This window comes from Aegilops tauschii, chromosome 7 (assembly GCF_002575655.3).
Source record: "Aegilops tauschii subsp. strangulata cultivar AL8/78 chromosome 7, Aet v6.0, whole genome shotgun sequence".
Lineage (NCBI taxonomy): Eukaryota > Viridiplantae > Streptophyta > Magnoliopsida > Poales > Poaceae > Aegilops > Aegilops tauschii.
Genome location: NC_053041.3, coordinates 621,693,057 through 621,764,357, shown reverse-complemented (window position 1 = coordinate 621,764,357; position 71,301 = coordinate 621,693,057). Strand labels below are relative to the sequence as shown.

General features: G+C 45.6%; 4 protein-coding genes and 1 long non-coding RNA gene across 7 annotated transcripts; 2 read left to right on the top strand and 3 right to left on the bottom strand.

Annotated features, from left to right (window-relative positions):
• The first annotated feature begins 32,514 nt into the window (after window positions 1-32,514).
• On the top strand, window positions 32,515-36,533 carry LOC109757219 (protein FAR1-RELATED SEQUENCE 6). 2 transcript variants are annotated; one of them, XM_020316048.4, is made up of 5 exons: window positions 32,515-32,828; window positions 32,928-33,048; window positions 33,365-35,655; window positions 35,749-35,820; window positions 35,926-36,533. In XM_020316048.4, exons 3-5 carry the CDS (start codon window positions 33,388-33,390, stop codon window positions 36,013-36,015), a joined length of 2,430 nt encoding a protein of 809 aa, XP_020171637.1. In that variant the 5' UTR covers window positions 32,515-32,828; window positions 32,928-33,048; window positions 33,365-33,387; the 3' UTR covers window positions 36,016-36,533. The 2 variants fall into 2 exon arrangements, with proteins under 2 accessions (XP_020171637.1, XP_073361545.1); XM_073505444.1 differs by having other exon boundaries at window positions 32,555-32,800.
• A 2,487-nt stretch (window positions 36,534-39,020) lies between these two features.
• Window positions 39,021-40,957, bottom strand: LOC109787084 (cytochrome P450 93G2). The gene is made up of 2 exons (XM_020345643.3): window positions 39,970-40,957; window positions 39,021-39,874 (listed from the first exon to the last, which is right to left on the bottom strand). Exons 1-2 carry the CDS (start codon window positions 40,915-40,917, stop codon window positions 39,251-39,253), a joined length of 1,572 nt encoding a protein of 523 aa, XP_020201232.1. The 5' UTR covers window positions 40,918-40,957; the 3' UTR covers window positions 39,021-39,250.
• A 4,086-nt stretch (window positions 40,958-45,043) lies between these two features.
• Window positions 45,044-50,229, bottom strand: LOC109787082 (phosphoenolpyruvate phosphatase). The gene is made up of 10 exons (XM_020345641.4): window positions 50,009-50,229; window positions 49,138-49,352; window positions 48,857-49,057; window positions 48,281-48,392; window positions 47,700-47,923; window positions 47,108-47,246; window positions 46,149-46,369; window positions 45,861-45,982; window positions 45,600-45,761; window positions 45,044-45,469 (listed from the first exon to the last, which is right to left on the bottom strand). The coding sequence occupies exons 2-10, from the start codon at window positions 49,306-49,308 to the stop codon at window positions 45,388-45,390; spliced, it is 1,434 nt and encodes a 477-aa protein (XP_020201230.1). The 5' UTR covers window positions 49,309-49,352; window positions 50,009-50,229; the 3' UTR covers window positions 45,044-45,387.
• A 1,598-nt stretch (window positions 50,230-51,827) lies between these two features.
• LOC141027879 (uncharacterized) lies at window positions 51,828-53,397 on the bottom strand. 2 transcript variants are annotated; one of them, XR_012189881.1, is made up of 3 exons: window positions 53,110-53,397; window positions 52,862-53,024; window positions 51,828-52,196 (listed from the first exon to the last, which is right to left on the bottom strand). It is a non-coding gene; the product is annotated as an uncharacterized lncRNA (long non-coding RNA). The 2 variants fall into 2 exon arrangements; XR_012189882.1 differs by having other exon boundaries at window positions 51,923-52,215.
• A 254-nt stretch (window positions 53,398-53,651) lies between these two features.
• On the top strand, window positions 53,652-56,918 carry LOC109787081 (ER membrane protein complex subunit 7 homolog). Its single transcript, XM_020345640.3, has 7 exons — window positions 53,652-53,886; window positions 53,987-54,030; window positions 55,026-55,128; window positions 55,448-55,511; window positions 55,594-55,710; window positions 55,816-55,924; window positions 56,571-56,918. The coding sequence occupies exons 1-7, from the start codon at window positions 53,663-53,665 to the stop codon at window positions 56,657-56,659; spliced, it is 750 nt and encodes a 249-aa protein (XP_020201229.2). The 5' UTR covers window positions 53,652-53,662; the 3' UTR covers window positions 56,660-56,918.
• Window positions 56,919-71,301: the final 14,383 nt, after the last annotated feature.

The following is a 71,301-nucleotide window of genomic DNA, read 5'->3' as shown; positions in this document are numbered from 1 at the left end:
AAGGACGTTGTTTTTCTGGACTCAACCAAATGGCCCCAAATTTTTTTCACACAATGGGATGACCATGGACATCATGCATGCCAGTTCTCATCGATTTCCGACACTCGATGCATTTACTAGGATTTTGCCAGCGAAAAGAACCCGAAACGCTGCCCGGACGTGACGCAACGTTCGTTTGGTGTCAGGATGGCTCACATGTTGCATGGGGGCCTACATTGGGCATCCTCACATGGTGCCAAAGTTTGGTGTCATTTCATGCAGGCCAACACATAGCACATTTGCAATCACCATCATTCGGGTCTGCCGTAGGGGGAGCCCGAAGGACGTTGTTTTTCTGGACTCAACCAAATGGCCCCAAATTTTTTTCACACAACGGGATGACCATGGACATCATGCATGCCAATTCTCATCGATTTCCGACACTCGATGCATTTACTAGGATTTTGCCGGCGAAAAGAACCCGAAACGTTGCCCGGAGGTGATGCAATGTTCGTTCGGTGTCAGGATGGCTCACATGTTGCATGGGGGCCTACATTGGGCATCCTCACATGGTGCCAAAGTTTGGTGTCATTTCATGCAGGCCAGCACATAGCACATGTGCAATCACCATCATTCGGTCTGCCGGAGGGGGAGCCCGAAGGACGTTGTTTTTCTGGACTCAACCAAATGGCCCCAAATTGTTTTCACACAATGGGATGACCATGGACATCATGCATGCCAATTCTCATCGATTTCCGACACTCGATGCATTTACTAGGATTTTGCCGGCGAAAAGAACCCGAAACGCTGCCCGGACGTGACGCAATGTTCGTTCGGTGTCCGGAATGGCCCAGATGTTGCATGGGGGCCTACATTGGGCATCCACACATGGTGCCAAACTTTGGTGTCATTTCATGCAGGCCAGCACATAGCACATGTGCAATCACCATCATTCGGGTCTGCCGGAGGGGGAGCCCGAAGGACGTTGTTTTTCTAGAGTCAACCAAATGGAATTTTGAAAATAGAATGAAAATTGTATTTAAGAAGTGAAACAGAAGACAACATACATTCATGGAATTTTGATTTTTATAACTATAATAAGAAATAAAATACAAAACATATACTTCAATTTTAAAACTCTAAGAAGAAATAACATAGAAAAAAAATATTTGATATACCTTTTTTGAAATAGAAAACAGAAAAAATATATTATAATAAAGATGAAACATATTATATTGCATTTTTTGAATTTTAATAGTGTGAGAATAACTGAAAGAGTAAAAATATATTGGATTTTAAATTATTCTACATATAAAAAGAAAATAAATATTTGATTGAATAAGTGAAATATAAGACATTAATTTTTCGTACACATTGAATAAGTGAAATATAACACATTGAAGCAGCTCGGTTTTAAATGTGGTAATAATCTGCGCGCGGGTGAGGCTGGCCTGGGACGGCCCACCCGAATTAGGCCCAAGCGAGCGTCGCGCCGGGCACATCCCAGCGGTGCTGGGAGTTTAGTCCCACCTCGCCAAGCGAGGGGAGCTCGCACCGGTTTATATACCGGGCTGAGCTTCCCTTTTCAAGTTCCTTTCTAAAGCGGGCAGCACATTGCCTAACCTTGTCCGTCCCTGCCCAGTGGGGCCTACTAGCTGCCTATTATCATAATCTGGCGGGCCTGCATCCTGGCCCATTAAATGATTGGGTTGCTAGTCGTATGCTGGCCGTTGAATTGTGTAGTATGCAGCTAGTAGGCTGGCTTTTTTTGTCATATTTCACTTTTTGCATTTGTCACCATTATTTGTTGTTCTTCAAATCACCTCATAAAAGAATATAACGCAACAATTTTTCGCACATTCATGAATTTTCTAACTGTCAGAACAAATAATACAGAAAAATATATATGTGATTCAAAATTATTTCAAAGATAAAACTAAAAAGATATATTTTAATTAACAAGTGAAATGAAAGAGAATGTATTATCTTGCATAATTTGAATTGTGAAACTGTCGCAATTAATGAAAGAGGAAAAATAGATTTGATTTTCAAATATTTGAGATATATATAAGAAATGAAATACGTAAACATCATGGCAATGCACACATTTCCATTGCAACCGGTAATTTAGGCTAACTAGGATTGTTTTCAAACACAAATGTGAGATTATGATAACCTTGCAGGGTTAAGCTATGTATTTGAATCTAGAACCAAATTAACGCAACCTTAGAGTTGAAGAACTGGCTGATCCATATATGAATAATAATGCTCTATTTTCACTTCAAGCCAGCATAAACCTATATAACCAAAAGCCAGCATGGCCTGCAGTCTACCTAACCCATCATCCTAGGCTTACAAAGTTCATGAGCACCGCAAAATAACAGCAACAACTATAAAAACATTGCAACAAAGTAAAGGCCACATCTTCAGCAGGAAGTAGAGTCTTCTTTTTATCCTTCCAGTCTTGCCACGTTGATTCTCCACCCCTGCTTCGCTGTGTACACTTCACTTGCTACTCGCTCTAGCAGTCTTGCTCCCACCTCCAACACCTTTTTTGTGGCTCCTATGTCTGCAAAATAGATCAATCAACAATCCAATGGCTCATTAGTTTGATTATAGAGAAAGTAGAAATTGGATTATTTTTGAAAATAAAAGGATAACATATGCATTACATTAACAACTGCATTACATAACTTAACAGTTTGAACACATCACATTTGCACTACATAAACTTCATCAGTACATAACTTAACACTTACTGCAGTTCTCTAGGTTTTGTAGCATGGTACTATATGAACCAACGTATTAAAAACTACATTATTCTTGCGTATACATATGAGATAACATGGTTTGACTAAAACATAGATTTTGGAGTATTCACAATAGATACAACTGTTTGGTATGCTGTAAATTGTGCTGCCTAGCCATTGCATTTAAGCACTCACAAACTCTGTTTTTTTTAAAGAGGCTACATTTTTCATGCAGAGAAATAACTATAGTTTTCCCAATACTGCAGTACTAAAATCACATTTATTAGGGGCAACCAAACAGCTCACTGTAAATAAAACTAACATAATCTCAAATACTGAAGTATTCTCAAAGAACTTAGAACATAGTATGCTATCAAACGGGTCCAAACTGATTCACACAGATAGACTAACTGAAGACACTGACATGCCATCACTCTGTTTTCTTGTCCTTCAACTTGTTGATGCGCTCTGAGTGACGAATGCCCATACGGATGTAGGTCTCCGCTTCAATCGACATGGTCCTGTCTCCGAGCTGCGGGATCCCTGGACCCACAATCTGCACGTCCGCCGGCTGCTCCTGGACAACATCATCCTGCTCCTCCTCTCTAGCACTGTCGTCCAGCAGCAGAACAACCTCCTCTTCCCCGCTCTCATCCTTGCTCTGCTCCACATCTTCGCTATCACTCTCATCCTCGCTATGCTCCACATCTTCACTATCACTGTCATCCTTGCTCTGCTCCACATCACTGTCAGAGTGAACATTGGATTGATCAACCGGAGCAGGCACCGCGAGCAACACTCCGACAAGATCTGGCACTGGAATAGGAGGGGCGCGGCGGCGGGAGCGGTACATGTACCACCTCGCACGCTGACGCGGATCCGGGGAGTTCTCCGCTTCGTTCATAGCCCAGAGGAAAACCTGGACTGGAACAACTCCTCGAGCAGGACCAAACAACGATTTCTTCTCATTGCCCGTAAGCACTTTGATGAGACCCCTACCATGGTCGATGAACATCTGCAAGCTGGGAAACCAGCTGCAGATCTCCTCCACATTCGCCCTCTTCTCCAGATCGCCCTGACAGAACTTCCCAACTGCCTCCTCCCACTTTTCTTGAGCGCGGCGGCAATCACTTGACGACCGCGACCTCCTTCCCTTCTTTGCCCCCATCGCCGGCGACGCCAGATGTGAGATTTGAGCTCACGGAGTGAATGGGGAACAGAAGCAAAGACCTAGGGTTCATATCTGCCATATGAAATGGGGAATTTTTTCCCTCTCCAGCTGATAACCACGTGTGAGGCCAGCCTGGTAAGGCCCACCCAAATTAGGCCCAAATCAAAGCCGCGGCGGGCACTGTCTCGGGGTGGTGGGAGTTTAGTCCCACCTCGCCAATGGAGAGGAGCTCGCGCCGGTTTATAAACCCACCTGAGCTAATCATCTCAAGTTCCTATCTAAAGCAGGCAGCTCATTGCCTAACCAGTCTCTCTCTGCCCCGTTGGGCCTACCGGCAACTTATATACATTCACCGCCGGCCTGCATCCTGGCCCAATGGGTTACTAGTCGTATGCAGGCCGTGGGGTTTCATATAAATGCTGTTGGTAGGCTGGCATTTTTTTATTATTTATTTAATTTTTTTGCATATGTCACATGTCTAATTTTTTCGACCACCAAATGGCCCCTCCGGAATGCAATGATTAAGTTACACCAAATGGCCCCTCCGGAATGCAATGATTTTTTCGACCACCTCCAAATCAACTCAATTTTAGCACACATGATCTCTTGCACAAACAAAGCTAGTTTTCCAAGGTTTTAATTTTTTTTTGAATTTTTTACTAATTTATAATGCCCTCTAGACTGACTGGTCAAACCATCGGTCTATACCTCAACGGGGCATTGTAAAGTATTATTTTTCCAAATTTTCTTTCATAGCCATGTTTGGCACATGTGGGTCACCATGTAAAAGAAAATTTGGGTGATTTGGAGGTGGTGGAAAAAATCACGTATATTCAAAAACTGGCTTAAGTTACACCAAATGGCCCCTCCGGAATGCGATGATTTTTTCGACCACCTCCAAATCACCTCAATTTTTGCACACATGATCTCTTGCACAAACAAAGCTAGTTTTCCAAGGTATTAATTTTTTTTGAATTTTTTATTAATTTATAATGCCCTCTAGACTGACTGGTCAAACCATCGGTCTATACCTCAAGGGGGCATTGTAAAGTATTATTTTTCCAAATTTTCTTTCATAGCCATGTTTGGCACATGTGGGTCACCATGTACAAGAAAATTTGGGTGATTTGGAGGTGGTGGAAAAAATCGCGTATGTTCAAAAACTGGCTTAAGTTAGACCAAATGGTCCCTCCGGAATGCGATGATTTTTTCGACCACCTCCAAATCACCTCAATTTTGGCACACATGATCTCTTGCACAAACAAAGCTAGTTTTCCAAGGTATTCATTTTTTTAATTTTTTATTAATTTATAATGCCCTCTAGACTGACTGGTCAAAACATCGGTCTATACCTCAAGGGGGCGTTGTAAAGTATTATTTTTTCAAATTTTCTTTCATAGCCATGTTTGGCACATGTGGGTCACCATGTAAAAGAAAATTTGGGTGATTTGGAGGTGGTGGAAAAAATCACGTATGTTCAAAAACTGGCTTAAGTTACACCAAATGGCCCCTCCGGAATGCGATCATTTTTTTGACCACCTCCAAATCATCTCAACTTTGGCACACATGATATCTTGCACAAACAAAGCTACGTTTCCAAGGTTTTATATTTTTTTTTGAATTTTTTATTAATTTATAATGCCCTCTAGACTGACTGGTCAACACATCGGTCTATACCTCAGGGGGGCATTGTAAAATATTCTTTTTCCAAATTTTCTTTCATAGGCATGATTGGCACATGTCGGTCACCATGTTCAAGAAAGTTTGGGTGATTTGGAGGTGGTGGGAAAAATCACATTTGTTCAAAAACCCCTCCGGAATGCGGTCATTTTTTCAACCACCTCCAAATCACCTCAACTTTGGCACACATGATCTCTTGCACAAACAAAGGTAGGTTTCCAAGGTTTTATATTTTTTTTGAATTGTTTATTAATTTATAATGCCCTCTAGACTGGCTGGTCAAAACATCGGTCTATACCTCAGGGGGGCATTGCAAAATATTCTTTTTCCAAATTTTCTTTCATAGGCATGTTCGGCACATGTGGGTCACCATGTGCATGAAAATTTGGGTGATTTTGAGGTGATGGGAAAATCACATTTGTTCAAAAACTGGCTTAAGTTAGACCAAATGGCCCCTCCGGAATGCGGTCATTTTCTCGACCACCTTCAAATCACCTCAATTTTGGCACACATGATAGCTTGCACAAACAAAGCTAGGTTTTCAAGGTTTTATATTTTTTTGAAATTTTTATTAATTTATAATGCCCTCTAGACTGGCTGGTCAAAACATCGGTCTATACCTCAGGGGGGCATTGTAAAATATTATTTTTCCAAAATTTCTTTGAAATTTCTAATGCCCTCTTATATTTGTTTATAATGCCCTCTTATATTTTCTTTGAAATTTATAATGCCCTCTTATATTTGTTTATTTTTTAATGTCCTCTTATATTTGTTTATTTTTTTAATGCCCTCTTATTTTTTTGAATTTTTTTATTTATAAAGTTAGGTTTCCAAGATGGCTAGGCTGGCCCATGCTTTTCCTTTTGTTTATTTTTTCCCTTTTCCTTCAGTTTACATAAAAATTACCTGAGCACTCAAAAAATAACATAAAAATTACATGACCCCTCAAATAATTACATACCAAAAATTCAAAAGGTATTTTTATCAAACACATCTTTTTGAATATTTATATTTTCTTTTCTTATAAATAAGTGACATTTTCAAAATTCTAATAGGGTAACATAACTTTATTAAAAAATAAAGTAGATCTTATTTCAAATTCCTTTTTTTTTGCACACATTATTTTTAACTAGTATTACATTACTCTTCTAAATTTACATTTAATTCCTTCACACTTTGATGATGGAATATTTGCTTTATTATTGCAACATTGGTTCAAATGATGGAACATTTGATCTTTTTGCTTATTCAAATTATGCATTGATGGAATGTGTGAGGATGAACAATTATCAGTAACTTTACGAAACCCCGTGTACTATAATTCATGACAGCCAATTTGGAACATAGCCAGATTCAATATTTGGTATAATTGGCACATGCGCACAACATGTTGCACTTGCCCACGGCATAGACAAGTGTTGCAGCATGTCTGAAGCAACACTGAAGCGCCATTTGTGATCATTGCACCATCGAAACAACAAGTAAACATGAAGGAATCATTCACCACCAATCAAGTTAAGGCCACACATATATAGATAGCATTCTAGGTTACCACCACAGGTACCAGGCAGTTCACAACAGATCCAATTCAGACACACAATACATAACATTACATTAATAGAGGTAGTTTCCAACCAGTACAGACCCAGATGCAGCTTTCCAAAAGTAAAACATCATCAAATATACTGATGATGAGTATGGCTTCCAGCTTCTGATGATCAGCATGATGTAGGACTAGAGGTTAGGGTTTCTCAGGACCTTCAGGAGGGCAGAATGCTCAGCCCTGACCTTGTACTCATCACTGGAGATCGATGTAGCCCGGCAATGTTCCATCAGATGCTCCAATAACCCAGACCTGGGCTTGGGCTTGCTGCAGAAGGGGCAGCGGTACTTTTCCGTCCTCCAGTTGTGGCACATACCAGGTCCTTGGGCCCTGATCTTCAACACCACCTTCTCTTCAAACGACTCGACGTTCCCCTCGACCACATCATCTCCAGATTCATACTGCACACATTAATGACTGACATTAATACATTATGCATTCAAATACTATAAACACGTAATACTAACTCAATGCACAAATAACATTTCAACTAGGCCTTACCTCATACGGCTCATCTTCATCAGAGTCATATGGGTAGAACCCAGTCTTGTCCCACTTCCTCTTGTTGCCCACAAGATCCTCTTCCTCCTGCTATATTGTCAAACAAGCACATCAATTACAATGAATTGAATTGCAGTTCAAAGAATGTCATTACAGACAAAATTGTGAATGTGAACCACATTGGTATGTTGCAAGTGACCAAATGCTTTCCTTTTAAATACAGAATCTAAGCAATCAATCAACAGACAAATGCTTTCCTTCATAAATGCTAATGAAAATCCAAGCTGGATTCTTGACATCCCTGGATTAACCCAACACTTTTCTTTTAAGGGAATCCCCCCCCACACACACACTACTTAATGGAAACATATAGTATATTTTGTTGCTAGGATCCTGCCTTGGAATGTTTACTTCATAGTTATACAATGGTGACATCCTAGCTGCATATTTTTGTAATTCATCATAAGTATTTGCACAAGAGGAAAATCTCTGGCCAGGTTAATTTTATGAGGCTGGATAATAGGCCTGCCTACAACATTTGGTTTATAAAATTTTGGGCAAGGACAATATTTCAAGGCCATGTTACTGTTTTTGAGGCCACCCTTCTGCAATTGTAAAGTGAGTTATCTCTTAGCCCCCTAAATATAAAATTACATCCATTGCTACTAATTACAGAAGCCAACTACAAATTTTAATATGCACAAATTACTGTTTTTGGGATAATGCAGCAAAGCTCCTACACATATTAACATAATGCAGTAGTTAATTAGGTACAACTTCAACTATAAATGCATACATCTCCAACAAACATCTAAAATTTCATTACTTACCTAAACAACAACAAATTATACTATAGATGAATCTTGTATCATCTAAACCAATTCATTGGCACATCAAAACTAATGCATTCCAAATCAAATATGTTTCCATCCAGTATCATTGAACCACAAATCAAATCAAATAATCATATATGTCTGCAGCATTGAACTACAGATCTAATAATCATATGACGTCTATCTGACCTTAAATTCCCCCTTAAATAAGGTATTCAACCTCATACTAATTAAAATCTAACAAGCAAAAATTCCACTACTAACCACTGAAAAAACCCCAAGGTGCTTTTATCTCTGAAGCAACGGCATTGGAGAGGATGTTCAATGCTGTAAATATCTCTGAAGCAACGGCAAAATTCCACTACTAACCCAAACTAAATAAGCATAGACTGCCCCTTCCCCTCTCCTTCAGAAGCCCCAATCCAACACAAACAAATCCAGCCCTTGAGAAGCTCTTTTTGATTAACATGACAACACCCATTACATGAGCACATCCTTCACTATATTTACAACCAAACTAATGCACCATCTAATCACCTCAGGTAGACATTTTCCAAAAACACAAGGACATGCACAACCCATCTCATAGCCTCTGCCTGACAGGTATCAATCAAGCATCAAAGAACTGCAACTATGACAACATGCATCAATCAAGCATCTAAGAATTGCAACTATGACAGACATAATCCCTAGAACTTAGCATCCATTTAATTAATCATCAAGCCAAAGAACTAAAGCAGGAACCAACCCAAACCAATAGAGAAGTATATATTTGACTAATCCATCGTCTAATCCTCAAGCCAAACACCTAAAGAATTGCAAAAATTCCACTACTAATCTAATAAGCATCTGAAAAAACCCCATCCCTCAATCCGGCTACTTCTAACCTAATCTAATAATCATATGAGGTCCACCATTCTTGCACGAATCAAATACACAAAAACCCTAATGCAGAGAAAACCCTACATCCAACAAATCTAACCAAAAAACCTTCTGGCCACAAACCCTACAATCTAAAAACTACCACATTAAAGTGATAAGCAGATACCTTCTGCTCCGCCTGCTCCTCGCCAGAGCCGGCCTCCACCTTCTCCACCTTCTCCACCTCGTGCGCCTCGCCAGAGCCCGTCTCCACCTTCTGCGCCTCGCCAGAGCCCGCCTCCACCTTCTGCGCCTTGCCGGAGATCGCCAGAGCGGGCGCATCTGGCTGGACTACGCCGTTGCAGCCCGCCCCCGCCTTCTCCAGATCTGCAGCGGGGGGAGCACCGCGCTGGACGCCGGCACGTCCCCTCACAAAGGTGCCCGCAGCGACCTGCCGCGCCTGCTCCACCAGATCTGCGCCCCAATCGGGGCGCTCGCCTCCTGCGTCCGCCATGGCGATGGAGAGGATGCGGTGAGGGCGACGAGGAGGTTGGAGAGGAGAGGGAGTGGGGAGTGGGGAGTGGGGAGAGGGAGACGATGCGGCGGGGGGAAATGGTAGGCGATGCGGCCGGAGGTGGTTGCCGTCCACATTTATATGATGGGACGGTTTTGGAATCTACCCGTGACACGTGCTGCCCCACGCGCGGGCGGCTCCACGCGTGCACGAGTCGCCGCCATATACAAATACGTATACGGCCGGGCATACGATCTAACCGGGCCCGTACGGGCCTCCCAGGGCTCCTCGACGGCTATACGCGGGGGCAACAAAGACGATCATGCCCCTCGTTATAAACCGTTTTTGGTTCATCCTGGCCATCGATGTGTTTTTCCACCTCGCGTTTAGCCGGGGGGAGCACCGGAGCAGAAACGTTGGCTAAAATAATTGAGGCAGGACGCGTAAATTGACACTATATGTGGTGTGGACGCATAATGATAGAGTATGACTATCGTCGCACAAATGCATGTCGTATTCAAGTAGACTAGAGAGCTTCAACATACATGCATGGACAATGTCATGTTCATGCCGCACTCCTCCATTCGTGGTGAGCAGGGTATGTATGTGCCTCGGTAAGGGTCCCGCGAAACTCATTAACTAGTTATATTTTAACTTATCGCTTGTCTAAAATTAATATTATGTTTGTACTAGGGTATTATCCGCTAGCGTGTCCCGCCTGCATCCCACTTGAAAGCAAAAGGAACGTGAAAACACCATGCAAGAAAGAAATAACGACGGGGATCAGCTCTGGATTCAAAGATTCCCTGAGGAGGGACTGACACGGACGGCAACGGTGTGACTGGATGATGTTGATGTTGATACTATTTGCGCTCTCTTCACAAGGAAATTTAATCGGTTTCTGTCAACGCGAAAGAATGGCACTACTATGATGTCGATGTTCATACATTGTGGATTTCGTGCAAATAGTAGCATTTCACATGTTGACAACATCAGTTGGTTTTCTCTAGTTAGATGGGGATTATTCTTGAAAATGTTAAGAAAATGATCTTTCAAACCCAACGAGCATTATTCGTAGGGGTTAAGCTCAATTTATGTTTTCCTGAACTCCCTTTTCTCACGACGAACGGACACCGCCGAAGGAGGTTTTGTCACAAGAGATGTTCCCAGCCTTGCAAGGAAAAGACTGAGAGAAAGAGAGAGGCAATTTGATATGTTCACTAGTAGAAAAAGGGGCTTTTACCCCGGTTGGTAAGGGCCTTTTGTCCCGGTTTTCGAACCGGGACTAAAGGGTCGTTATTAAAGCCCTAACCCCTTAGTCCCGGTTCTTACACGAACCGGGACAGAAGGTCCTCCACGTGGCCGCTGCTGCTAGCCCAGGCAAGGCAGGGGGGCCTTTGGTCCCGTTGGTGCCACCAACCGGGACCAATAGGCAAGGCCTTTTGTCCCGGTTGGTGTCATCAACCCGGGACCAATAGGCATCCACGCGTCAGCATTTCAGGGGCTGGGGTATTTGTTTTTCTTGAAGGGGGGGGGGGGTTGGGGGGTTAATTTAGGTGTTTCATATATTGTGTTAGCTAGCTAATTAATAGAGAGAAGTGTCCTCTCTTATCTCCGTGCTTGGTCGACGCTACGTACTATATACGTATGGAGAGGACTAGACACGCTAGCTAGTAAGCAAATGAAGGAAACAGAAGATCGTCATGAACATATGCATACAGAGAGAAGTGATATCGACCACCTCTCCTTCTCCGAGAGATTGGTCGAACAACAAGTTCTCGTATATCTATCTGACACTACCGGCTACATATATACAATAATTATCTCTTACAATATAATCTCCTAATTAAATTGTAAGAACACAGGGTCCACATAGTATTCTCCGTTTTCAGCGATCACGTGGTCAAGGAAGAATGCCGCCAATTCCTCTTGAATTGCTCGCATACGATCTGGTGCTAGGAGTTCATCCCGCATCCGAAACATCTAATTTGAAGAAGGGGGTCAATACATATATATATGAATAAATGAAACTCGACACAAATGATGGTAATAAAATAAAATTGTGAATATTATTGCTTACGCACTTCATATTGTTCGTCAGAGTAGCCCCGCTCACAGGTCGTGTGGCGGATAGACTCGCAAACGTAGTATCCACAGAAATCATTCCCTTGTTCCTGCCACAACCACTTTACAAGAAATAGAGGTCAATCTAACTGATAAGCAAGCATGCTAAATAGTATTGATGAAACTAGCGCTTGAATCACTAGGAGATGTGCGGAACATGCTACTATAGTACTTACTTTCGGGTGTCTAAATTGCAGCTTCTTCGGCAGTCCCGGAGCTTTTGTGGTGAATTTTCTCCAAACCCTGCCAGACAAAGAAAACAATTACTTGATATCAGGAAATGAACAAAGTTGCTGATATGGTGGATAATGATCGATTTAACTTACTTCTCGAGCATTTTAGTCATGTCCGCATAGTCCTGGGGATCTTTTCGTCTCGAGTCTAAGACGGTTACTACTCCCTGCTCAAGCTTAATCTCTAGGAGAATATAGTGGAAGCTGCGCATGCATGCATAAGTCATCAATTACATTACCATAACCTGGACTAATAAGGGAAACCGAATATGCACAAGACAGTAACACTCACTTGAAGTTGTAAGGAAAGAGTATTATATCTTTGTTTTGATTTAATACCAACGATCGTAGCAAGTTGGTCTCGGCTTCTTTGGCATGTTTTTCAACCGTATATGCATCTATGAGATTTGTGTTAATGAACCCAATATCACCGATTTGTCTTTTCTTCAATTCGGCGATCTTCAATCTGCATAATATAGTGAGGATAATTATAAATACATGCAATGAAAGAGCTGACCTATATAGAGAGACTTAATGACAGAAGTAGTACTACTTACAGACAGTAGCAAGTGATAGTTGATTTATCGAGGGCCTTTTGATTGAAAACTGGAAGAACTCCTCAAATGGAACATTCAGCAGTTCAATTCCAACGAGGTCATGCTCCGGTTTAACTCTCAGCGTCAAAGTATTCATCCCATCAGACTCTCTGCAGGTTTTCATGTACCAATCATGTAATCTTCGCATCATCGTTGTTAGAGATCTTTCATCTTTGACGAGAGGCTTCCCGTAATGGTATTTGTGTTCGTCCACCTCCATGATTTCATAATGTACATCGTCGGGCAGGTAATCTCCAAGATTGCTATAACCGGCCACCATCCTCGGATCATTAGCGACGATGTCTTTAGACACCTTGAGCGGGGGGAACGATTGGTTCGCTTGTTCGCCAAGTTGGGCAATTTTTTTCCCAGCTCGTCGTTTTTTTAACCTTTGATCACTGACAGTACTTCCCGACCGCTCTGCTTCGACAAATGTCTTTGCAATAATGCGCTCATAGTTGCCTTTCGGCGGAGACTTTGGTGGTTTTGTCAGGGCATCCAGAGTGCGCTTCGCTTTCACCGGATCTACCTTCTCCTCCGGAGGTGGATGTTTCTTTGCTTTCACCCCTTCAAAGAAGTTCTTCACTTCGGCTCGCACGATCTTCGCGTTCTCCTCCTCGGTCCTCTCGTATGGTAACTTCTCTGGAGTCTTCAGAGAAGGACCGAATCTGTATTGCCTCCCGCCTCTGGCAGCTGTACTGCTAGACGCCGGCAGAGCAGACGGAGCGGTTGCGGCTGTCTTCTTTCCTTGCTTACGAGGCGGAGGAGAAGGACTACGACGCGCCGTAGCAACCGAAGCGGAAGCGGGTCTCTTCCGCCCTTGCTGACGAGGCGGAGAAGGAGGAGGCTGGCTGCTCTGGCACGCCGGCGCAGGCGGAGAAGGAGGCGGAGTGCCGCCACGCGCCGGAGAAGGAGGCTGAGTGCTCTGATCGCTCGCCGGAGGAGGAGGCGGAGTGCCGCCACGCGCCGGAGAAGGAGGCTGAGTGCCCTAATCACTCGCCGGAGGAGGAGGCGGCGACGGAGTGCCCTTACTCGCCGGAGGCGTCCAGTTCGGAAGGTTAATGAGCTCCTTCCGCCATAGGCACGGAGTCTTCAGAGCTAAACCCAGCCGAGTCTCCCCTTCACCGGTAGGGTGGTCAAGCTGGAGGTCCTCAAATCCCTCCGTTATTTCATCCACCATCACCCTAGCATATCCTTCTGGAATCGGCCGGCAGTGGTAGGTTGCGCCGGGTTCAGGAAGTAAAACAGAGCCAACAGCCGCCTTGACTTTGAAGTTCTGCCATTGCGCCATAAGGTGGCAATGTTGAGACTCCATGATAGCATCCACGGGGTAGCTAGCAGGAGCCGTCAAGACATGCTCCGGCTGAAGCAGCTCGGTGGAAGCCACGCTGCTTCTCCGTTGAGATGGCGGGGTAGCTTCGGGGGTAGTTTTGGCATGTCGATTGCCGTCTCGTTCCTCTAGCGCTTGAACCCTTTCGTGCAGCTTCTGAATTTGGGTCTGCTCCATTTATTTCCTCCTCTCCTGGGTTTTGTAACCGCCTGCGTCCGCAAAACCAGCCTTCCACGGAACGGAGCCTGGCGTGCCTCGTGTCCGTCCAGGGTGCTCAGGATTCCCGAGGGCCATTGTGAGCTCGTCGTTCTCTCTGTCTGGAACGAACGTCCCTTCCTACGCTGCATCGATATATTGCTGAATCTTCTTGACTGGTATTCTCAAAAGCTCGTTCGTCCAAATGCACCTCCCTGATACAGGGTCCAAGGTTCCGCCAGCCCCGAAGAACCAAGTCTGGCAACGGTCTGTCCAGTTCATTGTCTGTGGTTCGATCCCTTTTTCAAGCAGATCATTCTCAGCCTTGGCCCACTTAGACCGGGCTTTGAGGTAGCCACCTGACCCCGTGCGATGGTGAAGCTTCTTCTTCGCAGCATTCTTCTTGTTTGTCGCTGACATCTTCTTACTCTTTTCCAATGTCTTGTGGGCCACAAATGCGGGCCAGTGATCTCTGATCTTCTCATACCGGCCGATTAATTCTGGTGTCTCTTCTTTTTCGACAAACGTTTTCAGCTCATTCTTCCACCTCCTGAATAGGTCTGCCATCTTCTTAAGAGCATGAGACTTGATTAATTGCTCTTTAACTGGCTTCTCCGGATCCTCCTCTGGCGGTAAGGTGAAATTTGCCTTCAGCTCAGTCCAAAGATCATCTTTCTGCATATCATTGGCATAAGACACCTCAGGGTCTTCCTTCTTAGGCTTATACCATTGGTGGATGCTGATCGGGATCTTGTCCCTAACTAGAACCCCGCACTGAGCAGCAAATGCATCCTTTGTCCGGATGGGTTCAATCGGTTGGCCGTCGCGCGCGATTGCTGTGATCTCAAACCTTTCATCCGAGCGCAACTTTCTCTTTGGGCCTCGTCTCTTTACCGAAGTTGTGCTCGATCCGGAGGGCTAGAAAAAGGAAGAAAGATGAGTGTTAATTAATATGTGAACATACCAAAACAATGAATGCATCAATTAGCTAGTCAGCACAGGCTTAACTAATATATTTACCTGGCCGGACTCTGTTCGGTCACCGGAGCCGTCACCACGGGCTCCTTCTTGCACCAGCATTGGGTCACCGGAGCCATCATAATCATGTCTTTCCTCCTCCACTCTTCGATCACCGTAGCCTGCTTCTTCACCCTGTTCTTCCAGACCATCATTGTCGTTAAGATACGACAAGATATCACCTCTGGCTAAGATTATGTCCCCCAACACCTCTTCTGCTTGCTCGTCTCGTCCGTGCTCCATTGTTTCTGCAAATATTACAACATGGCAATTATTACACAAACATGACAGCAGGTGGATATATTAGTGCAAACGTAGACCTAGCTTATTCCGGGTTTGGGGTGGCCTCGGCAACGCTTCAAGGGTAGGGGCGCGGCGGGAGGGGGTAGGAGACCGACGTCGTTTTTTTCTAGGGTTTGGGTGTCCTCGAGAGTTTTGGTCGAGCGAGAGGGCCAGGGGGTGCTCCCGTGGTATAAGTTATCACGGTCGAGAGGGGGTATAAATATCGACCGTCCATCATGTCGAAGTTATCTGGGAGGGAGTTATATATATCGACAACGACGACATACATACATGGGAAAATAATGTTATCGGGGAGGGGGTATATCGACCCCCCCCACGTGTTGAAGTTATCGGGAGGGGTTTATATCGACAACGACGACATACGTACATGGGAAAATAATATTATCGGGGAGGGGGTATATCGACCCCCCCCCTCGTGTTGAAGTTATCGGGAGAGGGGTATATCGACGACGACAGACCCGATAAAACATAAGAAAACGAAGAAGAAACAAAAAGAGGAGAAGAAGAAAGGAATAGAGGAGAAGATCGAAGAAAAAAAAGAAGAAAAAAAAAGAGGAGAAGAAGAAAGGAATAGAATAGAATTTTTTCTATTTTTTCTTCTTCTCTTCTATTCCTTTCTTCTTCTCCTCTTCTTTTTCTTCCTTTTTCCTCTTCTTATTTATTTCTCCTCTTCTTCCTCTCCTCTTCTTCCTCTCCTCTTCTTCTCCTTTCTTCCTCTTCTTATTTTCCTTTTTCCTCTCATTCATAAAAAAATGTTCAAATAGAAAATATCGAAAAAAGTAAAGGTTTTGCCTAATGCATTGTTCATATGAGTATACAAACATTTGCATTTTCTACAATAATTAATATCACCAAAAATATCTATGAACAGAAAAAAATCCTAACTTTTCTAAAAATCTATCTTTTGCATATATACATGAACATATATATACATAGAGAACATATATACATACATATATACATTTTTAAAAAAATGCAAAAAAAGATCTAAAAAAAGGACATATAAACAGATATACACACATACATATACTCATACATATACATATAATCAGGAAAAAACATCATATATATGTGCAGAAAAAACAGGGAGGAAGGGGGCAGTGCCGGCCCTGACCAAGGCGACGACGGCGCGTCGGGGCATGGGCAGAGGAGACGGCGGCGTGGTCGAGGCAGGGGCAGAGGCGACGGCGGCGTGGTCGGGGCAGGGCGAGGCAGAGGCGACGGCGGCGTGGTCGGGGCAGCTGGGGCGATGACGACGTGGTCGGGGCAGGGGCGCGCGGCGTGGTCGGGGCGGGTCGCCGGCGGCGTGCTCGAGGAAGGGGCGGCTGCGCGTCGACGAGGCAGCAGAGGGCGGCAACGGCGTCGACGGGGCGAGCTCGGGCAGCCTGGCGGCGTCGTCGGGGCGGGGGAACTGATGCAGAGATGAATCTGAAAAACGCTAAGTGCTTTCTTATATACTGAGAGCCCACAGGGACCAATGCCCCCCTTTAGTCCCGGTTGGTGCCACCAACCGGGACCAAAGTCTCTTTTCAGCAGCCCAAAGGGCGGGAAGCGGCGGCCTTTGGTCCCGGTTGGTGGCACCAACCGGGACTAAAGGGGGGCATTGGTCCCGGTTGGTGCCCCGAACCGGGACCAAAGGGTGGCATTGGTCCCGGTTCGTGCCACCAACCGGGACCAATGGCCTTGCACAGCGGCGTGGTGGTGGGAGTTTAGTCCCACCTTGCTAGCTGAGAGAGAGCCGCACCTGTTTATAAGGTGCGGTGCGCCTGAGCTGTCGAGCTCCTCTCTAAAGCAGGCTTACGGGCCTAACCTCTCTGTACATGCCTGTGGGCCTACTGGGCCTTCTGCGGGCCTGAATCCTGGCCCATGGATGGGTTTCTAGTCGTATTCAGGCCGTGGTGGCCCAGTAGGTGGCATAATTTTTATTTTTTGCCTGTTTTTTTGTTTTCTTTTTTGCTTTATTTATTTTGTTTTGTTTCTACTTACAACAAAAAACTTATTTATTTCATTTTATTTTGTTTCTAATTACTTATTTATTTTACTTTATGATAATTCTTTTTGCTATTAAAGTTTCTAACAAAAAAAGTTCTTTATGAAAATTATTTTTGCTTTCAATGATTTTGAACAGAAAATACTTCGATGATTTTAGTTGCATCAATTTTATATAATTTTAGTTTCAATAATACTAGAGGTTGCTTATAATGTTTTGAACAAAAAATACTTTGATAATTTTAGTTTCATAAATTTTATTTATGTTATTAAAGTTTATTTTATTTTGTTTCTACTTATATATTTTATTAAAGTTTATATTATTTTGTTTCTAATTACTTATTTATTTTATTTGTTATTTTTCATGCACCATTTTTCATGCATTTACTGATTATTTTGAGCTATAAGACCCTAAAATTGAAAAGCATTTTAAATGAACTCTGAAAAGGTTGAAAGTTGGCATGGTATCATCATTTCATCCACATAGCATGTGCAAGAAAGTTGAGAGCGTTACGGCAAAAACTGGATGCACTTCGTATACAAAACGGACAATCTCTTTCGAAGTATCAGGATTTCATACGGAAACTCGTCTGTTACAAAGGGATTTCATTTTTTAAAACTTATTTGAACTCCTGACTTTTTGTGTGTACAAAATGCACCATTCAAAGCCACATCATCAATTTTCAACCCTTTCTGACTTCATTTGTTATTTTTCATGCATTTACTAATTATTTTGAGCTATAAGACCCTAAAATTGAAAAGCATTTCAAATGAACTCTAGAAAGGTTGAAAGTTGGCATGGTATCATCATTTCATCCACATAGCATGTGCAAGAAAGTTGAGAGGGTTACGGCAAAAACTAGATGCACTTCGTGTACAAAACGGACAATGGTATCATACTCATCTGTTACAAAGTTGGCATGGTATCATCATAATAGTTGCGGGAGAAAGTCTTCACTTTTTCTTCGCTTGTGTCATTTGCTTGGGTCAGCCTTGACTTTGAAGGGAGGAATTTCATGAAACTTTTCATAATCTTCAGACATGTCTGTCTTGCCCTCCACTCCCACAATGTCCCTTTTTCCTGAAAGAACTATGTGGCGCTTTGGCTCATCGTATGATGTATTCGCTTCCTTATCTTTTCTTTTTCTCGGTCTGGTAGACATGTCCTTCACATAGATAACCTGTGCCACATCATTGGCTAGGACGAACGGTTCGTCAGTGTACCCAAGATTGTTCAGATCCACTGTTGTCATTTCGTACTGTGGGTCTACCTGTACCCCGCCTCCTGACAGATTGACCCATTTGCACTTAAACAAAGGGACCTTAAAATCATGTCCATAGTCAAGTTCCCATATGTCCATTATGTAACCATAATATGTGTCCTTTCCCCTCTCGGTTGCTGCATCAAAGCGGACACCGCTGTTTTGGTTGGTGCTCTTTTGATCTTGGGCGATCGTGTAAAACGTATTCCCATTTATCTCGTATCCTTTGTAAGTCAATACAGTCGAAGATGGTCCCCTGGACAACGAGTACAACTCATCACAAACAGTGGTGTCACCTCTGAGACGTGTTTCCAACCAACTGCTGAAAGTCCTGATGTGTTCACATGTAATCCAGTCGTCACACTGCTCCGGGTGTTTAGAGCGCAGACTATTCTTGTGTTCATCGACATACGGGGTCACCAAGGTAGAGTTCTGTAGAACTGTGTAGTGTGCTTGAGACCAAGAATATCCGTCCCTGCATATTATTGAGTCCCCTCCAAGCGTGCCTTTTCCAGTCAGTCTCCCCTCATACCGCGATTTAGGGAGACCTATCTTCTTAAGGCCAGGAATGAAGTCAACACAAAACCCAATGACATCCTCTGTTTGATGGCCCATGGAGATGCTTCCTTCTGGCCTAGCGCGGTTACGGACATATTTCTTTAGGACTCCCATGAACCTCTCAAAGGGGAACATATTGTGTAGAAATACGGGCTCCAGAATGACAATCTCGTCGACTAGATGAACTAGGACGTGTGTCATGATATTGAAGAAGGATGGTGGGAACACCAGCTCGAAACTGACAAGACATTGCGCCACATCACTCCTTAGCCTTGGTATGATTTCTGGATCGATCACCTTCTAAGAGATTGCATTGAGGAATGCACATAGCTTCACAATGGCTAATCGGATGTTTTCCGGTAGAAGCCCCCTCAATGCAACCGGAAGCAGTTGCGTCATAATCACGTGGCAGTCATGAGACTTTAGGTTCTGGAACTTTTTCTCTGGCATATTTATTATTCCCTTTATATTCAACGAGAAGCCAGTCGGGACCTTCATACTGAGCAGGCATTCAAAGAAGATTTCTTTCTCTTCTTTCGTAAGAGCGTAGCTGGCAGGACCTTCATACTGCTTCGGAGGCATGCCGTCTTTTTCGTGCAAACGTTGCAGGTCCTCCCGTGCCTCAGGTGTATCTTTTGTCTTCCCATACACGCCCAAGAAGCCTAGCAGGTTCATGCAAAGGTTCTTCGTCACGTGCATCACGTCGATTGAAGAGCGGACCTCTAGCTCTTTCCAGTAGGGTAGGTCCAAAAATATAGATTTCTTCTTCCACATGGGTGCGTGTCCCTCAGCGTCATTCGGAACAGCTAGTCCGCCGGGACCCTTTCCAAAGATTATGTGTAAATCATTGACCATAGCAAGTACTGAAGGAAATATGCCCTAGAGGCAATAATAAAGTTATTATTTATTTCCTTATATCATGATAAATGTTTATTATTCATGCTAGAATTGTATTAACCGGAAACATAATACATGTGTGAATACATAGACAAACAGAGTGTCAGTAGTATGCCTCTACTTGACTAGCTCGTTAATCAAAGATGGTTATGTTTCCTAGCCATAGACATAAGTTGTCATTTGATTAACGAGATCACCTCATTAGGAGAATGACGTGATTGACTTGACCCATTCCGTTAGCTTAGCACCCGATCGTTTAGTATGTTGCTATTGCTTTCTTCATGACTTATACATGTTCCTCTGACTATGAGATTATGCAACTCCCGTTTACCGGAGGAACACTTTGTGTGCTACCAAACGTCACAACGTAAATGGGTGATTATAAAGGTGCTCTACATGTGTCTCCAAAGGTACTTGTTGGGTTGGCGTATTTCGAGATTAGGATTTGTCACTCCGATTGTCGGAGAGGTATCTCTGGGCCCACTCGGTAATGCACATCACTATAAGCCTTGCAAGCATTGTGACTAATAAGTTAGTTGCGGGATGATGTGTTACGGAACGAGTAAAGAGACTTGCCGGTAACGAGATTGAACTAGGTATCGAGATACCGACGATCGAATCTCGGGCAAGTAACATACTGATGACAAAGGGAACAACGTATGTTGTTATGCGGTCTGACCGATAAAGATCTTCGTAGAATATGTGGGAGCCAATATGGGCATCCAGGTCCCGCTATTGGTTATTGACCGGAGACGTGTCTCGGTCATGTCTACATAGTTCTCGAACCCGTAGGGTCCGCACGCTTAAAGTTACGATGACAGTTTTATTATGAGTTTATGTATGTTGATGTACCGAAGGAGTTCGGAGTCCCGGATGAGATCGGGGACATGACGAGGAGTCTCGAAATGGTCGAGACGTAAAGATCGATATATTGGACGACTATATTCGGACTTCGGAAAGGTTCCGAGTGATTCGGGTATTTTTCGGAGTACCGGAGAGTTACGGGAATACGTATTGGGCCTTATTGGGCCATACGGGAAAGAAGAAAAAGGGCCTCAAGGGTGGCCGCACCCCTCCCCTTGGTCTGGTCCGAATTGGACTAGGGAAGGGGGGCGCCCCCTTCCTTCCTTCTCTTTTTCCCTTCCTCTTTTCCTATTCCATATGGGAGGTGGAATCCTACTAGGACTAGGGAGTCCTAGTAGGACTCCACACTTGGTGCGCCCCCACTAGGGCCGGCTTCCTCCTCCCTTGCTCCTTTATATATGGGGGCAGGGGGGCACCCCAGAGACACAACAATTGATCCTTGAGATCTCTTAGCCGTGTGCGGTGCCCCCCTCCACCATATTACACCTCGATAATACCGTTGCGGAGCTTAGGCGAAGCCCTGCGTCGGTGGAACATCATCATCGTCACCACGCCGTCGTGCTGACGAAACTCTCCCTGAACACTCGGCTGGATCGGAGTTCGAGGGACGTCATCGAGCTGAACGTGTGTAGAACTCGGAGGTGCCGTACGTTCGGTACTTGATCGGTCGGATCGTGAAGACGTACGACTACATCAATCGCGTTGTGATAACGCTTCCGCTGTCGGTCTACGAGGGTACGTGGACAACACTCTCCCCTCTCGTTGCTATGCATCACCATGATCTTGCGTGTGCGTAGGAAATTTTTGAAATTACTACGTTCCCCAACAAGTACGTGATCACCGGTACGCATGGCGGGCTTCTTCCGGTGATCTGCCTCGCCTTTGAAATGCTTGCCTTTCTTTCGACATTGATGGTTGGTCGAAAGAAATCGACGATGGCCTAGGTACACATTCTTCCTGCATTTGTCCAGGTATATACTTTCAGTGTCATCTAAACAGTACGTGCATGCGTGGTATCCCTTGTTTGTCTGTCCTGAAAGGTTACTGAGAGCGGGCCAATCGTTGATGGTTACAAACAGCAACGCGTGCAGGTTAAATTCCTCCTGTTTGTGCTCATCCCACGTACGTACACCGTTTTCATTCCACAGCTGTAAAAGTTCTTTAACTAATGGCCTTAGGTACACATCAATGTCGTTGCCGGGTTGCTTAGGGCCTTGGATGAGACCTGGCATCATAATGAACTTCCGCTTCATGCACATCCAAGGAGGAAGGTTATACATACATAGAGTCACGGGCCAGGTGCTGTGATTGCTGCTCTGCTCCCCGAAAGGATTAATGCCATCCGCGCTTAAACCAAACCATACGTTCCTTGGGTCAGCTTCAAACTCAGCCCAGTACTTTCTCTCGATTTTTCTCCACTGCGGCCCGTCAGCGGGTGCTCTCAACTTCCCGTCTTTCTTACGGTCCTCACTGTGCCATCGCATCAACTTGGCATGCTCTTCGTTTCTGAACAGACGTTTCAACCGTGGTATTATAGGAGCATACCACATCACCTTCGCAGGAACCCTCTTCCTGGGGGGCTCGCCGTCAACATCACCAGGGTCATCTCGTCTGATCTTATACCGCAATGCACCGCATACCGGGCATGCGTTCAGATCCTTGTACGCACCGTGGTAGAGGATGCAGTCATTAGGGCATGCATGTATCTTCTGCACCTCCAATCCTAGAGGGCATACGACCTTCTTTGCTGCGTATGTACTGTCGGGCAATATTTTCAATATTTTCAATAGCTTCTCAAATCCTTCTCAAATCCTTTGTCAGGCACAGCATTCTCTGCCTTCCATTGCAGCAATTCCAATACGGTACCGAGCTTTGTGTTGCCATCTTCGCAATTGGGGTACAACCCTTTTTTGTGATCCTCTAACATGCGATCGAACTTCAGCTTCTCCTTTTGACTTTCGCATTGCGTCCTTGCATCGACAATGACCCGACGGAGATCATCATCATCGGGCACTGGTTCCTCTTGATCTTCAGCAGCTTCCCCCCTTGCAGCATCATTGGGCACATCGTCTGGTTCCTCTTGATCTTCAGCAGCTTCCCCCGTTGCAGCATCACCGTATTCAGGGGGCACATAGTTGTCATCGTCCTCTTCTTCTTCGCCGTCTTCCATCATAACCCCTATTTCTCCGTGCCTCGTCCAAACATTATAGTGTGGCATGAAACCCTTGTAAAGCAGGTGGGTGTGAAGGATTTTCCGGTCAGAGTAAGACTTCGTATTCCCACATGTAGGGCATGGACAACACATAAAACCATTCTGCTTGTTTGCCTCAGCCACTTCGAGAAAATCATGCACGCCCTTAATGTACTCGGAGGTGTGTCTGTCACCGTACATCCATTGTCGGTTCATCTGCGTGCATTATATATAATTAAGTGTGTCAAAAACCATTACAGAACATCATGAATAGATAATTAAGTGACCAAATTAATAGAAGTTCATCATCACATTAAAACCAAAGTACATACATAGTTCTCATCTAACAACATATATATAGCTCTCCAGAGCATCTAATTAATTAAACCATACATTGAAACTATGTAAAACATTTCAATGCGAAAACAAATGCGATCATAATCGCAACCAAGGTAACAATTGATCCAACGGCATAATGATACCAAGCCTCGGTATGAATGGCATATTTTCTAATCTTCAAGCGCATTGCATCCATCTTGATCTTGTGATCATCGACGACATCCGCAACATGCAACTCCAATATCATCTTCTCCTCCTCAATTTTTTTTATTTTTTCCTTCAAGTAATTGTTTTCTTCTTCAACTAAATTTAACCTCCCGACAATAGGGTCGGTTGGAATTTCTGGTTCAACCACCTCCTAGATAAATAAAATCTATGTCACGTTGGTCGGCATATTTGTCATAAACAATAAATGAACCAAATAGTTATAAAAAGATAATATATACCACATCCGAATCATAGACAGGACGAGGGCCGACGGGGGCGGATACCAAAACCATCGCACTATGTAATAAGAAGGAATAATAAAAGTAACAAAATTAGACAAGTATCTATCTAAAGTAAGAATTTTTTTTCTTTCAGAAAGAAGATAAGAACAAGAGGCTCACCACGGTGGTGCTGGCGACGAGATCGGCGCGGGCGATCGACGGCGGTGAAGACGGGGACGGGACGTGACGGACCGCTAAACCTAGACAAATCTCGGGGAAAATGGAGCTCGGAGGTCGAGTTTCGAGAGAAGAAAGATTAACTAGTGTGGCTCAGACATTTCATTGAACACCTCATGTGCATAGGAGGTGAGCTAGAGCACCCAAATGCCCTCCCCTTGCTGGCCAGAAAAAATAGAGCACTGTGGAGTGCTCTGCTGTGGCGATTGGGTATATATAGGCAACTCATTGGTCCCGGTTCGTGGCACCAACCGGGACTAAAGGGGGGGCATTGGTCCCGGTTGGTGCCACGAACCGGTACGTATGCCCCCCTTTAGTCCCGGTTGGTGGCACCAACCGGGACCAAAGGCCTTGTGCTGCCCCGCGTCAAAAGTTTAGTCCCACCTCGCTAGTTGAGAGAGCTCGAGAGTGGTTTATAAGCGCTGTTGCGCCCACCCTCTCGAGCTCCTCTCAACTGCAGGATTTCGGGCCTAACCGTTCTCTTTGCCTGTGGGGCCTACTGGGCCTTCTGCGGGCCTGAATCCTGGCCCATGGATGGGTTTCAAGTCGTATTCAGGCCGTGGTGGCCCAGTAGGTGGCATAATTTTTTCCCTGTTTTTTGTTTTCTCTTTTGCTTTATTTATTTTGTTTTGTTTCTACTTACAACAAAAAACTTATTTATTTTATTCCATTTTGTTTCTAATTACTTATGTATTTTACTTTATTTATTTTATTTTTATTTATTTTACTGCTGCTATTTTTATTTATTTTATTAAGGTTTATTTATTTTATTTACTATAGTTTATTTTATTTTATTTTATTAAGGTTTATTTATTTTATTAAGGTTTATTTATTTTATTTACTATAAAAAAATGAACATAGATGCGCCTATAGAGAAAATTCAACCTAAATTCATAATAAATTTCTATGAAATTCAAAGAAATTTACTCTGAATTTAGGTCAAATTCCCTGTATAAGGGCATCTATTTTCACTTTGAGAGGAGCTCAACAAGGCAGAGAGGGACGGGCTTATAAACAGGTGTGAGCGTCCTTCGATTGGCGAGGTGGGACTAAACTCTGACCGCTACTAGGACCAACCCTTTAGTCCCGGTTTGTGGTATGAACCGGGACTAAAGGGTGAGCCTCTGGTCCCGGTTCAAGCCACCAACCGGGACCAATGGTGGTGGGCCAGGAGCGAGGCCCATTGGTCCCGGTTTGTCCCAGCAACCGGGACCAAAGGGGCCGGACGAACCGAGACCAATGCCCCCACGAGGCCCGGCGGGCCCCTGGCCGCACGAACCGGGACCAATGCTCACTAATGTGAATATTGCCCTGTGACCAAAGCCCAGTTTTCTACTAGTGGTTGCTGACGATGTTAGAGCAACTCTAGCAGACCCCGCAAAACGCCGGCCCGCAAAACGCGTTTGCAGTTCACGCAAAACAGCTTTTGCGGGCCGGTGCGGGCTGGCACAGATGCAGACCCCACAAACGGATCCGTAAAAAAGTATATTCGCGGAATATGCTTTTTTACGGGTCGGCTATGCGGGTTCTCCTCTTTGCGCCGCTGCATCCCCGCATATCATCAGCCCGCAAATCTCAAATCCAACATAATTCAACAATCGAAAACAAACTGAATTATTCAAATCAAACATAAAACAATAATCATCGGTATTACAAATAATTATTCAAATCACTGTAGCAAACTTAAAATAATGCGATACAAAACTTGTCATGAATACAAATACAAATGAATACAAAAATTAGTCACTGTCCAGCCCTTTGCCAATGGTGCTCAATAAGATCTTCCTGAAGTTGAAAGTGTGTGTCTGCATTTTCAATCTCCTTGTATGTCTGGAAAAAAGCTCTAATGCGGTTTGGGTCTCTAGCTGGTTTGACACGGCTACCCACATTGTCGTAAAAGAATTCTAAGTCCATTCCTCTCTCATCTTCAAGAATCATATTGTGCAGGATAACACAACAAGTCATGATGTTCTTCAGGGTTTTCTTATCCAAAAAACGAGCAGGACCACAGACAATGGCAAACCTAGATTGCAAAACACCGAATGCTCTTTCAATGTCTTTTCGGGCTGCCTCTTGCACCCTTGCAAATTCACATTGTTTTTTTGTTTTGGGTTCTTTGATGCTCTTGACAAATGTGCACCAAGGAGGATATATACCATCTGCAAGATAGTACCCCTTTGTGTATTCATGCCCATTGATAGTGTAGTTGCAAGCAGGAGCATCATCACTAGCAAGCCTAGCAAACAAATGAGAGCGTTGCAACACATTGATATCATTGAGTGTGCCAGGCATACCAAAAAAGCAATGCCAAATCCATAAATTCTCGGATGCTACGGCCTCCAGCACAATTGTTGCATCACGAGACTTGCCACAATACATTCCTTGCCAAGCCTTGGGGCAATTTTTCCAATTCCAATGCATACAATCAATGCTACCTAGCATCCCAGGCCAACCTCTCCTCTCATTAGCTGACATCAATTTCTTTGTGTCATCTTCATTTGGTGCCCGAAGATACTCGGGACCAAAGATACGGACGATCACTTTCGCAAATCTACGCACAGACTCAATTGTGCTATCTTCACCAATGCGAAGATACTCATCGGCATAGTCAGCCGGAACGCCATATGCGATCACCCGCATAGCTGCGGAGATTTTTTGATATGCACTAAATCCCTTTAAGCCCGCGGCATTCCTTCTCTGAGTGAAATACCGGCAATTTGCCTCGCAAGCTTCAACAATTTTCACAAAAAGGGATCGGCGCATTCGGTACCTTCTGCCGAAGAGGTGTGCAGGATATGTAGGATTCTCCTAAAAATAATCTTGCATCAACATCTCGTTTCCAAGATGGCGATTCCGCGGAATGCACAGACGCCCGACAGTAGATCCTCGCCTCCTCTTTCGGTACTCGTCTTCATGCTCCTTCACGGCAAGCGCCATGACCAATGTTTGCTGCCGAAAGGTCGCAAGCATGGTCTCCACATCCGAGTCGTCCGAATCGGACGAATCGGATAGCGAGAACTTCTCGCACGGGGTCAACTCCATCTACACGCACGCCGGCGCGTCAATCTACTACACAGCTCGCAAAAATCACAAAAAAGGGACTAACCGGTGGCGAGTGATCCCCGGCGGCGACGACGGTGGTGCGCTCGGCGGTGGTCGATCCCAGCGGCGGCGGCGACTGGGGGGCGGCTCTTCTCGCCGGATCCGGAGGGGCGGTGCAGCGGCTCGGCGCGGGAGGGTGTGGGGCGGCCCCGTGGAGCGATTCGGCCCGCAGATACGGCCGGAATCGCCGGCGGCGGGCGGGCGGAAGCAAGGGCGGGCGGCGGCGGAAGGAAGGGGGAAAAGAGCGCGGGCTGAAATGTCCCTCCCGCCAACTGCTTCTCTGTGATGCAGGGCACCGCAGCCGCGAGGGGGAAACCCGCCCCCTAAAATTTTTTGCAGGCCGGGGCGGGATGCGGGGTCTGGTCGGGCAGGCTTTCCGGTCCGTACCCGCATTTTGACGATTATTTTGCGGGTCGGAGACGAATGCGGGGTCTGCTAGAGTTGCTCTTACACAGATAACCATTATTGTGTTTTGACCATGATTAATAGTTTACCTACTACAACTCGTCTGATACTCTGTGCCACGAAGATGCCAAGTTGGAATATCTGCGTACGATCTCACCTGATATAAAGCCATTTCACCGACTAATTAATTACACTATCACATGCTCTTGGAAGCCGCTCGCGTGCAGCTGGTGTGTGTGTGCGGATTTGGAAACATTTCCAGTTCCAGGCAAGACCCGTTCAATCTGTCCAGGTCACGGGTAGGAAAACGAAAGGAAATACTACTGCGGTCCAATCTGTGGTAGAGATAGAGCAGAGCAGATGCTATTCTTCTACTACTAGTAGTACAAAGCGATGCGATGGGGTCAACTAGCTAGCTAGGCTTTTTTAGGAGTTCCGTGGCATCCCACCGTGTCATTAGAGATGGAGGGAGTATATAAAAGTGCAAAGTGGAAGACTTTGATTGCTTGGGAGGTTCGGCTAGGCTAGGTTCCATCTTTCGTGGCTCCAATGGCCATATATATAGATGTAGTGTGAGTGCACGGCGAGGGAGTACGGCCGTCCACGTTCAAATGTACGTATCCAAGTAGTACAATCTTATATTTCTTTACGGAGAAAGTATCAATCTTTATGTTCCTTTCATTCAAACCAACGACAAAAGTGATTTCAGAGGGGAAGTCATTTTAGGGCATGTACAATGGTGGCATATGAATACATATGCCCCATGACAAAAAGCAATTTGAAGCATCTACATTACTTTTTTCTCTCCAATCCAAGCTATCACTAGCGGGCCTCATTAAGAAATAGAAAATAAAAACTCTAGTACACATGCATCTCTACTTTTCACTCCCACCTTTTCAGCTTTTGTCACCGGACTACACTTTTTTTCTTCAACCACCCGCCTCCTGGAGAGGATCTCGCGTCACTATCCAAACCTAATTTACGTCATATCCAATCCTACATGAAATGCGAGGCATCACCTTGAGGCTATGCATTGCACATGCCCTTATAGCGCCGAACTGTAACGTCATTCACGATCAGATATGGGCCCCGGTGAGCAAAAAGGAGCGTCAAGCACGGCACGGAAGAACGAAATGACGGCGGAGATCGGCTCCTGGTTCAAAAGGTTCTCCGAGGAAAAAGGGGGAGGAGAAGAGATGGTGGCGCCAACGGACGGAGCGGCCTGGGCGGGCAACCAATTCATGCCAACCACCACCAGGTTCCCTTCCTAGCTTGCCGAGCGGGGTAGCCACCATCAATCATCCTCCCGTCCGTGCCGGTCGTCCTTCTCGCTCGCTGGCTGACTAGCTAGACCGATATCACATATCCCCGTCACCCACGCCACGCGACGACGTCTATACTATACGCCTACACCCCCATCTCGTCCCGTCTCACCCTTGGTGCGCGGCAAGCGCCGGCGGCGCGGTTCTCCTCGACCTCCTTTTCTCCCCTTTTTTCCCCAGCGCGCTAATCATTGGCTTGTAGTTGTTGGGATGGAACGGAACGGATCGTATCCTAGCCGGAGTAGTACTACCAGGGCATTGACCTTTTGATTATATATGCACCAGCAAGTAGCATAATCATGTGGTAAGCTGTCCTAGAAGAAACTAAGTAGAGTACATCTTGTGATTATATTATGCCGAACGATCGACCTCCGGCCAGGCCGTGCGTGCATGCATGTGGCCGCTGCCCGCTGCGTGCGTGGGCGACCATATCCGTATCCGGCGACGAACTGGGATCCTCCTAGCGGGTAGCGGCGTAGAGCAGACGAAAATGCCGCCCACCACGTACGCACTCCTACCTCGTGTGACGTGACGTGGAGGCCTAGGCAACGCGACCTACGAATTCCGCTGTAGTACTCGAACTGCCCGACTGTTTTAGATGGCAACAGGAAAACGACGTACGACTAATTATCGGAGGGAGATGTCGACCAAACGCCACGGCGTCGCCGTCAGCTCCTCATCGGACCCGCGTAACAAAGCTCGGGACCCAGCCGTCGGTTTCTTATCGTCGCCCGCCAGAGCACGTACGCCCGGGTCCGGCGGCGGGCAGCGTCGATCGTCGTCGTGCATGCGCGGCCGCGTGACGACTGTGACGAGCTCTGTTTAGATCAAACAGCGAGGGTGGTCGTGGATCCGGTTTTGTCGTGCCGTGCATCCTACACAGCTTTTACTTACGTTCGTGGTTGGATTGGTGCGTCCGTGCTTGTAATTAAGGAGCCCAACGGCAAAGGCTGCAGGGTGCAGGGCGGGTTCTGCGTACACGTAGGATTTGTCTCGTATGTATCTCCATGCGGTGTGGATTACTACGACAGAAACGCAAGCACGCCTGCCTGAGCCGATCACGACACTGTACACGGAGAGAGTGCAGGGTAGAAGAAGAATAACTTGGGGAAGGGTCAGATCAGAGTCCAGAGAGATCACAGAGTACAAAATCAGACCTTTACTCAGCATTTTTAGTAACAAGACTTTACACCTTTTTTTTTTAGAAACAACTAGACTTTACTAAGCTTATTATTCACTGTCCACCTTTTTTTTTTCTCCTTTTTGATGAGAAACGACTGTCCACCCTTTTAAGCCAGCCACTCGATTACAGGCCGTAATGGTTGCTCCTCCACACCACACTGCCCACCGCCCATGGCCCATTCGTTCAATCGCCCGCTCGGCGCCTGAGCTGAACCTCCCGCCCACTCCTCTGCTTTGATCCCAGGTGCCTCTGTCGCCGGTCTAAGGGACGTCATGCTGACGTTTCCGCCGTCTTGAGCAAAAGCATGTCACCATGCTTGCGTCGATGGATAGCGCCGTCGTAGGTCGAAATAGTCCTTCCCGGGTACTTGCCTTTGCAGAAAGTGCTAACCGTTGAATTGACACTTGAGATGGGCTCGATTACCTCGTTTCAACAGTTTAAGGTCCAAGATCTGCTCAGGCACCACTTTCAGCACAGATATATCAACTGGATTCAGAATTTTGTTCACGTGTACCGCACATTACATTTTATGTATATTTTGAAAATACTAAATACATATATTTATGAAAAAAAATAGTTAACTTTTCTAGAAGTGTACCGCACATTACATTTTATGTATATTTTGAAAATACTAAATACATATATTTATGAAAAAAAAATAGTTAACTTTTCTAGAAGTGTACCACACATTTAAAATTTTTCGCTCAACATGAAATGCTCTTACCATTAAGAAAATGTATACGACATTTTAAAAATTCTTACGTGTTTTGAAAAAAATGTAAGTGGTACTTTTTACTCCCTCCGTAAAGAAAAATAAGAACGTTTAGATCACTAAATGCTCTAAACACTCTTGTATTTCTTTACGGAAGGAGTACAATGTAAAAAATATATCCATGTAATAAATGTCTTGCACCAATCAAAAACGAACATTACTTAAGAAAAATGTTCACACGGTTCAAAAAAAATGTTTGTGGCATTTAAAAGAATATTTATACAATGTAAAAAAATGTTCGCATTGTTTAGAATAATGCTTACGTATCATACCAAAAAAATCAATGGCTGTTTGAAAAAAGTTAGCGCGTATTTGCTTTTTTTAAACGAGTATTTTTACATATTTAAAAATGTTAAAAGTATATAAAAATATGTTTGATGTATACAAAAAATCTACAATGTGTATGAAAAAAGGTAGAGATGAAAACATATATTTGAGAAGGTGTTAATCATGTATTTGCAAAATGCTAAACATGTGTAAAAAATGTTGCTCATGTATACAAAATAAAATAAAATATGTATGAAAATATTTGACATGTGTAAATAATGTTGCTCATGTACAAAAAAATGGTATGAAACTAATTGAAATGTGTAAAAAATGTTGCTCATGTATACAAAAAATAATAAAAATGTGTATGAAAATATTTGACATGTGTAAAAAATGTTGCTCATGTATAAAAAAATAGAAAAAAGTGTATGAATATATTTGACATGCGTTGAAAAATAAAAATAAAATTAAGAAAGAAAAAAAACAAAGAAAACCAGAGAAAGCCAAAGAAAAAAAGCAAAAGGGCAAAAGGAAAATGGAACCGAAGAAACATTTTTCTATGTCGCACAGGCACACCCTCCGCAAGGAGCGACGATAGCTCGAAGCTTTGCGGCATGGTGTACGCCGAGCGGCGCCGCGGGAGCACCGCCGGCTCAGCCACCGGCGTGGCCGACCACCCGTGCACATCCCCACTGCTGCCGCCGGAAACCGGAATGCCCCTGCGCCTCTCGTCCAGCTCGAAGCACGCGCCGTTGGCATCTCCATCGACCGTCTCAGCAAGCGCTACCTTGCCCGGCTCCCACATAGCTGATGCTAAGCCCCTCCTTTGCTCTCTTGGCCTCCTTGCTTGCTTGCGAGCCCCTCCTCTGAATTTGTTGGTTGGTTGCTTTCTTTCTTCAGCAAGCCAACAAACAGGGAGTGCCCCGGCCCACCCTGGGATTTTGGGCTGGTATATTTTTTTTTCTTGAGAAATTTTGGGCTGGTCTATATAGTATAGCTTATCAGGAGATGGGCCTGGGAGAAAAGAAGCCCAGCAAACAGCCTACCCTGGTGTCGTCTGCTTGTCCGGCCAATCCAGTCCACGGTGACTGCTGAGACACTGATCCGCCGCCAGCCGAGCCAGCCCGCCCGGCCGCCCAGAGCCACCGCCGGACCGCCCTGACGCCCGCTGCCTGCCTGCCTGCCCTCCCACCGCCCGGCGGCTGCTGCCCGCGCAGGCGCGTACTACTGCGCAGCAGTACGCGGAGCCTCCCTCCCTGCTAACCGAACTGCCGGAGCCGCCCAATCCGCTCAGGTGTTGTGCCCGTCTCCTCCCTATAGAGGTACCCCCATCCCCTGATCCACCCATCCCCCATGGTTGCTCACCTGATCTCTGATTTAGACATATTTACATTGAATTTGACAAGATTTTTTTGGCACAGATCTGAATTTGTCCAGGCCCGGCAGCTCCTCTAGCCTTCGCCCTCCTTGGGATTCGCTAGAGTCTGGAAGCTGGAGGCGTGCAGCAGCCCCGATCTCAGTTTATCCAGAGACTGAAGTCAGGTAGCCAGGGAATTATTATTTGTACAACACTACATCGACACATAACATGTTCAATTTTATTTAACAAATAACCTTGTCGATGTTGTAAGACTACATTTTTGATCTATTTATATATGATGTTGGTAATTACTACAAATGTTCACATGTCACATTCGTTTCAAATCCTAGCTCCGCCACTGAGTGCCGGTAGTAGTACTCTGAAGTAATAATTATTGAAGAAAGTTGTAAAGTTATTTATGAACCAAAACTGCTGTAGAAATGCTCAGCGTGCTTCTGTATCTATACACGGTTTATGGTACTGCTCATCTTCTTTCAGGCCGAATAGATTATTCAGGACCAATGGAAGAGGAAGGCTATAGCACCGAATCATCCAATGAAGGAGACGTGCAAGAAGATGGTGACAAGGAGAAAACCCTTGCTGAGGGCGATGTCTTGAAGCCGGTTGATATGGATCCAGAATGGATACCTAAAGTAGGGATGGTATTCGACTCAGAGGAAGACGCCTTTCAGTTCTATGTCGCATATGGGCGCCGCTTTGGTTTTGGTATCACAAGGAGATCTAACAACACCTTTGATGGTTTCCGCTATCGCTCTACCTTCATATGCTCTAAAGGAGGGCAATCTAGGCTGAGATCTGGTGTCACAAGGCCTGCAAGAAAGCGAGGCACAAAGACTGGCTGCAAGGCTAAGATCATTGTCAAGGACGCCCATTTTCAGAATCGCTGGGAAGTTATTGTTCTCGAGTTGGAGCATAACCATCCACTGGATCCCGGTTCGATTAAATATAAGAAGCATTTAGAGAGCATCCCTTTCTCTCTAAATCCACCTCGTTTGTCTGAGGCGCCACAGAGTAGCTCAGTTGTTGGACATTCTAGTAGTTTTGGAGATAGTGGCATACCTTCGTCTGCCCAGATTGAAATCAAGACCAAGATAGACAGAAATAGGAAACTGAAGCTTGCTGAAGGAGATTTAGAGGCATTAGTGAGTTTTTTCAACGACATGCAAGACCGAAACCCGTGTTTCTTTCACAGTTTGGACATGAATGAGCAAGGACAGCTAAGGAATGTCTTCTGGGCCGATGCCAAATCACGTAGTTCTTACAATTACTTTGGTGATGTGGTTGCTATTAATGTCACAAACTTCAGTGATCAGTATGATATACAGTTTGTGTCATTTGTGGGCACTAACCACCACGCTCAACCACTGTTACTAGGGTGTGGTTTGCTTGCTGGTAGATCTCTTGGAGCTTACGTGTGGCTTTTTGATACATGGTTAAGATGCATGAATGCCACGCCACCACCTTCAATAATTACCAACTATTGTCATGATGTTGCAATAGCTGTTAAAAAGGTTTTCCCCAATTCACGGCACCGCTTTTGCCTTTGGCACATTTTAAATGAGCTTCCTGAGAAGTTGGCCGGAATGGAAAAGAAGGATGAAGTGATTTCTACTTTCAGCACATTGGCCTATGACTCAGTTACTACTCTTGATTTTGACAAAGAGTGGCAAGAAATGGCACATCAATTTCAGTTGGAGGGAAATGAATGGCTGTCCAAATTATACGAGGTCAGGGCGCAGTGGGCTCCTGCTTATGTGAAGGATTTTTTTTGGGCGGGAATGTCCGTCACAGACAGAAGTGACAGTGCAACCGACTATTTTGATGGGTGGTTGACGTCTGGTACGTCTGTGAAAATGTTTGTTGAGCAGTATGAGGCAGCTGTTAGAACTAAGTTAGAAAAGGAAACCTATGAGGATTTGCAATCGTCTCAGATGAGGCCACACTTGATGACTGGATTGCCTGTTGAGGAGCAAGCAGCAAAGATGTACACAATGGAGATATTTCAAACTTTCTTGAATGAATTAGGGCGTTCATTTCACTGCAACTATAGTATACTTGATCGGAGTGATTCAGTAGTTACATACATAGTATCAGAGCATGTAAATCAAACAAAGGTGGACTACAAAGTTGCTTATGACAATGCTGAAGATGATATATGGTGCTTCTGCCGCTTGTTTCAATTTAAAGGTATATTGTGCAGACATGCTCTCACTGTACTGAGGCAGGAGCTTGTACCGATGATTCCATCAAAATACATCATTCATCGCTGGTGCAAGGATTGTAAACTAACTTGTTCTTCCATGTCCCGGGACGTCTCATTAAGTACTCAGGAATTGGGAGGTTATGATGATCTCTACAAACTAGGCCACCAATACTTTGCAGAAGTTGTGGAACTGGGTTCTGTGAACTCAGAATCAAAAGATTATGCTTTGTCAGTCATGAGGGAGATCAGGGATAAAGTGATTTCTTATGAGAAGTCATTGAGAGATCAAAGGGTTGACAGCCAAGTTTCAACTGCCAACTTTGCATATAATCCAGTGAATGAGGATTTCACTGATGATGCATTACCCATTTCTCTTAGTACGAAGGGCTGGGATCTCATTCAAGGTCAGTCAAAACGTTCTCGCAAGAAGAAACTGACGACACCAACAGTTCTTGATACCCTGAAAAAGAAAACTAAAAGGGCCTATAACAAGAGGAGGAATGCCACTGCGAACAACCTATGCACAACGGTCACCGCAACTGACAGCATAACAGAAAGCGCAAATGTATGTATTGTTACTAGGTCCACACATTTGACTAGTATTTTTTTGTTCTTCATATAGTTCTTGATGATTAACATTGAAGTTTTCCCCCATTAGGTTCAGGAAGATCAAGTAAATGAGGGATGGCCATTAACATCTAGTGGTGCACCAGATACCTTCCCATACGGAGTAAGCTCAAATATACCCTTTAGAGTACCCCTCTCTGTTCTTACTGGTCTTAGTAAATTCTGATAAACTAATGCTTATCTTTCTTAAAATTTGTTTGCCTTCTAGGTGGAGACCATATCTTTCGATTTGACACAATACAACAATGCGCCAAGCTTCCATTGGCCTGAAAGCAGCAGCAGATCTCAGCTTCAGTGAAAGGAGGCAACACTTAGTTATGCGTTCATTCAAGTAGCCTGTGTTCTAACATGATCACATGCCGGGCAGAGTAAGTGTTGATAGTTCAGGCCCGACCTTGTTTGCTCTGCTACTAGGAAGTTAGTGGCCGTCCGAACAAAGGTGAAAAAATTCCCAAACATGGCAGAAACCAGTAAAACTACCACCGACTTCTAACCAACTTGGTCTAAATTGGTTTGGCTAATATGGGATGCCCCTGATTGTCACCTCCATGTAATGGCCCAGCTGTACATATTCATTTCTGTTTTTTCGCGTCCTTAGATATTTGATGTTCCATTACTTAGGTTTACTTGAATCATGTTAGGTATATCTTGAATAATTCGACCTGATGTTATCCTGTGTACCATTCATGGAGTGCACTGTTGTGTATGATTTGTTCAGTAAAAAACATTTGTTTGGCAGTTATCAGGTGATGCTGAGTTGCAGGCCTGCTGTGCCTCACAGCTCGTTTGCCCAATAGAATTATATAAGCAGCAAAAGCCAACTGTCATCTGTTCCTGTGTTATGTTACTGCATATTAATGCAGATATTAATCAGCTCTTAATGTGCTCCCTCTTGGATAATGCAAGTTGCCCACGTGTTCCTAAGTTTAACTTCGATCACAGATTTCTTGTAAAATACTTCGTTTATAGTTCATCGATTATGAGTACAGAACACAAAAGTTTAAATCTTGAACACATAATCATTGCATGGTTATGTATCATAATTGATCCGTTTCCTCCTTCCCTGACATATACCTTGGCCTACTCTCTTGCTGCTGCACAGCCGTTACTAGGCCACTAACTACTTCACTGTACCATGCCAATGATAACACTTGGAGGTATTGCTTGCGGATTTGAGCTGCTTGGGGGATCAAACCACTTTGCATCGTTTCCTCTGTAGCTCAATGCTACTGCAGGTCTTAGCTTTGTTAACATCACCCCGAGGCTTAAACGCTACATGCTCTAGCGTGGTGAAAATTGGGAATTCCTTGTATCGCCAAACTCTTGGAAAGTTGGAAGTGTCCCATTTGGACCTGATAGTCTGATCACTTCCTGATCACAAGACATCATCATTCAAAAATGTCTTCTTGTCTCGCTCTGAAGAGTAAACATACATAGTCTTCTTTTCAAAAGGTTTGACATATATGGTCCTGACCACCAATGCAGATAATTTGCTATCAAAATCTTTTAAAAAAAATGGAGTCGGTTTTAGGCAGAAGAGATTGTTTACTAGATACTCGTAACATTAGACGATGTGTATTTAGTACTACTAGATGCGACAAGAAATCCGCGATCTCGCAGGCGAACAACAGCTTACATCCACGGTGCCGGAGAGGTGCTATTAGTCATCCGTAAGAAGCTCGGTGTTGGTGATGGCGAGAAGGCCTTGGGGAAGGTTCAAGTGTTGCTTCCTCGGAAAAAAAAAGGTTCGAGTGTTGCAGAGAAGTTAAACCTCGCAATCACCCAAGCCAGAATGCCCAAACTATGTGTTTTATGGATGGTCAGTTAGACCTTAGCCCATTATTGGAAGGATTCGACGATTGTAAGAATTTTTTGGTGGTAAGTTACCCACAACAATGACCGATGATCTTATTCTTTGTGTGGATATAGCCGTTTCCTCATATCAACTATGTTCCCATAATAGATGGTTTGTGATTGGGATGTTTTCTTTTTGCGAGATTTGTGATTGGGATGTTAAACATATTGTAACGTGACAAACTGTGTCACGCATATAATTCTCTCTCCCTCTTATTCCTTCTTGTAGCCCAAGTCATATCTGTAGACTTTAGACTAGATAGATTAGGGGCAGTGCTACGCGTCCGCCGGGTGATAAACTGGTTAGATCAGCCGCCTCGGCAGTCGTCGGATGCTGCTAGCAATAGCTGTCTGATCTACCGTACCAGCCAACCAAGGACCTTTGCAACAACTAGCTTGTTGCGCTCAGGGGCTTTGCAACAAGGGCCTTGTTGCAAAGGTCCACCGAGACAACACGGCTGCCCCGCCATGGCCTGAGCGCCGCCGACTGCCGGAGTTGCCGCGCCTCCTCGACCCAGCACCCCAAGCAACTGCCTCTACTCCAGTACGACGGCAATGAGCTCTCACACCAGGCACTCTGTCGGTTTCTCCAACTTGAGCTATGTTTCTGAAACAGTCATCGTGTTGCAATGCTTGGCCTTGTATGCTCTAACACCAGGCGCTCCTCCGACACTTTATGCAACCGGGGATATGCTTCTGAAACAAGAGCCATGTTGCAGAAGAAAAAAAAATCACCATCGAACCATTTTTCTTTCTTTCTGAATAAGACCTCTATTGCAGAAACTTCCAAAAACTAGACCTAGCTGCTGAAAGAAAAACTTCACCATCGAACCGCTTTTTTTTCTAAAACAAGACCTCTGTTGCAGAAACCTTATGAAACGATACGCTTGTTGCAAAAAAACTGGCTGCACAGGACTGGTGGCCAGCGCGAGTGCTTAATCAAAATCAATCTGACGGCTACGAAGACGGCGGACGCTCCGCGTGCATCAGTCGGCTGAGGGATAGCGTTTTCCATAGATTAGTTAGGAGTTCTCTCTGTTTAAACTTCTATCTAGTCTTATGTTTCTATTCAACCGTAACCACCTTCAGCCTCAACTCCCAAGTATCCGGGAAACTTACCAGAACCAACTACATCCTATGGCGTGCGCACTTATTTAGTCCTTAGACGTGAGATTGATATAGGCCCGAGAATCTTTTTATTTTAATAATGCGTTGGCGGGTTTTTCACCTAAAGACCTCTTGACTCGGATACCATAGTGAACTCATGCTCCAGCCAATTGCTCTAAAAGTCCGAGCTGATGGAGGGATGTGGCCAATATATTTCAACATGGGAGTCTGTGATCAAGATAACTATTCAGGTTTAATGTGGATCTACGGGTTGCTTGCAGGTTTTAGCGTTGTGTTATGTTGCAGACACTACCCAATTAGCTAGTGAATGTTGCAACGTGATGATTGAAAATTTTGAAAATCTAGCATATTGCATCCACAACAGAAACAAGTAGAACACATAACTCAGGTTACAATACAAAACAGTACGCACAGAAAACTCGGTTGTTTTTCTACCATGGCGAGCAAAGCATGCACACACTGGAGCACGAGATGAAATGCTCGATACGAGTTGATCTGATCCTAGCCCTAGGAGCTGGGTGGATGCATGCATGATGCATCAATGGAGGCATCTAGGGCAGGGGCAGATGGCCGAGGCGGAGCGTCGGCCGGAGCAGCAGCGGCTGCTTCCTCGGGATGACGAGCCCCTCGCCCTCCTCCATGTCCAGCGGCGGGGCGGGCACCTCCCAGTCGAAGCACTGCACCAGGGCCGCCAGGAACGCCGGCACGGCCAGCAGGGCCATGCCCATGCCGGGGCACGCGCGCCGGCCGCTCCCGAACGGCATCAGCTGCGGGTGCTGCCCCTTGGGGTCCACGCCCTCGCCGGCCCCGCCCGGCATGAACCGCTCCGGCCGGAACTCCAGCGGGTCCTCCCACCACGCCGCGTCGCGCCCGATGGAGTAGATGTTGAAGAAGACGGACGTCCCGGCCGGGATGGTGTACCCGCGCACGCGGATCGGCTCCACCGCCTCCCGGTGCGCGATCACCGCCGGCGGCCGCAGCCGCAGCGTCTCCTTGAGCACCGCCTGCAGGTACGGCATCTGCGCCACGTCCGGCTCGCCCACCACCCGGGACCTCCCCACCACGGCGTCCAGCTCCGCCCGCAGCTTCCGCATGCAGTCCGGGTGGGTCAGCAGCTCCGCCAGCATCCACTCCACGGTCGTCGCCGTCGTGTCCGACCCGGCCGTGAAGATGTCCTGTTCGTTTCATTCGACATTGGACGATGAACTCAGGCTCAGCTCACTTCGATCTAGATGCACATAGACTGACAGAGTGTGGGAGGAGTACTTACGAGGACGAACGCCTTGATGTTGTCCCGGGTGAGCTTGACCTCGGCGGCCGGGTCCGCGGCGGCGTCCATGAGGATGTCGAGCAGGTCCTTGGTCTTGCCCCCGTCGGCCCCGTCGCGCCGCTGCTTCTCCTTGGCCCGGATGATGGACTCGAGCAGCGCGTCGAACCGGGCGTGCACGCCGCGCGTCCGCCGGGACAGCCCCTGCAGGTCCCAGCCGCGGAACAGCGCCACGTAGTCCTCGAGGTTGAAGGCGCCGACCAGCTCCGCCACCTGCTTGGCGCAGTCGCGGGCCAGGTCGGCCATGTCGCCGGGCAGCGCGCTGGCGACCATCCGCATCATGGCGTTGTTGGACAGCCGGATGAGCTGCCCGCTCACGTCCAGCGCCTCGCGGCTCGCGGCCGCCGCGGCGGCCGCCCCCATGACGCCGGCGAGCTCGGCGGCGCGGACAGGGCGGAGCAGGTCGATGGTGCGCGGGCCGAGCAGCTCCGACATGCAGAGGCGCTTCATGAAGCGCCAGTGCGGGCCGTAGGGCGCGAAGGCGAAGCCGGAGGCGCCGTAGGCGAGCTGCCGCGTGACGGCCGTCTGGGGGCGCTCCGGGATGCTGCCCTCGAACTTGAGCACGTCGCGGGCGGCGTCCGCGGAGCCGACGACGACGCAGTGCGTGGAGGGGCCGAGGCGGAGGTGGACGAGCGGGCCGTGGCGGGCGAGGATGCGGTGGAAGGCGCGGTGCGGGGGCTCGCGGATCAGGTGGAGGTGGCCGATCAGCGGCAGCGCCACGGGGCTCGGGGGGAGGCGGCCGTTCTTGGCATGCCCGCCATGCCTCCTGACCAGCGTACCGGCGAGGAAGACGGCGACGACGGCCGCGAGGAGCAGAGGCGCTGCACTGTCGGCGATCACTCCCACTGACTCCATGGCACGCACCCACGTCTCTACCTCGTCCGCGGTCATGTGACCCGTGTCGTGCGCCTGGTTCCAAATGTAGCGCCTGCCCGTCGGCCATTTATGGACCCGTTCGGCCGGCGGTGGGTCGCTGGCCGCTGCAAACCCACACCACGCGAGTCACCAAACAAGCACGCGCACGCGCCGCCCGTACGTGGTGGGAAGAGAAAGGTGAGCCATGCTGGTCTCACTTTCCATTGTCCTGCACACTCTCACTACTTTAGCGGTTTCCATTGTCTCACTTCACCGTTTGTGAAGGCCACACTTTCACTGTCCTACGAAATGACGAGGGTCCACGGCCAACAAAGACGCTACATGTTGGATTCCGTTAGATTCCCAAAAAAAGAATGCACTGTGGCTTTTTCAGGTGAGTTTCTCGCTATTGAATATTATTTTTAGAGGACAATTATTGAATATTGATGATAAGGGAAAGAAGCTGGTTGATGCTACTGTTCCTCTCGAGTGTCAACCGGACCAGGTCAGGTAGGAATGTCTAGACGGACCAAACCACCTGATGGATGGCTGAAAGTTAGGCGTCTCGAACAAGGACCCTCAAATTTTCCGCAAACGTGTGGAAAGCTGCCCGAACGCATTTTGTCATCCAATATGACATCCTATTCATCTGTGGATGTGTCCGGTTGTCTGAAATCCCATAAACCGGACACAAATCATGCGAGCTTTGTGGGCGCCCGGACCGTAGCCATGTACACGTCTGACACCCTGGTCCACCAAAAAACATCTCCCACGCACCGCACCTCCGCTCCCCGCGCCGCACTCATGCCGACTTAGAGAAAACGCGGCCTCTTACTGGAGCCGGCATTAAAGCGGGTGCTGGAATTGAGACACCAATCGAACCCTGCGATATACATCAAAGACACACCTTACGCGCCTTCCCACGATACTAGATGGACCAACGGGAGAAAACTAGTTAGAAAGACCTTATTTCATCTTCAGAGAGGCATCGCCGCCTCGCCCAGGCTTTCTGAGTGGGACACAAACCTTACCCAAACTCAAAATCTACTATATCTAAATAGCTAACCCCCACTTCTAGGAATTCTCTTGCTTCTCCTTGAGCCACATCACCTAAATTAATTTACCCGTTGGATATACTCGATGAGACTACAATAGCCATTGGATCTACCCATTAAGAGCCACCAACGCATGCATGCAGCGCATGTAGTAAATGATGGCTAAGGAGTGTTTTAATCAATAAAAAAAGTTGATACATGCATGCAGCTCATACTCGGGTGCTAGCACTATGAAAGAAAGTGACGCATGCATTCATATTTGTTCCGTTTTCGTCCAATTCTGCACTTATACATACAGATGTACATTTATTTATTTAAAAATATTGATAAACATATTATCTCGCTACAAAAGAAATTGTAAAGACACTAACTAGGTTGATTAGTTCAACCTAATTTTTATTTCATACAAACTCCCGGAGCAACACCCGGGGCATCCTTTTAGTTGTAACTTAAAACAGAGCAACATCCCTGCCGCCGGCAGGACCCGAGTCCACCGGGCCTCCGTGGCCCCGAGGGCATCTCTAGCCGATCCCCTAAAACCGGATAGAGAAGTAAAATTTTGGTTTTACTACTCTAACCGGGACCTAACGAACACGTAAAGTGGTTAGTGAAGTAAAAAAATACTCCACGTCGCCCCGAGCTCCTAAAGTTACTCCTCCGCTCGACCACTAAGTAAAAGACGTGCACGCCTCTCCGCCTCTCCCCCCACCCAATCCTCTGCCGCCTGCCGACTTCCCCGAGCTCAATCCGTCACCGCCATAGAGGTCTTACGTTGGTGTGCGGCAGCGGGCCTTTTGGGACGTGGGTGGCCGAGATTATGAATTGGCACACCCACAAGAAGTTGTGGCTTGGGAGCTTCCACTCCGCCGAGCAGGCCGCCTGCGAGTATGACATCTGGTATGTGCGTCTGCACGGCGCCGACAGCTAGAAACTTCGAGTTCAGCGAGATGCCTCAGCTAGATCCCGTCGACCCGAGGATGGTCTCCGCACCGGAGATGAGGGAATACCGGAACGAAGTCACCAGCATCTGTGGTGGCGGCCGGAACGAAGTCACCAGCATCTTTGGCGGCAACAACATCTTTGATGACCCAGACGATGGCCAAGGCCTAGATCCCATGATCGGTGGATTGTCCAGAGCCGAGTGGAAAGAGATCGCCGAAGATAACTATTAAAATTAGTAAGTTTTAGACGAAGTTTTTTTATTAAGTATTTGTTTGAATTGAATTTGTGTTTGTTTGCCTAGAATTGGTTTTGTACTTCACTAAGTTTAGGGAATCAGGTAGAAACGACTAAAATTTTAAGAAATAAAATTATTTCACTAACGATTAATCGGCCGCTTACTCTCAAATTTAGAAGATCGGCTGAGATGCCCTAAGGCCACCCGAGATAAGGCAGGCTGGCGGCAACATCGACGGGTGCCGGCAACCCTAATCGTCTTGTTCGCGGTTCATATTTATCTTGGCCAGTTCAAAACGGAAAGTCGTGCCCATGGAAATGGCTTGCTGGGATACAAATCATGTTTTTTTTTTCACGTTTGATTGAAGTGGCTCATGATGTCTGTGCATGTCCTTTTTCTCCTCGTTTTCGAGAGCAGCCAGAGCGAGCATCTACAAACCCTGCATTTCCTTTTTCATACGTACAGAGTGAGCAGGACGAGTTTTTGCATGACGTGAGACAGATTCTGCTCTAGAAGAAGAGCTCCTCTTGAGAGCATCTATAGCAAGACACAACAAATCCGGACCGCAAAAATGGGTATTGATTGGGTAACCCTATTTTGTTCTCTTGCATCCACATATCTTATAGTTCGAATCTTAAAATCATACTCCCTCCATCTCAAAATAAGTGTCTCAAGTTTGTACTAACTTTAGTACAAAGTTTTTGAGATGGAGGGAGTATAAAACATGCAAAGGAATGATCTACATACTATGTAGACAACTACCCTACACTGTCCTACTCGTTGTCCTCGTCGAAGATGTCCGCGGTCTCTGTGGCGGGCTCCGAGTACATGGGTGGGAGCTGCTACTCCCCCTCCTGCTCGCTTTGGCTCCTCTGCCTCCAGTTCGGCGAAAAGCGCGTCGATCGCCGCCCGTTCTTACCGGATAAACTGTCGGTTGTCCTTGGCATAAGCCTCAGTTTAGATGGACTCCAGGATGGCGGTCTGCTCCGCCATTTCCTCCGCTTGGGCGACCTCGTACTCCGCCAAGGCGTCCGCCATGGCGAAGCTAGTAACTGGCACCGACTCGTCGTCCTCCTCCTCCTCTCCAGCTCTTGCTCCGGCTCCTCCTTCTCCCCCGGCTCCGACGAATCCGAAGGCATGCCCACTACCAACCAAGCGGCGCGCCTAGCTCAGATCTCCTTGAGCAACTGAAGGCGCCGCTTGGGCTTAAGCATAGCGTAGGTCGTATTCTTCTGCTGGGGCATGGCGGAGCCGAACTGCGAGAGGGAGAGCGGAAATGAGTGTGGACGATGGCAAGAAGTGGATGGATGGGATTGGGCTGGCGGCGCAAAAAGGGAGGGGGCGGACGTGGCTAGGGCTGGGGGATGTCGTCCGACTTAAATAATTGAGCCCTGGCCCTCAGGTGGCGAGCCGTAGCGATGCGACGCGGCGTTCACACCCCTGCCAAAGAAGACTCCCACTAGACCGTTGAGTTTCTGGGCATTTGCGTGTGGAACCCGACTGTCAGCATGACATGACAGACACGTCCAGGCTGCCCCATATCCGTCCCATATTTGGGCTGAATATGAAGGGTGTCGGTCTTCCCAGACCGGTTTGAGACGCGCGGGTGGGTCAGGGTTTTTTTTTTTGACCGGTCGGGTTTAGATGCTCTAAACATGGCAGGGAAGCTGAAGAACGTTACACTGAAATCCCAAATCACTCACTCGTGGTACCACCTACTACCTACCAACCACGCGCCGTACGCGGTGGCACGAGGGCACGAGGGCAGCTCCATACCGAACCGGGCGACAATGGCCCGACGAGGCCGTCGGCTGCTTATCTTATCGCCCAGCGCTCAGTCGGCGGACGGCGACGTCCAGGCAAAGAGACAAAAGTTGCCTTGGCCGCCGTCGCGTCGGGCCGTCGGGCACAGGATTGGCGTATCAGTGTATAATTGTAGGAGTGTTTTACTTAATTTATTTACTCTGAGTGTCTATCGACTTGAACAGTGCAGTTGGTGGCCATCTAGCTGGCCGGAATTTTACATGCGTCGGACGGACCGTGTTCATTATATAGCAGTACCAGCACAGTCTGAAGAAGTGTGTGGAATGGATGAATGCCCAGGCTTCTACCATATGCCCCCGTGTCGGCGGCCGCGGCACGAGGTCCGCCGGCCGACCAGGGCTGCCAGCGGCCACAAAGCAGAAGCAGAAGCAAAGCTGCTGCCCCGCCGGGGCCTCTGAAACTCCCGTGCCGCTGCCAATGTTCTGTAGTGGTGCTGGTAACAACGAGCTCCTAGAGCATGGACATGAGGCCCTCGAGGCTCTCGTACCGGAGGTGCTTCTTCTTCAGCCGCCTGCGCCGCGTGTTGCTCGCCCTGCCAAAACCACAGCCCAGCTGCTTAGAAACACGACGGTGGATTGGATGCAGGAGAGCAGTGCTCTGCGCATCGGGATGGATGCATCGCTGCTGTCTATGCAACTGTCGGGGTGCTATGCCGCGCTCACCAGTACTGGTTGTGGAACACCACGTTGTCCGTGGGCACGTGCTTCCCGTCGTCGTTCCGGTTCCACTGGTACACGGCGTGCGTCCGGTTCACCAGCTGCAGGGTCGAGTGGCCGTAGCTCGCCTCCCTGAACGCCGAGTAGTCTGGCTGCGGATCACTGAACCTGCAAACATTCAATGAGAAAGCATCGTAAGAGTGCGGTAGGCGGAGTCTAGTATTTCAAGGTGCACTAGCTTTGGAGCGATGTGTTCGTTCCTCTTACCTCCAGGCGAGCCCTTCCTGGTTGCCTCCATCGCCCACCGTTATGTACACGGGAGCGGATTTGTCTGGCACCGGGTATCGGTTCCCCGATGTTACGTTGTAGTTGATATTAGATATCCGGTACTGCAACCAGTACATGAAGAAGTATCATGAGAAATCAAAGATCAGATATCTTTGAGTAGAACAAATAGACTTGCGTAATTTCGTCTAATTCGACTATGAGAGATCAAATTCAGCAATTTATTCATAAAGGAGGAGGCTGCGCTCAGGGAAGGACTGAAGAGTTTACCGATCTCTCATAGGCATGGACATGACCTGCAAATACCAAGTCCACCTTGTACTTGACAAACCACTTCTCGAAAGCAGCCCTCATACTCTCGCCCTCCATATAATGCGCATCATTGCTGTTGTACATGGGAGCATGCATGAGAACAATAAGCCAAGGTGTCTTCTCCCTGTCCACGCGCTTGAGTTCACCCTTCAGCCACATCCATTGGGGGGTGTATTTTACTATAAATACCACGTGCAAGATTACAAAACATACTTGTGTCAGAATAGCATATCCGATAAAACCATCAACGGTATACGTTCTGAAAGGAACATTCCGTTGTCGAATAAAGTACGCTTCTAAAATATAATATAAAATGGTCAGAACATGCTGTCAGTGTAGAACTTGTGAGTCTAACCATTAAGCATAGCATCTCATATCAAAGTTGTCAAATCCGAACCGATTAGGATACACAATTGACATTTACATCAGAGTTTTGAAAAAGTGGTAACAGTGTGACCCCAATCCCTGTACTACGACTCGTTCGAATCACGACTCTGGTAACTGTAATACAAGTTTCAAAGAACGTCTTATTTCCTACAAGAACTGTATCCTGAAGAGAATAAAATGGTCAATAGCAGTTTCAGACTTTGAAAGTAGAGACGCTTTTTAGATTTCTACCTTCTATCGCTGTGTATTGAGCTACAGTAAAAGTTTCAAATGCATCAGCAGGACAAAAGGCAAATGACTCTAGACTTCACTGGTATTTACATTACCAGTTGTATCATTAAGTATACGATAACCCGTCAAAAAAAATAGAACATGACAAGGCCATATTATTGACTTTACCCCTGCTTGACCCATGCTTTGGACAAAGGCCAAGCGCTTGGAAATCCCAATCGTACTGCCAACATCACATCCTCGTTCTTTATCAGAAACTTCATGCAGAAACGAAACAGAGCAAGTAGGAAGGAACTTACCGAAAGGAGAATAGCTGGAGAGCACGATAATATGAGCAGATGCACGCCTGACTGCATACCACATTGGGGAGCTGCTCTTCGATGCCAAATATGGTGTTGAATATCTATGCAGATATGGCTTAAATGTAGAAGTTTCTCCCTGAAATATGAATAGGACCAGAGTTATGAAGTGACAAGTGTGACTCGGTCCTTTCAGAGACATCAATAAAGCAAAAGCTAATTAAAAGTTCAAAGGGAAACACAATGTTGTTCTGAACAAAAAGGCTAAGGTTCTAAGCATATAGCCTTCATAGTATGGACCCACACAGCCATAATTATGTAGCAAGTCAGCTACAACCAACATTGTGTGCCAGCTGAATCGAAACATATATTCCCAAAAGGTAGTTCCATAAATATTGGGAATATGCAATATGGTTCACGAAATGAACAGTGTTTCCTGTTCCCAATTTAATAGAGGTATATTGCAAAGAAAAAAAATATGGATGCATGAAACATGGCCAACGGCTTTGTCAATCAGTTTTGTCTTGTAGATACATTTTGAGCTTTCACTAGCAAAATTTTGCCAACATGAGGAGATAACATCATAACATACCAGATCAGGCCTGTATTCTATTTCATGATTTCCAGAATTCCAGATCCATGGCTGATATGCAGTGCTACGTTCAACAAATCGACCCCACGAATCCCAACGAATACCATCATTATGTTGATATCTATCAGCATATGACAAATCCCCAACAAATAGAACACTTTCTCCTCCGCTTTTCAAATAATGTTGAAGAGTTGACAGAGAATTAAATGTTTGCCCCAGATCACCTAGCAAAATAAAGCCAGAAAAAATTAGATTAAATTGCCTGAGTCGCTGACTACTAGGTCTATATCTCACCTATTGGTTGGCATCACTAATAACCATTTGATCTAGTGTGGCTTTTTTCTTTTATCCTGACAGTGACACAACACTTCTCTAGAATTTGGCCATTAAGAGATATGGTGAGCACAGACTATGCTTACTTGAATTAAAATGTTAGTAGTGCATATGTGTAAAGTGAAAAGCATGAATTTAGTGCTAACTAGCTGAATTCCCTGCTCAAGCACCCTAGAAGAAAATGCTGTAGAGGTCCAAAGTAATGCAAGACAGCTATGAGACAAAAAATTAAAGGACAGAAGACAAACCTATGATGCCAAATGTGTATGGTGCATCTACGTCAATTGCTGGAGGTGTTTGAAACCAAAATTCTCGAGCTGAATCTCCAGTACCTATCTTGTAATAATATTTAGTGTTGTACTGCAAACCAAAAACGTAATTAGAATTTTGCATCAGCCAATTATTACAAGATTGTTTGCCCAAACAAAAATAGTACAAGATTAGGTACAAACAGAACTCTTCTTCATGAACTGGGCTGCTACTCCTACAGTCCACAGGTACAAGAAGATGTGATGAATAAATTTCTATAGTAGACATCATGTTCAAAAAGAAGAACCCAATACTGTTGAAATTTGCTGATTTTCATTAATTGGCCAATCCAGTTTTGTGTAATGGTTGTCAGTAAAGTACATCATGTAACCATGGCGGATTTATTTTGAATGGTGGCTATTTTGGATATGCGCACTCTTGAACAAGATAAATGGTCTCCAGGGGAGAAAACTGTTGCAACTTGAGCTCCCATATTTGGCAGAACATATATCATAACAGTAAGGGAAATAAATTTCATAAGAATACAAAGCAAATCAAAAAGGTCTTCAAAATACCTCAAGGCCCTCAACGAGGCAATGGTGAATGTATCCAGATTTATAGTCGTAAAATGTGTAATTTGTCATCGTCCCTTGGGCTTTCTGATCATAGCGGTTCTCTTCTTTACTGTAAAACACTTGAGTCGGCGCAGGTTCCGATGGAGTGACCCATGATATTATAACAGCCTTTCCATCATAGTCACCTTGTGTGATATGAACCTGACAGCAGAACAAGCAGTGAGTACATACCAGACCACTAGTGATGATGAACTGGTATATCTGTTAGCGTAGCTCCGTACCTGCTGTGGAGCATTGTAGCCCTTGGGAGTCGCAAACCACTCGCTGTCCAGAGGCATATCGGTGGACGGGAACTCCGAGCGCACATAGGAGCTCGTGCGGCGAGAGTAGGCACCATTAACCAGGCACAAGAGAACATGTAAGGATAACGCCGCAAAGCCCAGCCCCCTCATCTGTTCAGAGCAACGCGGATGCCGGCCTCAGCCTGGAAACTCAACTGCAAACAGAGCACGGATGAGATTCGTGTGATCTGACCAATGGCTGACCGACGGAGAGCTGAGATGGATGTAAAAGAATAACAAACGGCCGCGACATCGTGCAAGATCTCTGTCAATTTGACATCGCAGCCATGCTTGTGGATCTAGAGCAACGCCGCGGGTCGATATAAACCGAAACCAACACTAGCTCCTCACTTGCCAAACCACTACTGACAATCACTCATCTCAACCAATATAAACTATACTAGCATAATTGGCTCACTTCACTTGTCTGCCTATATACCGAGTCAAAGTCAACAACCTGCGAGATGCTAAAACCAAGATGTCGCGTGTCCCCCGCCGCGCCATCGATCAATGCTAGTTCCGCGGATCGGCTGCTGATTTCCAGCGCTGATCTGGGTAACTACTAACTACCCCCGTCCTTCAACCTCCCCCAAAGCCATCGAATCGAGTGGGCCTGCTCTCCTAATGAGCCATCGAGCGTCAGCACGCCGCGCGGAGACACGAAGCTTACGAAGAGGGGGTAACCCGGAGGCCGGAGCCCCGCCACGCGTGATCCGGGCAACCCGCGCCGCCCCGCCGCGACCGAGCGAGCGGGACCTACCGGAGACGGGCGGCGCGAGAGGGGGGAGCCGGGGCAGGGGGGTGCGCTTACCGTCGCGGAGGGAGAGGGACGCGCTGGAGGGCGGGAGCGGGGAGAGCGTGGCGGCGGGGGTTGTAGAGGAGGAGGAGGAGGAGGTGGTGGTGGCGTGGCGGCGTCGTCGCCTCGTCGGAGCGTGTGGCGGGGAGAGAGGCCGGGCGAGGCAAGCAAGTCCGGTGGAGGAGAGAAGGCGACGGCTGTGACTCGTGCGTCAGGGTAGTTGCGCGGGCCCCGCCAGATGACGTCCGGGCCCACTCCTGCGCTTATCCATCCTACCCGGCCCGCGTTGGCTCCGCTGTTGGGCCGGGCTGCTCGGGAGAGAAAGGCCTGGCTCAAACATAGTTTTTTTTTTATTCTCAGAAAAAAACATAGCTATTTTTTAGAAGATGTTTTTTTCTCTCCTCAACAAAAAAAAACTGTTTTTCAAAGTTTTGTGTTTTATTATGTTGTCAGCATCATAAGAGGTAGGTTTGTCGCACAAATGCCAATGGTGCTCGGCCTACAGGCAGGCCGCAATCCTCCCCGTCTGACCACCATTGGGATTCCCGCTCCCTGTGTATAAGGCATGTATTTGATATTTTTTCGGCCTGTATTGAAACGGCTCTGGCCCACGCACATGCCAAAGGACCTAGGCCTCTTACACTCATCTGACATGCTCCATGCGCGTGCAGACTTGTACGACTCGCTGTCGAGCAGAGATGCAAGCGGTTGATTGCTGGCCAGAGGAGAGCACCCGCAGCCCAAAGTGCGTTCGTGGAGCATTGGTGTCCAGTGAAACAGCCGCGGGTGTTCTTCAGTACGTTTCACTAAGCATGTTTTTCGGCTTGTTAATTGTGATGTTTGATGTTCAGGCAGCTTGTTTCTCGGCTGGTTTCAGCTGAAAGCCATAGAACAATAATTTTTAACTGCGGTTTTTTGCTAACCAAGCTTGGTCTGACATTCAGTTAGGTAAACACACGCTCGCATAAACTCATTTTTCGCCGAAGACGGCTTATGGCACACAAATTCAGTACTAAACATTTTTTTGAGGTGGACAGAAACCACACTAAACAATGGCTAATTCCATGTGCGGGGATACATTTGCAATGCAGCAAACTCCCTGAGCACGCACATGCCAACCCGGAGCCCATGCCGCTCACTGCTTCATGCCCTGAGTGCATGTTCCATTGTTCAGGAGCACCTGCACGTCACAGAGGATCTTACATCATACTACTAGCTCCAGGGCATGCACTGTCACTTCACTAGACCTCATCACTATCCTATGCATCACAGCACACGCCTGAAACAGCACAACAGACCAAACTAAGCAGTGGAGATAAAGCAAACACACTGGCGGTTGTGTTATCAATCTAAGCAAGCCTGTCAACAACAAAACTGCCAGGTAATCAGAAGTGCAATTTTACAAACACCCACACACTTGTCCCCATGGAGCTAGCGGTACTCCACGCATACCAACTCAGATCAAGCCAAATGCATATATTAAGTTTAAGAGAAAAAAAACTGAAGAAATAAAAGACAATCTAATCCAAGTAAGTCACAACACACACCAGTCAGTGTGTTTGCTTTATCTCCACACACGCCAACATTGACAGTTCACAACAACAGTATAGAAGGATTACACTAGAATTTCGGCCAACGCCTACACCGCAGCATGAACCTCCCCCACCTGGCGACTGGAAGAACTGATCATGCCACTCAAATTGAACATGTCCAAAAAAATAGCACATGGCATTTTGTAATTCACGGTCCACATGATGCAACGGGCCTGTTTCACGCTCGTCGTTGACAACATCAGCAACAAACCATGCAATGTATCAACTAAATGTCCCGACAATTCGAATAAATATCTCATTAAGTCCCAAACAGTCATCACAACAATGACCCGGTGAACATGAACAAAATTATGAACTGAAATGTAGAGAAACTGAATTTCGAAACACTCTTGCTACATTTGATAAAGCGAGGCTAAAGGAAGTTCGGCTCAAATTGATCGGTAAGTCACACATTCTTCCTGTGACCAAGCACTACACACTTCGAACACTTTGGCAATTTCCTCGGAGCCTTAGGGATGTCACCTCGTTTAGCACATGCATGTGGTAATCTTGTGTCCCTGACCTCGACGTATGGTGCAGAACCTAGACCTTTGCTTATTCTCTTGAAGTATGTCGACATGCGGTACGTCAGTCCTTCGCAGGCGCTATACCTGAACAGTTTGATAATTCCTGAACATTACCGGTCAACATGTTTCCTACTTAGCAGACTAATGGTAGAACATAAAAACAGGGGGAAAATTAGCATATCACAAAGGGACTGGTTGGAAAATATGGAGAGGTTACATTGTAGTATCTTTGTCAAACGCATGTGTGTCCTAGTGAACTAATTGAAAAATAAAGCGACAAAACCGGGCCTGCAAAATATGGAGATGCTATCTTAATTACTGATCACTAACTTCAGAATAGATGCATCCATGACAATTATCCTATACTATGGAGTGTAGAATTCTATAGCCCAGTTGACCTCTACTAAGTAACTGGTTAATCAAACAGCAAGCTAGCACACACGGCTGCTTAAAAAAAATTGAACCGAATTTATATGATCCAAAAAGTACAAGCTGCCACACTGAATATCTTAATAACCTAAGCATAGAATTCTAATTGGTACTGCAGCATTTTGGTTGAAAAATAAGTTCAGAAAGCAACTATCCAGAAGACATCTTCTTTCCAATTCGGACTGCAGCTTGTGGGTGACAATTTATGCAGTGTTTGTTCAGTTAGGTACATATATTGAAGGAAAACACATTAACATAAATTATATTGTGTCTGACTGGGTCATGCCATAGTAGTACAACAGAAGCAAAAACTAAAACACCTCGATAGTTGTAGAACGTATAATTCGTCATCCTCCCTTTGGCTTTCCGATCATAGAGTTTCCCCTCTTTACCGTAAAACACCTCGCTCCGTGCGGGTTCCAACTCGGTAACCCACGAGATTATGACGGCTTTCCCGTCATAGTCACCTTGAGTGATATGAACCTGGCGACCAAATAGGCAGTGATTACAAACACCGAGTACATTGCCCCAAATTTGTTAAAATGATGAACGGACTGATATGCAGCACCTGCTGTGGAGCATTGTAGCCTTTTGGAACCTCAAGAGACTTGTGCTCTAGAGGAATGTCGTCGGACGGGAACTCATTACGCACGTAGGAGCTCATGCGGCCAGAGTAAGCGCCGCTTACCAGGCAGAGCAGGACGTGCGTCAGCAGCACCAGTGAGCCCCGACTCCTCATTCTGGAAGAACAACGGTGCCACCTACACCCCCTTGTCCTGAAATTTGTACTACCGAATGTGTGAGAGGGGCGGGCGTTGGAGCGATGGAGTGAGGGCGGAGAGGCGGAGACCGGCGGGGGATAAACACGAGGTGGCGAGGCCTGGTGTGGGCGGGGGGGGGGGGGGGGGGGGGCATGGGGCGTGCCACGGCAAGCAATGCCGTTGGAAAGCAAAAAGCGGGCGGGAAGAAGACGACTGTCACACTGGCAAGCCGGCTCGTTCCCGTGCGGTGCGTGAGCTGGGTGGTTGGTGGTGGGCCCCATCTGATGGGCCGACCCGCGTGGTAGATTCTGTGGTGGGCTGGTATATCGGGAGAGAGCGGGCCGGCTCAAATGAAGCCCGATGAGTCCAGGCCCAAGCGACGTGGGCGGCTCCTTCCTCAGAAGCCCACGGCCAAGAGCAGACGGACGGCACAGCAGACGGTGGAGAGGAGAGAAGAGAAGCTCTCGTGCTCGCGCGACGACGACGACCTCCGCCGCGGCGACGATGAGCCCCCTCCGCGCCCTCCTCGTCCTCGCCGCCGTCCTGGCAGCGTGCCTCGGCCCCGCGGCGGCGGATCAGCCAGGGTAGGCTCCCCTCGTCCCCGCCCGTTTTCCCTCTCCGATCTGATCCGATCGGCGGGAGGCTGTTGCTGACCCCCTCTCTCGCCTCCCCTTGTGGACGCAGATCCGTCGAGGGATACACCATCGCCGGCCGCATCAAGATCGACGGTCAGTGCCCTCGCCCCCATGGTTTGGATTAGACGCATCTGGTAACTTCTGCGTGCGTGGGTCGGCTGGCGGGATCCAGCTTCGTGCTCGGCTCGAACCTGGCCAATTTGGTGGAACTGTCTCTGGGGCCTGTACATGGGCGCGTGATCCGGCCAAGCGTGTCGATGCTGCCGATCTCCCTGATGTACCACTATGCATCGCCGTTGCTTAGGTAGTAGCATGCTACAGGCACATCAGAGCAGCTGATTTTATCCAGCTTCATCTTTGAAATCTGGGCCGCGTTGGAGTTGTGCTGTGGCTACTGCTTGTTTATATGCTGCATCCTTTTGTTCTGAGTATCAAAACCAATCGACAGATGTAGGAACCTGTTTATTCATTCAGTGGCTTCTCGTAGAGAGAGGGGAATCGTCCAGATCCACACAGGCAAATCAGAGTGGCTCTCTGCTAGAGTATATGTTTGTTGATAAACGTGTTGGCACAAGCGTTCAAAGCCAATGTTTCTTGGCCAGGATTTGGAGTATTTGAAAACCCACAAAGGAATGAATGCCGCATGACGTTACTTTGGAAGTATTGTCTTAGTAAGAGCATTTTTAGCATGTGTATAACCATTGGATTTTGGTGCCGTGTTATTTCAGCTCATTGTAAATTGCTAAGGCGGGTTACTATGTTGGTTTCCTTGCATTGGATAATTGATTAGGACTTCAGATCTTGTCATGCATCTTGCTTCTTGAAGTGCACTTAGAGATTATAAGTTCTCAATGTTTGTGGAGCTGAAACATACTCCCTCTGTAAACAAATATAAGAGCGTTTAGATCACTAAATCTAAACGCTCTTATATTTCTTTATGCAGGGAGTACTAATGTTCTCCCGTGAGGTCCACCTGATGTTGTTTTTATCTTTAGTGATCTAAACGCTCTTATATTTCTTTATGCAGGGAGTACTAATGTTCTCCCGTGAGGTCCACCTGATGTTGTTTTTATCTGTTGTGCTTATAGCTGCAAGGGGCTTTGGTCTTCCAGCCAAGACATCAAACACGAAAGTGATACTTAATGGTGGTCAGAAAGTTACATTCGCCAGGCCAGACGGCTACTTTGCCTTGTATCCTACGGAAAACATGTTATACCATGCCCTTCCAAATTATTTCGACTTCTCTTATGAGGGGAAAATTGCTTTTATTTTCATTTAATCAATTTAGTCTGTTCTTTCATGCATCATTGTTTTAAAATTGTCCATTTTTCTGAGGATACTTTTCTTTTTGGAAAAAATACATAAGAGAATCTTGCGTGGAGTGCTATGTGAAGAATTTGTCGATGTCATTATGTGTCTAATTATAGTTTATTGCGTTTGTATAAATGTTTCACTGCTGGCAGCTCATGTGCTTATTGTTACTGTTACCCCTTGACCTATTATCCTTAAGCCACAACGTGCCTGCTGGGACACATTTGATCGAAGTCTCCTCACTTGGTTACTTCTTTTCACCTGTGAGTATTCATTAGAAAATTTCATTGTAATATGAGCAGAATGGGCACTAAACAATTGATTTTCTATTCTGTTGTGTGATAGGTTCGAGTGGACATCAGTGCCAGGAATCCAGGGCACATTCAAGCAGCATTGACTGAAAACAGAAGAGTTCTAAATGAGCTTGTTTTGGAACCTCTGAAAGAAGAGCAATACTATGAGGTGTCTAATACTATACAGTAGTTTTTTGTTAACCTATTTCCTCGCTGCTTGCTGTTATCAAATCCTTTCTTAACCAACCTATGTGTCTGTATCTATTTTCCCCAGCCGAGGGAGCCTTTCAACATTTTGTCCCTTTTGAAGAGCCCCATGGGTATGATGGTCGGTTTTATGGTCCTAATGGTCGTCGTTATGCCCAAGATGATGGAGAACATAGGTAAATGGCACATAAATACATTTCAAACCTTTTACATCCAAGAAAAAACTAGAATCTTCATGTTTGTATATTATAAGCAAGTAGAAGCTTAGCAGATCAAGGCCCATGCTTAATGAGTTCTATACACCACATATAACTGTTATAAACGTACAAGCCAAGATATAAAATTCAACTTTGTTGTGCATGTTCCATTTGTTATAGTTTGAGCCCATTCAGAGTTAATAGCAACATTAAATGACATGTTTGGTAATAATGTTTCCAAAATAGAAAGAAGTAACCTGTGCTGATTTGTATGTAGTGTGTCTGAATCTATGTTGTTACAATATATATGCACTACACAGTACCTGCCTTTTCAGCTGTTCTATCTACAGTACATTGCTTGCTGCTAAATACTTTTTGTGTCAGGCTGTTTGTTTCGTTTTAATACTATATATGGTTTTGTAGCAATGACACTTACAATCATAGCTGTTTGTTTCTCTAATCAGTTTTACTTTATGTAAAATACATACTGACAGAAACTAAGAGACGTTATCTAGTTTATTAATGATCTGTAAATATATATGCTTCAACGATACTTCCTGGCAATGATTTTCTGTCGATTTGGCTCGTATATCTTCCTCACTTCCTGTCTGTTTTATTCTTGAAGATCCCGAGGAGATAAAGCAAGCTCAAGAGCAAATGAGGAACTCACCTGTTCCATCCTTTTCTGGCTTGCTAGCCAGAGCAAACAGCTAGATGTAGAACATGCCGGCAATATGTGGTTTAAGTTTATGATGCGACAAACATCCGTTCCGAACTGCTTCACACTCGAGTCAGAATGTTGTTCCATGGGAAGCTGGGACAAGGTGGAAACTCGTTTGCCCACTTTTAATGTATTCTACTGTATTCTAAGATGTAATAGGTTTGTAATGGAGAACCGTCTGAAACACCTGGCTGAACTAGCCATGAATTATTTGATTTATAGATCACGTCGAGTACAGTGTCAACTTGTTAACCATTTGATGAATATTGGATGCCTTGGTGAGTCGTTGACTATCGGCAGAGACATTCCTGATGCTGACCTTTGTTGATACGTTATTGGGTACGTATCTGAACTGATACTATGGCAGGCTCTTGGTTGAAAACTTCAATCTGTTATGATGATGCATTCCAGAAGCTATTATTTTTAGTTCGGGAAGATGACGCGTCTCGCTCGCAGGACATGATTGTGCCTCACCTTGGTTGGTTCGTAGTGCACCCTAGCAGTTTGATAGCATGATATGGAACCTGTTACAAATGTGCACAAGTGACAAGAAATTGATAGGATATGGAACCTATTTTGCAAATTTGCAAAGTGCGAAAGTGACTAGAAACTGATTCCTAGTAGTTCTGTAAAACCTTTTGTCTAATCGTAAGAGGGACTTCTGATGACCGTAATTTTCGGACGTGTGTGCATCTCTCCCAGAGAGAAGAATAAAGGTTGGTCTGCCACCAGCTCCATTGGATATGTGCACCTCTTCTCTGGATGCTGAAAATGACCTTATACTTGGGAGCTAAGAGAGATGGACATGAAGAGGTGGTTTACGATCCAGACGTCCACGCCTCTCCTAGTGCTTACTATAATTTATCTATTGTACACACAGTGTGTAAATGTGATCACCCTTCTTGATACCTCCTCATTTTGCTTTTGTTTAGGTAGATCACTCTTGACCTGGTGTCCATCATCTAGAGACTATATGTAACACACCTATACTTTTGTAGACTTGTAGTCTAGTCATGTAGGAGTAAGTAGAACTTGACATGAAAAGTAAGTATAAAATTATCATGGAATGGACCTGGATCAGTCTCCTGACACGTGCCTTAAAATCTGTAGTAAAAATCAATTTGGACCGTGAATCATAAGAGAGGCTTCTGAATGCCCTTTTTTAAAAGTATTAAGTAGATTACCATGACTTGGTGTCCATCTAGTGTAGTCTAGTCATATAGGAGTAGGCAGAATTTGACATGATTAGTATATAACACTTGTGAAATGGACCCGGATATATCAATCCCCAGACACGTGCTGTGAACCTCTGGCGGAAATCAATTTCGACCGTGATTTGGAAAATTGTTTATTTCTTGTGCAGTCATCCCTGACCAAAGTTTATTAATTAGACCATAGCACAATGACCGTGCGAATATACGCCTATCTACCGGGACTAAAGTTCCCTCTAAATGGCAATCTGGAAGTAAGCTAGAAACTGGATTATTTGCTGAAAACATGTGGAAGCAAGCTTTGTTTGACAGTTGGACACCATGTGGCCACCAGATGGAGCCACAGGACATGTTCTGCTAGAGAACAAGCTTTGCATCCCTCTCACTATAACTGCACACAGCTGGTCACACTCACCACCTAATAGAAATTTGTGTCTGCACACAGCTGGTCACACTCACCACCTAATAGAGGGGATGGGAATTTGTGTCCTCCATTGGCCTGGGGAAGGATAAGGCCTGTCAATGGGGGGCAGGAAATGCCTGAACCAGATCACACCTTGGGAGGGTGAGCCTGAAAGCCTGAGGTGATATGTTCCACCCTCAGAATCACACACTTTATTTCTGCTGGATAATGCATGATATACTATATGTTACTGTAAACTCCATTGTTTGGGGTTCTAGATTATTGGCCCCTGTCATTTGGATATTTTGTGTGTGTGTGGGTTGTCGAATTTTGCATGTTTCTCGAGCGCGGAAACCGGTTTGTTTTCGCCGTTTTTGTCGGATCTCGGAGTTAAGGCGAGCCATGATGCCCGGGACCGTGATCTTCTCCGGTGGCCCGTGCTAGCCGCTGCGAGCTGCGGGATATCGTCTTCTTCGATACAACGCGTCCCGCAAGCTAGAGATATTTGGAATTTTTCGTCCTTCTTTTTCGCATCCCAAACTATCCTTTCTTCTTTCTTTCTGTTGGAATATGTTCTTGGGAAGATAAAGAGGAATATATCAAAAGAGAAGCCCACTTGCGGCAGTGAAGTCTATGATAAGGAGATGGAGTAATTGGAGCAATATCTGTATTTTGGCTGCACTAGCAGCCCCTTCAGGCCACTTGCTGCACTACTGACAATGCACATCAATAGCAGTAATTGATTTGTTATTTTCCTCTATTACTGTGAGTTGGACATGTCACTTGTACTGCCTCTTGGCTGCTTACTAGTAACAGACAACATGGCAGTAATAGCTGGAATTGGTTATATATTTTACTTTATTTTTAAATTGTTTTTGCGGGTGATTTGGTTATATATTTTAAGCTGCATATGGAAGCTGCCTGGTAACTGTTGGGTCATGGAGATGCAGATCTCATTTAGCCTAAACTATTGCAGTTAGGCCTCTTTCCTCCAGTGTTCAAATCTATCCAACTTTTCTGTCATTCGGAGCTGTATATACATACCCTCTGTATCTTTGTTTATTGTTCCTTGCAGAGACTAAAGTGTCTTCAGTACCGTGATGGAAGTGTGCTGCTCCCATGAATCTAGAAAGTAGACAGAACATCACCATCACCATCAAGGGTCTCACCTACCATTAAGTCAAGACAAGAAAAAGATTAACAAATTGATCAAATTAATAAGAGGGAAAATATCTTGTGGACCTGTCTACCATACCATCCATGGTGGGGTTTGTGAGAAACCACCTTGATTTGGACTAGTGTGCACCATATGAATTTATAGATGAATTATGTGTTAATGTGAGTTGGACATTCACATGTTGAGTAGCATCTGCCCACATGTTAATGTGAGTTGGACATTCACATGTTGAGTAGCGTTTGTCCAACAATCTCCAAAATCTTCAAGGGGCACTAGATTGCAACGGGATCAATCTTCTTGATTCCATTTCTTCCTGGGTGTATTTATTGTGCCAATCTTACCATGCTCCCTTCTTGCACCGTTATTACTCATTACTCCCTCCGTAAAGAAATATAAGAGCGTTTAGAACCTAAACGCTCTTATATGAATTTAGGGAAGAGGTACATCTGTTTCAAAATATAAGGTGGAGTTTTTTTCTTTGCGGGAGAAAATACAAGGTGGAGGTTTTTTTCCTTAGCGGGGAAAAAAAAAATAAAGGTGTAGTTTGACTGAGCGAAGGTAAAACATCAATGCTTTTTTGAAGAAAAAGTTCAAGTCCCCAATAGTTGTTCCAGAGTTACATATTTCTCTCACTGGATTTGCTTAGTTATCAACAGGGCCACAAATATTAAAGCCAGGCATACCCTTAGCATTTACATTCACTGCTCTTTATAGTTATCAGAAATGGTTGATAGCCATCTTTTTGCTTTGGCAAGATCACCGGGCATCAGACATATGTTCCTGACTTCAGTTATGATCTAAACAGATTGGCCACATATCTGGACCTAGATCCCCACCTAATGTTAGGACAAGTGTTTCTATTCCAGTGATGCAGCCGATGTCTCCTCTAGACCCACCAGTGGCATGCAGCCACTCTCAACTAATTAACTCATTTGACAGACAGTGATCACCACCACTGCGCTGTGTGACCGGCTACCTATTAAATCGTTGTCCACTGTACTGTCTTTACTCTTTCCTAAGCATAGGCCACATGCAGCTGTCCCCTCATATTATAATTAACTACTCCCTCAAGTGACCTAAAACGTCTTAGTATATAAGTTTACAGAGAGAGTAGTACTTTTTCATAGATATACTAAGTTTGATTGGTATGATACAACTAATTTGTTGTTGACATGGACTCTGTTTTCTTTTTGAAACAAAGACATGGACTCTGCTCTCTCTCTCTCTCTCTCTTAAACAAAGACATGGACACCACTATAAGAAATACTGAAATAGTAACATGCTAGATCCAGCTCTAATTGGCTACTCCTCCATGGATCCAATCCATACATGCATGCATGTGCATTCCAAAACGCTGCAAATGCACACAGATTGTATTGCTTTGAAACGAGACAAAAGACTTGCCATTTCATTAATTAAGAAAGGAGTGTGACAGTGTCCGAAGACAACAGCCAAATAATGCACACAGATTGTAGGTACTGCACAAGGTGGCACCGACATTGATTTGTGACCTACTTGCCAGGTGCAAACAATATAGACATGACAGAAACAAAAACACATGCAGAGACCATGCAGATGAAGCCATAATGCAGGCTGTTAGGCTACCCAGGACCATGCATGTCTAGCTGGAACAGCGATGTAAAGTTCAAAAAAAAAATACCTCGTAGAAAAATAGAGGAAAAAAAATGGTACTAAAACAGAGAACCTACGCACAATCATAATTAAAGCCCAACCATAATATTACTAAAAATACTAACTAATTCCTATGCTATGCTAGAAAAAGGCATACACAACCGTTCATGTTAAATCATTTTGAACGGCTCAGCTTTTTCAGTACCTCGGTAGTTATTGCATCGCTATCTTTTGAGTTTGTAGCAAGGATTTTGTTTTTCCATTTGTTATGCCTAGTTTTCTTAGAGAATTTTAAGTAAGTGATTAAATTGTTTTTGTTGAAAGAGCTTAGGAGTGTTTCCATTTGTTAATTTGTTATTTTTAGAGCTTCAAAGATAAGAGCAAGGTGCACACCAGCCACCAGCAACTCTCATTCAATAAGCTTACAAGAGTGATTAATATAGCATGTGACCATGTACCACACGCACTCCTTATCTTAACACCGCGACTAATTAAATTAGTTTCGCAAAAGTGTGATCTCGCAAACAAAGAATTATGGAAGAGGGGAGTGTCATGTGGCGGCTCACCTCGTCCGACTTTCGTGCATATACCTTTCTCCTGCCTTTTCTTTAGCCAAAAAGTATATTTCCATGCTTTTTGCTCATGTTCATCCAACGGGTCGAAGTATGATTCGGATGCCTGCTTCGCCACTGCCTCGTCACTCCATAACACATCATTTGATTCTGATGCCTTCTTAACCCTTTTGCTGAACAGAGTTAGTTACTATGTGTAATGTCCTGTTTCTTAAATACTACAGATTAAGACTACAAATCAAGGGCTAACTCTAATATTTTTAGAAATGTTAACATTCCTAACAAAACATAATTTTGTTGCAGTTATTTTCATTCCCCCCCCCCCCCCCCCCACCCCCCTTTTATCAAGTATATTCTTTACATTTTCTCTCTCCCTGCATAAAGTCGGTATGGGTCAAACTATGTTTTTCGAATTTATTATTCTTACCGGTCAAGGGAATATCCAAACGATTTGAGATATCTTCTTGCTGATTCTCCGTTAACATGAGTCAGCGATGAGTCATCTGATTAGAGGTTGATGATGGTTCAGAGATATTGATGCGCCCTTCGGTTCATATAATAAATTGCATTGTATAGTTGTATTCTGAAGAACTTTGTTAGTATACGTATATTATCTTGTTTCTTGAATGCCACAGATTCTTATTTACATCTGGTTTATATGTTTGTACTTGCTCTTTATCTGAGAGAAAATAATTATGTAATACGGGGCAAGCGATATAGGCTCATACCTAATATCCATCCATTTGACTTGTAGTCACAACTATCCAGCTCACTGTCAAATCGGTCCTTTTGATCATGGGTGGATGGCGTATGACCATCTCTGTTGACTAAGTATCATAGGAGTTGCTTGGCTTTCAAGCACGAGCTACATATTATTCAATTGCCCAGTTGCCATATTAATTATTTGCCTTTTATGTGTATATATGTTACAAAATAACTTATTTGATCACTTAAACATGCATTAGAAGCTGTATAGCTGGATACAATTGGAACACATGCTGATGGATATCACTCATTTTATGTTGGCTATTCTTACCGTATTAGTCCGAGATTTCAATGGGAGAATTATCTTCTTCGAGATTAATAACAATCCATGGAATGTCAAAGTATCATAGTGGGAGAGGCGATTGTAACTCACGCCAACTATTACAATGACTGAAACTCATGCCAACTATTACCATTTGCAAAATGTTATTTTCTTGTGTACCAGCTAATATGGTTGTGTTTGCTCCCAGTTCCTTCCACGAATATCAAAGCATCTTATATGTGCATCATGTCAACATCGAACTCGGCGTTCTCCGTGAGCCCAACGAACGGCGTGATCTTGAAACTGGCGGGAGTGGCCATGGGTTATGCTAGGACGGCTAAGATAGAGGTTAATTTTTGTGTGCATTGTGGCTGGCGATGTAGGGGGCTTATTTATAGTCTGAAGTACGTAGTAGTTTATTCTACACATAGAGGGATGTTGGAAATATGCCCTAGAGGCAATAATAAAATGGTTATTATTATATTTTCTTATCCATGATAATTGTCTATTGTTCATGCTATATTTGTGTTATCCGGAAATCGTAATACATGTGTGAACACATAGACCATAACATGTCCCTAGTGAGCCTCTAGTTGATTAGCTCGTTGATCAATAGATGGTTACGGTTTCCTGACCATGGACATTGGATGTCATTGATAACGGGACCACATCATTAGGAGAATGATGTGATGGACAAGACCCAATCCTAAGCATAGCACTAGATCGTGTAGTTCGTTTGCTGAAGCTTTTCTAATGTCAAGTATCATTTCCTTAGACCATGAGATCGTGCAACTCCCGGATACCGTAGGAATGCTTTGGGTGTACCAAACGTCACAACGTAACTGGGTGGCTATAAAGGTGCACTACAGGTATCTCCGAAAGTATCTATTGGGTTGGCTCGGATCAAGACTGGGATTTGTCACTCCGTATGACGGAGAGGTATCTCTGGGCCCACTCGGTATTGCATCATCATAATGAGCTCAATGTGACTAAGTAGTTAGTCACGGGATCATGCATTACGGAACGAGTAAAGTGACTTGCCGGTAACGAGATTGAACGAGGTATTGGGATACCGACGATCGAATCTCGGGCAAGTAACGTACCGATTGACAAAGGGAATTGTATACGGGATTGCTTGAATCCTCGACATCGTGGTTCATCCGATGAGATCATTGTGGAACATGTGGGAGCCAACATGGGTATCCAGATCCCGCTGTTGGTTATTGGCTAGAGAGGTGTCTCGGTCATGTCTGCATGATTCCCGAACCCGTAGGGTCTACACACTTAAGGTTCGATGACGCTAGGGTTATAAGGAAGGTTTGTATGTGATTACCGAATGTTGTTCGGAGTCCCAGATGAGATCCCGGACATCATGAGGAGTTCCGGAATGGTCCGGAGGTAAAGATTTATATATGGGAAGTCACCATACGGTCACCGGAAATATTCGGGGGTATACCAGTATTGTACCGGGACCACCGGAGGGGTTCCGGGGGTCCACCGGGATGGTCCACCTGCCCCGGAGGGCCTTATGGGCTGTAGGTGGAAGGGAACCAGCCCTTAGTGGGCTGGGCGCCAACCCCCCCCCCCCCTAGGGCCCATGCGCCCAGGGTTTGGGGGGAACCCTAAAGGGGGGCGCCCCCCCCCTTGCTTGGGGGGCAAGCCACCTCCCCCCTCTAGATCCCATCTAGAGGGGCCGGCCCCCTTCCCCCTTCTCCCTATAAATAGAGGGGTGAGGGGAGGGCTGCAGCACCACATCCAAGGCGCAGCCCCTCCCCTCCCCAACGCCTCTCCTCCTCCGCGTGTGCTTGGCGAAGCCCTGCCGGAGAACTGTCACTCCACCACCACCACGCCGTCGTGCTGCTGTTGGAGCCTTCTTCCTCAACCTCTCCCTCCTCCTTGCTGGATCAAGGTGTGGGAGACGTCACCGCTCCGTACGTGTGTTGAACGCGGAGGTGCCGTCCGTTCGGCGCTTGGATCATCGGTGATTTGGATCACGACGAGTACGACTCCATCAACCCCGTTCTCTTGAACGCTTCCGCTCGCGATCTACAAGGGTATGTAGATGCACTCCTCCCCTCTCGTTGCTAGTAAACTCCATAGATTGATCTTGGTGGTGCGTAGAAAATTTTAATTTCTGCTACGATCCCCAACAGTGGCATCATGAGCTAGGTCTATGCGTAGTTTCTATGCACGAGTAGAAACAAGTTGTTGTGGGCGTTGATTTTGTCAATTTACTTGCCGTTACTAGTCTTATCTTGATTCGGCGGCATCGTGGGATGAAGCGGCCCGGACCGACCTTACACGTACGCTTACGTGAGACAGGTCCCACCGACTGACATGCACTAGTTGCATAAGGTGGCTAGCGGGTGTCTGTCTCTCCCACTTTAGTCGGACCGGATTCGATGAAAAGGGTCCTTATGAAGGGTAAATAGAAATTGCCATATCACGTTGTGGTTTTGGCGTAGGTAAGAATCGTTCTTGCTAGAAACCTATAGCACCCACGTAAAACTTTGCAACAACAATTAGAGGACGTCTAACTTGTTTCTGCAGCAAGTGTCATGTGATGTGATATTGCCAGAAGGATGTGATGAATGATATATGTGATGTATGAGATTGATCATGTTCTTGTAATAGGAATCACGACTTGCATGTCGATGAGTATGACAACCGGCAGGAGCCTAAGAGTTGTCTTAATTTATTTATGACCCGCGTGTCAACTAGAACGTCATGTAATTACTTTACTTTATTGCTAACCGTTAGTCATAGTAGTAGAAGTAATAGGTCGGTCCGGGCCGCTTCATCCCACGATGCCGCCGGATCAAGATAAGACTAGTAACGGCAAGTAAATTGACAACATCGACGCCCACAACTACTTTGTGTTCTACTCGTGCATAGAAACTACGGATAAACCTGGCTCTGATACCACTGTTGGGGAACGTAGCCGAAATTCAAAATTTTCTACGCATCACCAAGATCAATCTATGGAGTAATCTAGCAACGAGGGGAAGGGGAGTGCATCTACATACCATTGTAGATCGCGATGCGGAAGCGTTGCAAGAACGCGGATGAAGGAGTCGTACTCGTAGCGATTCAGATCGCGGTTGATTCCGATCTAAGCGCCGAACCACGGCGCCTCCGCGTTCAACACACGTGCAGCCCGGTGACGTCTCCCACGCCTTGATCCAGCAAGGAGAGAGGGAGAGGTTGGGGAAGACTCCGTCCAGCAGCAGCACGACGGCGTGGTGGTGATGGAGGAGCGTGGCAATCCCGCAGGGCTTCGCCAAGCACCGCGGGAGAGGAGGAGGGAGAGAGGTAGGGCTGCGCCAAGAGAGAGATCATCTCGTGTGTTTGCAGCCCCAAATACCTCAAGTATATATAGGGGAAGGGGAGGGGCTGCGCCCCCATCTAGGGTTCCCTCCCCAGGGGTGGCGGCAGCCCCCAAAACCCATCTAGGGTGCGGCCAAGGGGAAAAGAGAGGGGGGCGCCACTAGGGTGGGCCTTAAGGCCCATCTGGACCTAGGGTTTGCCCCCTCCCACTCTCCCTGCGCCTTGGGCCTTGGTGGGGGGGCGCACCAGCCCACCTGGAGCTGGTCCCCTCCCACACTTGGCCCACGCAGCCTTCTGGGGCTGGTGGCCCCACCTGGTGGACCCCCGGGACCCTCCCGGTGGTCCCGGTACATTACCGATAGCACCCGAAACTTTTCCGGTGACCAAAGCAGGACTTCCCATATATAAATCTTTACCTCCGGACCATTCCGGAACTCCTCGTGATGTCCGGGATCTCATCCGGGACTCCGAACAACATTTGGTAACCACGTATATCTATTCCCTATAACCCTAGCGTCATCGAACCTTAAGTGTGTAGATCCTACGGGTTCGGGAACCATGCAGACATGACCGAGACGTTTTCCGGCCAATAACCAACAGCGGGATCTGGATACCCATGTTGGCTCCCACATGTACCACGATGATCTCATCGGATGAACCACGATGTCGGGGATTCAATCAATCCCGTATACAATTCCCTTTGTCTATCGGTATGTTACTTGCCCGAGATTCGATCGTCGGTATCCCGATACCTTGTTCAATCTCGTTACCGGCAAGTCTCTTTACTCGTTCCGTAACTCACATCATCCCGTGATCAACTCCTTGGTCACATTGTGCACATTATGATGATGTCCTACCGAGTGGGCCCAGAGATACCTCTCCGTTTACACGGAGTGACAAATCCCAGTCTCGATTCGTGCCAACCCAACAGACACTTTCGGAGATACCTGTAGTGCACCTTTATAGCCACCCAGTTACGTTGTGACGTTTGGTACACCCAAAGCATTCCTACGGTATCCGGGAGTTGCACAATCTCATGGTCTAAGGAAATGATACTTGACATTAGAAAAGCTCTGAGCAAACGAACTACACGATCTTGTGCTAGGCTTAGGATTGGGTCTTGTCCATCACATCATTCTCCTAATGATGTGATCCCGTTATCAACGACATCCAATGTCCATGGTTAGGAAACTGTAACCATCTATTGATCAACGAGCTAGTCAACTAGAGGCTTACTAGGGACATGGTGTTGTCTATGTATCCACACATGTATCTGAGTTTCCTATCAATACAATTCTAGCATGGATAATAAACGATTATCATGAACAAGGAAATATAATAATAACCAATTTATTATTGCCTCTAGGGCATATTTCCAACAGTCTCCCACTTGCACTAGAGTCAATAATCTAGTTCACATCACTATGTGATTAAAACTCACATGTCACATCACCATGTGACCAACATCCAAAGAGTTTACTAGAGTCAACAATCTAGTTCACATCACTATGTGATTAACACTCAATGAGTTCCGGTTTGATCATGTTATGCTTGTGAGAGAGGTTATTAGTCAACGAGTCCGAACCTTTCAGATCCGTGTGTGCTTTACGAATATCTATGTCATCTTGTGGATGCTACCACGCGCTACTTGGAGCCATTTCAAATAACTGCTCTACTATACGAATCCGGTTTACTACTCAGAGTCATCCGGATTAGTGTCAAAGTTCGCATCGACGTAACCCTTTACGACGAACTCCTTTTCACCTCCATAATCGAGAAAATTCCTTAGTCCACTAGATACTAAGGATAAGTTCGACCACTGTCATGTGATCCATTCCCGGATCACTATTGTACCCCTTGACCAACTCATGGCAAGGCACACTTCATGTGCGGTACACAACATAGCATACTGTAGAGCCTACGTCTAAAGCATAGGGGACGACCTTCGTCCTTTCTCTCTCTTCTGTTGTGGTCAGGTCTTGAGTCTTACTCAATACTCACACCTTGTAACACAGCCAAGAACTCCTTATTTGCTGATCTATTTTGAACTCTTTCAAAATCATGCCAAGGTGTGCGTTCTTTGAAAGTATCATCAGGCGTCTTGATCTATCTCTATAGATCTTGATGCCCAATATGTAAGCAGCTTTATCCAGGTCTTCCTTTGAAAAACTCCTTTCAAACAACCCTTTATGCTTTCCAGAAATTTTACATCATTTCGGATCAACAATATGTCATTCACATATACTTATCAGAAATGTTGCTGCGCTCCCACTCACTTTATTGTAAATACAAGTTTCTAACAAACTTTGTATAAACCCAAAAACTTTGATCACTCCATCAAAGCATATATTCTGACTCCGAGATGCTTGCTCTAGTCCATGGACGGATCGCTGGAGCTAGCATACCTTTTAGCATCCTTAGGATCGACAAAACCTTTCTGATTGTATCACATACAACCTTTCCTTACGAAAACTGGTAAGGAAACTTGTTTTGACATCCATCTGCCAGATTTCATAAATGCAGCTAATGCTAACATGATTCCGACGGACTTAAGCATCGCTACGGATGAGAAAATCTCATCGTAGTCAACTCCTTGAACTTGTGAAAATTCTCTTTGCCACAAGTCGAGCTTCTAGACGGTAACATTACCGTCCATGTCCGTCTTCTTCTTAAAGATCCATTTATCTTAATGGCTTGCCGATCATCGGGCAAGTTCACCAAAGTTCATGCTTTGTTCTGATACATGGATCCTATCTCGGATTTCATGGCTTCTAACCATTTGTCGGAATATGGGCCCACCATCACTTCTCCATAACTCGTAGGTTCAGTATTGTCTAACAACATGATATCTAAGACAGGATTACCGTTCCACTCAGGAGTAGTACATATCCTTGTCGACCTACGAGGTTTGGTAGTGACTTGATCCGAAGTTTCATGATCACTATCATAAGCTTCCAGTTCAATTGGTGTAGGTGCCACAGGAACAACTTCCTGTGCCCTGCTACACACTAGTTGAAGTGACGGTTCAATAACCTTATCAAGTCTCCACCATCCTCCCACTCAATTCTTTCGAGAGAAACTTTTCCTCGAGAAAGGACTTGTTTCTAGAAGCAACTACTTTTGCTTCCAGATCTGAAATAGGAGGTATACCCAACTGTTTTGGGTATTCTATGAAGATGCATTTATCCGCTTTGGGTTCGAGCTTATCAGCCTGAAACTTTTTCACATAAGCATCGCAGCCCCAAACTTTTAAGAAACGACAACTTAGGTTTCTCTAAACGGTGTCGTCTCAACGGAATTGCGTGGTGCCCTATTTAAAGTGAATGCGGTTGTCTCTAATGCCTAACCCATAAACGATAGTGGTAATTCGATAAGAGACATCATGGTATGCACCATATCCAATAGGGTGTAGTTATGATGTTCGGACACACCATCACACTATGGTGTTCCAGGCGGTATTAGTCGTGAAACAATTTCCACAATGTCTTAATTGTGTGCCAAACTCGTAACTCACATATTCATCTCTATGATCATATCATAGACATTTTATCCTCTTGTCACGACGATCTTCAACTTTGCTCTGAAATTACTTGAACCTTTCAATAATTCAGACTTGTGTTTCATCAAGTAAATATTCTCAGCATCTACTCAAATCATCTATGAAGTAAGAACATATCGATATCCACTGCGTGCCTCAGCACTCATTGGACTGCACACATCAAATGTATTACTTCCAACAAGTTGCTCTCTTGTTCCATCTTACTGAAAACGAGGCCTTTCAGTCATCTTGCCCATGTGGTATGATTTGCATGTCTCAAGTGATTCAAAATCAAGTGAGTCCAAACGATCCATCTGCATGGAGTTTCTTCATGCATATATACCAATAGACATGGTTCGCATGTCTCAATCTTTTCAAAAACGAGTGAGTCCAAAGATCCATCTACATGGAGCTTCTTCATGCGTTCTATACCAATATGATTCAAATGGCAGTGCCACAAGTATGTGGTACTATCATTACTATTTTATATCTTTTGGCACGAACATGTGTATCACTGCGATCGAGATTCATTTTAGGTGCAAGACCATTGAAGGTATTATTCAAATAAACAGAGTAACCATTATTCTCCTTAAATGAATAACCGTATTGCAATAAACATAATCCAATCATGTTTATGCTCAACGCAAACACCAATCTCGATGGTAGAGGGAGCATGCGATGCTTGATCACATCAACCTTGGAAACACTTCCAACACATATCGTCATCTCACCTTTAGCTAGTCTCCGTTTATTCCGCAGCTTTTATTTCGAGTTACTAACACTTAGCAACCGAACTGGTATCTAATACCCTGGTGCTGCTAGGAGTACTAGTAAAGTACACATTCATATAATGTATATCCAATATACTTCTGTCGACCTTGCCTACCTTCTCATCTACCAAGTATCTAGGGTAGTACTGCTTCAGTGACCGTTCCCCTCATTGCATAAGCACTTAGTCTCGGGTTTGGGTTCAACCTTGGGATTCTTCACTAGAGCAGCAAATGACTTGCTGTTTCATGAAGTATCCCTTTTGCCCTTGCCCTTCTAGAAACTAGTGGCTTTACTAACCATCAACAATTGATGCTCCTTCTTGATTTCTACTTTCGCGGTGTCAAACATCGCGAATAGCTCAAGGATCATCATATCTATCCCTGATATGTTATAGTTCATCATGAAGCTCTAATAGCTTGGTAGCAGTGACTATGGAGAACCATCACTATCTCATCTGGAAGATTAACTCCCACTCGATTCAAGCGATTGTGGCACTCAGACAATCTGAGCACATGCTCAATGATTGAGCTTTTCTCCCTTAGTCTGCAGGCTTAAGAAACTTGTCAGAGGTCTCATACCTCTTGACGTGGGCACTAGTCTGAAATCCCAATTTCAGTCTTCGGAACATCTCATATGTTCTGCGACGTTTCAAAAACATCTTTGGTGCCACAATTCTAAACCGTTAGCATTACGCACTGAACTATCACGTAGTCATCAAAACGTGTATGTCAGATGTTTCGCAACATCTACAGACGACGCTGAGGTTCAGCACACCGAGTGGTGCATTAAGGACATAAGCCTTCTGTGCAGCAATGAGGACAATCCTCAGTTTACGGACCCAGTCCGCATAATTGCTACTACCAACTTTCAACTAAATTTTCTCTAGGAACATATCTTAAACAGTAGAACTAAAGCGTATGACATAATTTGCAAAGACCTTTTGACTATGTTCATGATAATGAAGTTCATCTGATTAT

Bases quoted from the DNA above. Each gene is read 5' to 3' on its own strand.
- LOC109757219 (XM_020316048.4), top strand. From the start codon at position 33,388: ATGGAAGAGGAAGGCTATAGCACCGAATCATCCAATGAAGGAGACGTG. The intron at 35,656-35,748 runs GTATGTATTGTT...TTCCCCCATTAG, and splicing joins GCATAACAGAAAGCGCAAAT to GTTCAGGAAGATCAAGTAAA. The intron at 35,821-35,925 runs GTAAGCTCAAAT...TTTGCCTTCTAG, and splicing joins CAGATACCTTCCCATACGGA to GTGGAGACCATATCTTTCGA.
- LOC109787084 (XM_020345643.3), bottom strand. From the start codon at position 40,917: ATGACCGCGGACGAGGTAGAGACGTGGGTGCGTGCCATGGAGTCAGTG. The intron at 39,875-39,969 runs GTAAGTACTCCT...TGAAACGAACAG, and splicing joins ACATCAAGGCGTTCGTCCTC to GACATCTTCACGGCCGGGTC.
- LOC109787082 (XM_020345641.4), bottom strand. From the start codon at position 49,308: ATGAGGGGGCTGGGCTTTGCGGCGTTATCCTTACATGTTCTCTTGTGC. The intron at 47,924-48,280 runs GTTTGTCTTCTG...TTATTTTGCTAG, and splicing joins ATACACATTTGGCATCATAG to GTGATCTGGGGCAAACATTT. The intron at 46,370-47,107 runs GTAAGTTCCTTC...TGGTATTTATAG, and splicing joins CTCCAGCTATTCTCCTTTCG to TAAAATACACCCCCCAATGG.
- LOC109787081 (XM_020345640.3), top strand. From the start codon at position 53,663: ATGAGTCCAGGCCCAAGCGACGTGGGCGGCTCCTTCCTCAGAAGCCCA. The intron at 54,031-55,025 runs GTCAGTGCCCTC...TTGTGCTTATAG, and splicing joins CGGCCGCATCAAGATCGACG to CTGCAAGGGGCTTTGGTCTT. The intron at 55,512-55,593 runs GTGAGTATTCAT...GTTGTGTGATAG, and splicing joins TTGGTTACTTCTTTTCACCT to GTTCGAGTGGACATCAGTGC.